Here is a 57,949-nt window from a genome sequence, read left to right as displayed (position 1 = left end):
GTCATAATGCATTTGCTTTCTCATCATAAAGATACCAATTAATTTTAGTACCCCTTCAAAAAGGTTTGGGCCTGTCTCCAATGGAAAATGACTAGGATTATAAAAAGTAAGGTTTATTTAAGTCAAGCATAAGCAAAAAGTCATGCTTATCAAATGTGTACTCACTCACTAAAGACCTATTTTAACATGGGGAATAAACCCCCTGATAGGTCTTACTGAACCAGCTGACAAAACTGGAGTGAAAACTATTTTTATTTTTAAAACAGCCTGTCCAGTTTAAAGTGAATTTCTTGCACCTGTTTGAATATCTGCCAGATTAAAGAGAGTTGATTACAGTATGCTGGACTGAGTATTTCATCGTTGTATGTATGTGTGCTGAGGAAGATTGCCCCAAACAATGGTAGTGAAGTGAAGCAGAAATGGCGTCTGACAGCAGAAGAGCATGACTTATTTGCATGGGGGAACCTGACAGTTGACACATTATTGGCACCTGCCGCTCAAAGCTAAAGCTCATTAAGACAATAAGAGGAAGAGGGCTTGATTTCAAAAATTCAAACTCGCCAATCGAGTCACAGCATCAGTGTTGTCTCATCTTCCTCGTCCTCATCTCTGCAGCTCGGGGTGTTTTCCTGTCTTAGTGCAGCTTTCGCCACAGCACGGCTCCTCTGTGGCTGCAAGTCAAAGCAAACCTCAAATGAACTGCAGATGCACTGGCACAGAGCGCTGTATGCTCCACCCACAGGAAGCATGGCTGTGTATGTTGTAAGGTGAAGCTGCACAGGAACCAATAAAAGAGGTTTATTCTCTAAACCAGGACTCTTGGTGTAACCCAGAAAATGAAGTTATTAAACTCAGAAATACCATAATCAAGATGAACTCTGATAACTAGACGCCTCTGCAAGTAACTAACAACAATCCCAAAAACGTGATTTTGCACTTAAAAAAACTTTAAAAAGATGTGAAGGAGCCACATCTTGCAAAGAGTTTCATTGTAAACATTTTCCTTTGACACAAGAAAAACCACAACTTGCAGTGTTAGGTTAAACTTTTAGTCTTGAGATTCCTGTGGCCATCCTTTCACGCAGCAGCAGTTTGACTGAGCTCACAGATGTCAGTGGCACTACAAGGAAGAAAATGTGCACAACATGCAAGCTTTCAATAAGTGAGCTCATTTTTAGTTAGTTTCCCCTCTTCCTGTTCACATCTGCTCAGTGTGCACGTGAGATGACGTGGAGCAGTCAGACATTATGTCACTTGACAGGCTGTGAAATGGTGTGCAGCAACAGATCTGGGAGGAGAAAAAGGAGATCGAATGCTGATTTCTGACCAAGTAGTTGGAATCTGCTCATTTCCACTTCCATGTTTCCATTGTTGAACTGCATTAAGATTAGTTTTGTATAAGTTGTTGTGTTATCATAAACTGGGCTTTGGTACTTTATTCCTCTCGAGCCGTGAAACGAGCCGTTTCAGCCAAAGTCTTTGTAGAATAAGAAGCATTTATTGGGGCGATTATTCTAAAATTTATTTCAAGTAACTTTTATTTCAGTGCATGTACAGGATCACCAGGCCAAACTGATAAAAACTGCTTTCAAAGGTGTGCTGACTCAGGCCACCCTCATTAAGTCTGTTTCGGATTGTTTGGTGGGACACATTCACAGTGTCCTGCTGAAGGTCATTTTGTAGCTGTGGCAGTGCTCACCCTGTTCCTCCATGCAAAAAGTCCTGGTATCATGGGTTATAATGATAATTTGCCAGGGAGTCTCTGGCATCACCAGCAGTTTACTTTTCCATAATGGTCAGTATAATCTTGACTTGAAGTTGAGCCATTAGAGCATTAACTTAAATGTTCCCATTCAATTTTCCTGTTGACTCCTGGGGGAGCATAGGTCCGCAACAACACCACGCCAACGGACTCTGTTCTGGGCTGCTCTCTTTAGCTGGGTCCACATCATTCCGACGGCCTTCGCTTCGCTCTCGACAGATCTTCTCCACGTCTGTTTGGGTCTCCCCACAAAATGTTCCCATTAAACAGTGAAAAATAGTTGAAATCAGTGATCATTTAAAAAGAAATCAGTTCTAGTATTGTATTGCAATTTTTATTTCATTTGCTCAAACAAAAACAATATGTTAGCATGTAAGAAAAGACTAGACATGAGAACAGTATGGTACATTTCAGATGATAAAAGAATACGTCTGGAAACCCCTCTACAAAACTTACTTCAGCCAGTCATCTCTGCCATTATTCCCGCAAATTCACAACTTCCATTCCCTCAGCTGGATTTACAAAGTGTTTCCATCATTGAGCAGACCTCACAGCCAAAACCAAAACGTTTTTTTTTTTCCAAATCAGAGATTTCCAAGCATGTAAAGAAAGCTAAGCTGCTGAACACAAAGAGTTTCTGTGACATTTAAAATGGCATGAGGGAACACAGAACACTGCAGCCAGACTCATTGGGACTTCCAAACAGGGCTTCAGGTTTACAAAAAACTAAATCACACACACTGAAGATCATCTTTGAACCCTCGTAGGCCTTGTGTATCAAAGTTTGATTGTACTTCTGAGCTGTAAGAGAAGCAGCTTCACAGCTGCATGGAAAGAAGTCATGAGTTATGTTGAAAGCAAACAGAAAAACACTTGGTTTTCTTGGAGGGAACAGTACCAAAGTGATTGAAACTCTCCCTTTAAAATCAACTTGACCAGGATGAACAAAGAAAGAAACTGCAGATGATCATAATGACAGTCCCATAGATATTATTACTAGTCAACTTTAAATCTTTGACATATTAAATGCAACTTCGGAACAAGGCACAAACTACACAGCTCCACAAAAGAGAAACTTTTCTTGATCAAAACATTTCCACTTCCATTGTGACATGTTTCTGCTTTTGACAAAAATCATTAAAACCTAAAATAAAAAGGCGACTTTTCTGAGATTGGTCATGTTTAGCAGGAGACCGTCAGGGTTAAAATCCTTTGGTGAGAGAGCCACAATGTTGGTGACAGAGGCTCTGATCGACAGCTGTCACGGTGGATTGCTTTGTTTGTGTGTGTGGGTTTTTTTGTCTTAAAGTGCAATCGATGCTGTGTAAACACTCTTGGTGAATGAGTTGATGAAACAGCCTTTTTTTAAGTGGATAAACCTAAACTGTCTCGAAAAAAACATTCCTCCATGGATCACACCATGTCCACACATGAACTGAAACTGCTTTCATATTGTGTTCACAGTATTTTCGAACCAATCTCAAACTGATGACTGTAACTGAAAGGGAAAAGGACATTTCTCAATGTGTGATGCCTGATCTTATGTAGCAAAGCTATAACATCAAAGCCCTTAAACAGTTGTGTAGAATGAGATCCACCAGAGGCGCCAACAGCCACTGAAAGACATGATTATCAAGCCATCTGTTGGGTTAAGTAGTATAAAAACTGTGGTGATAACAACAACAACAAATTAGCCAGTTAACCCAAAGATTCTTCTAAAGGGGGCATGGCCACATATTTTACACACAGTTTATAGACGTGCCATTAGAATTTTGACGATGGTGTAATGGTTTCTTTGGTCTGGTAGGAATTTCAAAATTCTTCCTCATGAATTCATAATCAGGTCCTCATGGTCATCTCAGCCTGCACTACAAATCAAATCTGGCATTACAATGTTGGAAGTGTGCTCTTTAGATTCATCATGCAGGTAGCTGGTTCATCGAAACTTGAGGCTTCACTCGCACTTAATTTTTCAAGTGCCAGCTAATGACATCACCTGCGAGGCAATGAAACCGTCATGAGAAAAAAAAAAGAAAAAAAAAAAAAGAGTTGCTTGTGCAATCTGCATATTTGCAAAGTTGCACACAGATAGCTAGTTTAGTTAAGCTGCATTAGCCTGCCTTGTGAGTGAATAGTTGTTGTCAATATGACGGTAGTGTCTGCAAAGATATGTCCCCAAAGGACACGAACAGCCATTGTCTGGCACTAAAGCAACCTCCCACATACGAATACTGCCTCACTGAGGCTAATGGAGTTAACAGTTAGCGTTATCCAAGTTAGCCGCCTGTCACCAACTTCTACAGAAATGAGCAATTGCTTCACTTTGATCCCAAACAGCATGTTTCACTGGTCTGCTACTCTTTTGGGATATTTACATCATTTTGCTTGCTACCAGCAGCACTGAAACATGTGCACAATATGGCTGGCAGGTGCTAACAAGTTTTAGCAGCCCTCTCAACAGCACACAACTAGCAAAGAATCACCAAGCCAGATGAGCACTTGATGTTACCCCTATTCAAAGTGAAAAACGGGTGAGAATGTTGGAAATGTGACAGGTGCCCAAGGGAGCTAGCATTAGCTGTCACTAACTTTTAAGTAAAATAGTGATTACTCAGTGCAATTATCAGCTTTTCCATTTGATGTTAAATTACAGGCTGAACAAGCTTGTTTGCTCAGGCGTTTTTAGAATGTAATTGAAACATCGCAAGCGACACACTGCATCCAAGATTGTGTGGGCAACACAAAATGTCACAAGTGAGAGTTGGAGTCCAGAGAGACGAAACCTGAAATGTGTGTGGGATTGCTGCTTAGGAGTGACCTGTGGAGATGGTATGCTGCTGCTTTTTAAGATCCCAGTCTGATGCTTGCAATATACACCAAAGACGCTCACGTTAAAACGTCACCCCCTCTTGAATGCTTAAATCGGCTCCTGCAGAGCACACTGTGGCTGTTAGCTAGCCAAGAAACTCGATTACGTTTTGGAAATGGCCACTCTTCAGGATCTCATTCAGACAACAAGAGTACAGAACCATACGGCAGACTTTCATCCATTGCCTCAACCTGTTGCGTTGTATCTTGAAGCTTTGTTGGGACATCAGTCTCTCAGCTCCAAACATCTCTCTCTTATACTGATTGTACTTTAAGCACTGAAGTTAAAGACATGCTGAAAGTGACAGTTCTATCTTATATCATAGCATGATAGGGGTAAATACAGTTTGTCATTTTAAGGATTTGACAGCAGCAGGAGAAAAAGGCAAAGAAAAAAAAATGACACGGTAAGCACTGGTGAAAGAATGAATGGCACATTCATGTCCTTGCATGGACACAATCTCTTAGATTTTTGGGTTGTCCGGTGCACCTTTTGAAAAAAAGTTTAATTTTATAAATGTTTTAAAAAGAAAACAGAACATCCCCCTCCAAAAAAAAAAAAAAAAGTTCACCTCCAATGTGGCTACAGATACAGTATCCTAGGATTTATAGAAGAAAAATTCTGAGTGTGCTGTGATATAGAAATGAATTCCATGAAATGATGTCTTACAGTGTTGCGCTGTTATTCAATCACATCAGCTTTCCAGAAAGGTGGTGGTGACACAGTAACATCCAACAGGGGCCCAGAAGGGCCCCCCCGCAAAAACAAAAAAAGAGACACTGAAATGTTTGGTGGTGTTTAGGAGCAGGGCTGTAAAAAGAGATGCTACACTTATTGCTTGTATTAAAACTTGTGACGGGTAATGCAAATTCGTGGCAGACCTGTGACCTTCGCCATAATAAGAAAACAAACATGCTAAAACAAAAAAAACCCACAACAGACTGAGAAGGATGGATGATAGAGACTCGTTAAATCAAGGGAAGGGGAACACCTATCTATACGTCTGGTCGAGGCGCATGGCAGGTGAATCAGCACTTCTGTTCAACAGGTAATGTTTGGTAGAGAGCTACAGGCAGCTACACCCCTCAGTGTCTCATCCACCTGCCGCTCGACGACAGAAAAATGACAAAAACGCTCGCTTTGGAAGGGAAACGACACCTCTGATGATGACTTCACAGATGAAGAGACGGGCCAGGGAGCATCCTGTATAAAGACTGGATTATTGAGCTACTCATATGGCCGTAGATCCACACTGAAACAGACGTTGGTGGAGAGATTTTATTTGTTTTGTCTAACTTTTTCTCTCTTTTGTATATGTTCAGGTTAAAATAGTATTTGAGGAAGACGAGCTTTACAGTGTCCTGCAGTGTTAGCCTCCACCAGAGACTGTCAGTCCTTCATACGCAAACACACGCTACCCCTATGGCATTATGGGAGAAAAGTTTTTAAGTTTCCATCCTTCGGCTCTCTGCACACTCTTGATAAAACTTTTGACAGTGAGCAACTTGTGGTTAATACAGTATCACAGAAGAGTTCACTATTGGATTTATTTTCTTCTTATAGGAGGACAAACAGAGAGGAGCCATCTTTGCATAAAGACTTTCGCTCCTCTGTCCTCCAGGATGCCCTCAGCAGGAAGGCGAGGGGAGAGAGGGGGTTGTGAGATGGGGCAGTGGGAATACGAGGCTTTGCAGAATGGATTCTGTGAGTCACAGCTATCAAAGGCTACAAATCTCCTACCACCACCAGCCTGTCTGACACTGCTCCGCACCAGATAATGTCCTCTCTGTGTGGTAAAATGATTTTTGTCGTAATTGCCACCGTTTTTTGTTGTTTTCCATTGTTATATTGTCATGTCTTTAAGTTGACCGGGGTTGTCTGTCGGTTCTTGTGGGTGTTTCTGAACAGGGAAGTCAGATTCCTCTATGCTGTGCTGGACCTACCCAGCTCCTCCCGGATTGCTGAAACACAGAACAAAGACACGGCCACATTCTTAACGTGGATCACAATAAACTAAGCCAACAACTGCAGTTCCTGTAACACTCACTCAAGGCTGGCTTCAAGGGTGAGTCAGTTTCCCCATGTTAAAATACCCAACTTTCGGTGAATCTTTGTAGAAGTGAAAGAATTGGAGCAAAGAGTTATGAACCACCACACTTCTCCAGCGTGTTTGTGCTGTTGGCACCTATTATAGCAATGCCAATAGAATTTAAAAAGTATGAGCTCCTTTGAAGGCACACACCCAAGAAGATGATGCTCCAGTCGTGGTGAATGAAATTATAGTATTTTAGTTGTCAGTCAATTAAAACTAACAAGCAGATATCTGTATCCTTACATCACACTAGGTGGACTGCAAAACACTGCTAACCAAACTTGCTAGCTTGCTAACTTGCTTAATGGACAAGTTAGACCTTCTTGTCAAAATATGATCACTTCTGGCTCTCACAAAATAAAAAAAAGTTTTTAAAAAAAAGTGTCCAGAAACCATTACTGCACTGTCGTGTTTAGTATGGACTCACTACAAAGCCTTGCTGGTCTTTCTGTAGGATGACTAAAGTGGTGATAATTACCATCAATGAGTTCTTCTTTTAGTTTTGACAGCTCCTTCCTCATCTCATCAAGAATGTCCTAAAAAAAAAAAAAAAAAAAAGTCACATTTTCATATAAACATGATAAATGATGAATAATAGATGATAAATAGACCTCAGAGACGAGCTCGTCTTGTGCAATTGTTAATTTTGCCCCCCCCCCCTTTTCCTTCTTTTACTGTGGGTACGCATCCTGGCAACTGGTAAAAGAAGCTCCCATCTCAACTTTACATAGTAGCTAATCCCTTTTTAGGTAATCTCTGTGGGATTAGAGCTAAAGACTTACTTAATGACACCAAGATGCAAACAAAGTGACATACACAGTATGGAAGGCGTACTAAAATGATGAGCCTCAAGTTTGACCTATAACTTAACCCAGGCTTACTCAGTGAGACAGTGAGTGTGGTGAGTGGGTCTGTGGGCTGTCACATCTGTGGCCAGTTGTAGTGACAGATATGCAGAACTCTGACAGACTCTTTACTTATCTAAGAGGCTCATTCACAAGGTCAGAGGGAGGAGCTGCCTTCTAACAGGACTGCACACACCCACACTACCACGCACTGAACTACTAACAGGGCTGCATAAATAATGAAGAAACACAGACCAAGGTCAATAGACGCTCCAGTTCCAAGTTCCATTTTACTTTTATTTTACAACAACAGCACTATACAGCTGACTTGCTTTAATATGAAAACTTTGTGGAGCAATATTGATATTGCCGGGCGACTTTTGGGCCACAAGGAAAAGAAATTCAGTCACCATATACTGCAACAACCTGAAAACCACAATCACAGTATCAAAGGGAATATACAGAAATGAAATCTGTGTCTAAAAATGTCTACTTACCTGTTTCAATCTATCATAGTCAACAGCTTCTGTTGGCATACCATTGGCACTTAAGGATGCAGTAGGTGTAGGAGTGGATTTAGGTCTATGAGAAAAGACAAAGAGCATAAAAACTACTTGTAAGATCATAAAGCAACACCAGCTACTATGTGATTTATGAGTAATAAATGGAGGTTTTGAGCTCAGTAAAATCATTTAAACCACACAATCTGCCCTCCTACAAGAATGCTGACTCTTGTTTAGATGCTTGTAAAGCAACTTGAGTAAATTACACCATGAGAGAAAACAGCAGTCGAATAAATATGTCTCAAACTGTATTTGAATCTATTTTATAGAGGAGGAACCATAAATAGTTGAGATGATAACAAATAAAAACAAATCTGATGTAATATTTGACATCATTTACATGACAATAAACTCTCCAATCAAACGTGTCTGTCACCACAGGCAGGAGATTTATTAGTATGCTGAACTGCACACTGAGCATTTTCTCTTTTGTGTTAGTCCGATATAAAATGCACATAAACACAATTAGCAGCCAAATCCTGGTCGATGCATGCACAAACATTGGATACTGTACACAGAGACATGCAAGGCAATACACAGAAAAGCAAAACACACAGTTTTCAGCCACCTATCAAACTGAAATAAAGAGGGGGCAGGTCCAGTTCATGAAATATACTATAATTATATGGAAACTGGATATTAGACTATGCAGTATGGATAGTTTAATATCCATACTGTGAATACACCAAAATATTCCTTATTAAATTCACTGGCACGTTCTGATATGACACAGACTCAGTATTAAGAAGCTGGCAGGTTAAATACTGGGTGCACTGGATATTTGTCTTCTCACATGTTCCTCTGTCAGCTGATGTCTAGGAGAGTTAAGGGCGTGACATAGTCACTCATACCAGATATCCCAAGAATGTGGTTGAGCTGAAGCTTCTCTGGAAAGAATAATAGTATAAAATTCACTGTGGAGAACTGAAAAACGTATAAAAAGGTTATTGCTTCCAGAAGACGTTCCCTTACTTTTCCTACAGCTCTGGAAATATTGAATGTGTCCATTACAAAATGAAGCAACCTCTGTTTGTCTAGACAGAGATCAGACCACATTCGTAACAGTGCAAATACACTTTACTACCCCTGTCTTTTTAAGGAGGAAACCTGAGGTGTGGCACAACTTCCCTGGACTCCCCCCCCCACACACACTTAAAGGAAGGAGGAGGATACCAGTAATTAAGAGAAGGCTGGTATTGCCCCATACACCATGTGAGGGACAAAAAACATTCAGAGCAGCCAGTTACTTTCAAGATAGGACACGTGACAGGAATGAGAAGTGAAGGAAAAGGAAGTGACCTAAACAGCAGGTCATTAGGTAGCTATGGGACAGGGAAAAATTCGGAAACTGAGATTGTGGTGTGTTTGTGTTCCTTTTCATGCTGGTCTCAGAACAAAAGAAATGGTGAAGGTAAGAAACAGACTGAGGAAGATAAATCAGTGCGCACACATTATACAACATTTACACAATAATTAAAAAATATTAAAGCAAACAAATTAGTGTTTTGCAGATGATTTGGTGTATGTGTATATTGTGATTTAACTGCCCATCACACAGTAATACAAAATATAAAAAAAAAATATAAAAAGTAGCTACCCCTGGCTGTAGCTCAGGTAATACACACCACTACCTGAGCTACAGATACACATTCACATCGGGATGTGAATGTGTATGAATGTTATATAGGGAGCACTTAAGTTTAGAAAAAGTGTTTGTGTGAATGGGTGAATGAACGAGTTGTATAAAGCGCTTTGACTGCTCAGAGTAGAAAAGCGATATATAAGAACCAGTCCATTTACCATAACAGTAAAAGTCAACGTTTTTCTGGTCAGATCAACAAAAAGCTCCGTGCAACACTACAGGGTCTGACAAGTGACAGTCTGCTCAGCTCAGCTCTCTGTCTCTGCTCTCTGGCTGCATATGAAAGTCAATTTTATTAAGCTGGAATCAAAAACACCCATCTGGTCTTCTCTCTTGTGTACGCACGCACACACACACACACGCACGCACGCACGCACACACGCACACACGCACACACACACACACACACAGTCTTATCTGTCAGAGCCTGCTGGAGCTGTTCTGGCTCTTCAAAGATAATACTCTGCCAAGTCTACTCTACACTGGGTGGACACACATTTTTATGTTGGTTTGTATGATAGGGTGGGTGTACAGTATGTGACGGACACATATGGATTTCCCCATTTAAAATAAATTAAGTTCTGAGTGCAGCGGGCACACAGCATGCAAACACAATGACTAGATTATATTAGAAACCCATCATCCAGACGCACACTGATTTAGAACACACAAATTGGACCAAATGGCACGTATCAAACAACAGACGAGCAGGCCCGGCCCCCTACAAGCCTGATAAATGTAGTAAAGAACACAAAGACGGCACACGATTCAGTCCAAACATCCAAGCACTTCGAAAGAACTCCTCTCCAACCAAATCGTCACAGCAAACCTCAACTTTAAAGGAAGTTTGATTTGAAGAAAAAAGGTTCTCTCAAACTTTTCAGGGCTTTTCGCTCTACCTGTTGGAGGAATCTGCTCCCATGGGATTTCTCCACGGAGACTCTCGTCTGTGTGAGCAGCAGAAACACTGACTTTACAAATTACAGTGTAAAACCTATATATGTACTGCAAAACGCCAGCCTAATGGGAAGGCTTCTGTTAATAAGTGGTTGTGTAGATGTAAGAAAATACCTGGTAAAACTTACTTACTTAAAGTTTCTTGTGGAGTTCCACAAGGTTCAATACTCGGCCCCCAAACTGTTTATACTATATAGATGATATCTTATATGTTACATGTGTGGTGATGTCACTTATTTCAATTACTTTCTGCTGTTGTGGAAAAAGTCTGAAACAGCTTCTCATTTCTGTGTAAAGGAAATTAAAATGTACTATAATTCAGTGATAAAGTATATTTTAAAAAAAACAACAACAAAAAACAAAAAAACAAACAAACAAAAAAAAAAACATCCAGAAAACCCAGAAAAATGTGGGACCGCCTTTGGGTGAAAAGTTCTGAGTTTGATCCTTTTTTGTATCTAATCTGATTCATAACTGTTGTTGTTCAGGCTAATATTAGTTAACGCTAGCATGCCTGCTAACATAGATGAAGTATATTTTTTGATACATAAAATATGGTCTTGCATGGTTAAGGTTGACTAATTCATCCACCACACACCTTCATCTGGTTATGGATGTACACCATTTTTATTATTTGGGTCACTACTGTATATGAAAATATGTGGTAAGGATGCAATTACATTCTCACCCGTTCATTCTCACACACACGCTGGTGGTCTTATGAATCTGCACATAAAGGCCAGGATAAGCTTTAGTAGTGTTAGCCAGCACTAAACGGCCCCAGCAATGCATCATGCTAAAGCTAGTTGATGCTTATGCTTCAATATATCCTTATATAGTTTCAGAGGCTAGGAAATCATGTTTAGCTGTGTCACACTGCCATTCAGTTAGGAAATGATTGGCATTCATATCCTGGGTGAACTTAATAAACAAAAATTTAATTTAGAACATAAATGTACTTGTAATAAACAAACATTTCAAATGGAGACGCAGGAAGACACTGTACCTTCCAATAACTGGAGATTTGCTACCATTCATGGTGTTTGTTCTTTCCCATGGCTTCCTGGGCATGTCTGGAAAACAGAAAACAAAATATAAGAAATACTGAAACCAAACATGAACTGACATTAAGATCAGTATGCCTATAACCTAACTAGATTAAAGCTAGCTGTAAACCTTGTCACCAGTTTCAGGAAGATGCTCATTAACTGCTAATGCTGTTGTCTTCATTTAACACTCACCTGGTGTGCTACAAGCTGACACTTTAGGGGTCGTATTTATCTCACCCTCCTCCTATTGGGCACACAGAAACAAGGTTTAATGAGTCACAATAAGGATCAAGAACGGGTCTTGTGATGGAGTGTCTACACAGAATCACAGACATCTTTTAAACAAATTTAATCTGTAACACCAACACAGAAACTCAGAATTTTATCCTGTCTTCCTTCTTTCACCCCAACCAATCGCAGCAGATAGCTGCCCCTCCCTGAGCACTGGTTCTGCTGGAGATTTCTTCCTGTTGAAAGGGAGTTATTCCTTCCCACTGTTGCCAAAGTGCTTGCTCATAGGGGGTCACATGATTGTTGGGTTTTTCTCTCTGTGTATTATTGTAGGATCTACCTTACAATATAAAGCGCATTGAGGCAACTGTTGTTGTGATTTGGTGCTGTATAAATAAAACTGAATTGAATTATTCATTTTATATTAAACCAAAAACCTTTGCGATCAAGACAAAATAACAGAGTGCAGAAATTAAATGTTGTCAACTGACCAAAAAAACAAAACAAAAATGCTCCCTTAAAAACTGACCACATATCTAGAGGCACAAGTTTGGAAAGCTAGAACGTGGCTGTTGCTATATGCAGGTAGAAAGCACTAGATGATTTGTAATTATAAGCAAGAAGTTGACTCTTAAATGCCTTTAAATACCTGTGCGTAAAACATTCATAATGGCCTCCCTACTTCCACTGCCCTTATTAAGCCTGGCAGAACCATGACCAAAGCTTAAAAAAAAAACAAAACAAAAAAAAACAAAAACCAACAACCCCCCCCCCAAAAAAAAACAGGAAACTAAATCAAACAAACATAAAAACCCTAAAAGGCTAGATTTTCTCCATAGAATCATGTATAAGTAATTAATATAATACTCTAAGAATAGAAAATAGTATGGAAAATGTTCAATGTTCAGATAGAATTCAACCATGTCAAGTGCTATTTAAATAGTGATTGGTTTATATCTTTATTAATATATCCACAACTCAAAACACTTTATTTTCTGCAATTTAGGTAAGTACTAGAAACTTTATGACATATGTCAATAGTAACAGACAGGTATGTAGAACATGACATCCTCTAAAGACATACAGACTTTCATATCGAAAGTACTCAGTGATCAAGGAGTGAAAATACTCTGAAATAACCAAAGCACACTGAGGAGCTATCGTCTGACGATAGCAATAATGACATTTTGAAACAAAGTCAAACACAGGACCATAGCATGACAGGGGCTTAGACGATGGTTCTGGTGTTACTTACTGATCTCTGGTCAGGTTCAGGTGACGAGCCCTTCTCCGCAATTCTTCTCCTGTAAGATGTAAAAAGCCCAGGCACAGTGAGGAGGGCTTAAACACTGATCGATATCAAGTCTCATTTCCAAATTTAAAACCACTAATTGCCTATTTTCAGAAATTAGGACAAAATTTGCATGGTGAACAGACAAATCTGGTTTTGGATGATAATATCGTGCGAGTGTACCTCCTGGCCAATAGGGCGCTCATCTCCTCCATAAGCCCCCCTCCTCCAGGAAGGGGCCCGTTACCTCTGGCCTCTGATTTAGCCCCTGTAGCCCCCATCATGGCTGCTGCCAGAGCTGCCCCTGCATCATCACTCTGAAGGGCCACAAGCAAAAACACATTTGTGTTCTTCATAAACAGAGAAGGTATTTACAGTGTTTGGGAAATAAATAGAATAAATGAAAAAGGATTGATGTTTTTAATACTCATTTTATATCAGAAAAGCTATGTTTTTTAAAGAAGTACGATTCATATTTTACTTAAAACACAAGTAGCCATGTAGTCATTGGCAGACAGTGAGCATTACATGAAGTCCTCCTGTGAGCCCTAATGAGATGTGACAGATGGTGTGTGTGTGTGTGTGTGTGTGTGTGTGTGTGTGTGTGTGTGTGTGTGTGTGAGAGAGAGTGTGAGTGAGAGAGAGATCATGTGTGAACATGGTGTGTTTGGATAATGTTTTAGTGACTGTGAGATCGTGTATGATGATTGGGGGTGACCGAAGTGCATGCATATGCAACCGGTTGCCTTCCTAATACTTATACACTGTATCCTAAATGGTTCACTTATGAAGACGTGTTACTTGAGCTTTCCATTGGTCCATTAACAAATCAAGCGCTCACCCTTGGCACTTTGCGCAGCTTGGCTCCAGCGAGGGCAGCAGCCAGGCCTGAGAGAGGGCGGTCCTCTGCAGGAGAGAACAGTCCGGTGGGAAGAGGTGGTGCTGGGGGTGGTGGTGGAGCTCCGGGAGGGGGAGGGGGACCCGGCGGAGGAGGTGGCGTCCCGCCTGGAGTCAGTGTCGGAGGGAGTGGAGGAGGTGGCGGGGGTGGAGGGTGGCCGCCGGGGGTGGTGGGGGTGACGGCCGGGGTAGCAGCCGCAGAGGTCACAGTGGAGCCGGGTGGCAGGGGTGGAGGTGGGGGGGGGGTGGGGGTGGTCAGCCCTGGAGTCTGTCCCACGTCTGTTAGGGACAGGGGTGGAATAAGGAGCAGTGGGGGATGGGTGAAGACAGAAAGACATTTTTCAGAACAATTCCAGACACAAACCTGCGGACGGCAGGATGTTTGCATTAAAACTGATCACACTCCAGCGATTAGATGGATCTCTGGGGGGGACCACACAAAATAGCATGATTACATTCCATATTGTTAAAGCAATGATTCTGTGTTACCTCTACTTTTCCTGTTTTATGCTTAAGCAAATCAAATTCTTTTTTTTTTTTGAAAGGGGGAAGGGCAAAAGCTCTTTGGGGAAGCGCACGAAAAAACAGGAGGAAAAACCCTATTTTCATGTTGTCTTTAATCTGACACTGGATAGTTAAGTTGACTGTTAAATGATGAGAAAATGTATTGAAAATGGATTAGGACGTAGACTGAACTATCACTAAACTATCACTTTTGAGGGGGGAAAAAAAAAACCCCCAAATAGGCAAAGTAGTTCTATTTTCTTAAATATGATACTGACTTATGTTTGTATATCTGTGGCTGACATTTAACTGTCATATTTCATTTTGACCCTGCTGGCTACGTGTTAGCCACAGGTTTTCAGATCAATTATTAATTTGAACTGCATTACTGGAACCAAACTGCAGGATTTGTTGCCAGTGTGTCCCTACTTTTCAACATATAAAAGGAATGATGGCATGCAACATCATACTAGAGCAAATTTGTTTTATTAAAATGTGGAATTAATGACTGGATTTGCGTTTAAAGGAAGGCAGCGTGCCAAAGGGGTAAGTCAGATATCACAATTGCTTTTCATGGTTTACTGAAAACCCAATTTGGACCATTTAACATTCCAATAAACAGAACTAAGACATGCAAGCCACACTAAACATTCAATTAAACAAACATTTTGGTGCAATGACATACATACACATACAAGCATGCATGTACACACCAATGCATAATAACCAAAAGACAATTATGAAAAGGAACTTGGGAAGAAGCATTACTTCATAAATGAGTCTCAAACAACCAGATGTTTGTTTTATGTGGGATAGTTTGTGCGGAACCTATGGTATGATACAAGTAATCCAGCCTCTTTCGCCCAATCATTGTGATGAACTCTGTGAAATATTTGTTGTTACTTTACTCTGAGTACAAATCAGCTCCTTTGCCCATCTTTACTTTTAAGCATATTCCCTACAGGTGCACCAATCAGAGCCTGTCTCAAAAAAATTAGATCAGGTATATCAAAGGTTCTGTGTTTGCTGCACCTTGTGTCAGAAGGAGCACACCCATCACTAGTGGGACAATTAACATAGTTAAGAGGAAGCTAACAGCTGCATTTCAAAGTGACACCAGTTTTTCTTTTCTTTAGACTTTTTGACATTACCCTTTAAATCAATGACAGTTTTCCTATTAGCTTCTCTCTTAATGTTTGGTGCATTCCTAATATTACAGAACAAGTTCATGTGGATAAGATTTGAACAGCACAGTCGATGTTCCACTGATCAAGTCGAGTGAGCTTCCAGCTGTGCCTGCTTAGAAATTGGCTTCCAGACCCAAAGTAAAAAAAAAAAAAAATCAAATTATGGAGAGTGAAAGGTCAAATGTGTGTGAAGCTTGTCTGAGAATGAAGAAAAACAAATCAGGCAAGAGATGAAGAAAGCAAGAGTCTTACGCAGGTCTGTCAAAGACACAGACATGCCATGCTGAACGACAACACATTTCATATCCAATGAACAGCCAGCCAGCACGAGGACATACACAGGCTTTGTGAGACTGACAAAGAAGCTAGAAGTTGGAAAACAATAGCTGTTACACATTGAGATCCCACAAAAGTTACCATAGTGAATATTTTAATATTAGAAATTGTAACCAGACTGAGTTGAGTTACAGCAACCAGGAAAGGCACAATTTTTCTAAAGAAAACTCCTAGATCAGTCTGTGTCACAGGACTTACTTTGTGTTGTGGCCAGATCAGTGACAATGTAACAACCAACCCCTGTTAGAGTGTGAGTTGCAAGCAGTGAAAGACAGAGGGGAGAAAAGCAGTGAGAAAGAGAGCAGAATCCAGACTGGAGGCCTTACCCTGGGGCTGGGGCTGACAGGAGGAATCCCCCTGAGCTGATTGGGGCTCTGAGCCTGCGGCTGTGTCCAGCTCCCCTGGCCCCGACAGACCCAGGCCCCAACAGAGGTGTTCAGCAGAGGCAGAGGTGGCAGCAGCAGCTGCAGCAGCAGGGGGCGCTGTGGAGGGAGAGGGCACACCAGGAGCCTGGGATGAGGAGGGGGGAGACGAGACTGAGGAGGAAGACGGAGGGGGAGCTATGGGCGAGGGGAGAGGGGGTGGGGTAGGCGGGGGAGGTGGTGTTGGGCAGGTAATGCTGAGGGGGGTGTGGCCGTGTGGGATGGTCACAGGAGAAGGTGCGGGAAACATGGGTGGCCCATTGGGGGATGGCGAGGGAGGCTTTTGGGTGAGAGGGGATGGTGCGGCAATCGGGATCAGTGGCCTTGGACCGGTGGCCTTCCCCGGGGGGCTGCTTATCATGACCGGAGGTGAGGGAGGCAATGGAGTAAAATTGCACGCTGACCACACCACAGACTTGGGTGGAGGAGGAGTTGGAGCAGGGGCAGGAGCAGGGGCAGGCGGTGGGGCTTGGGGAAATGCCTGCTGTCGCCGTGGAACTGTGGCGTAGTGAGGCAGGACAGGATGGAAGGCAGAACCGAGTGAGGTGGCAAATCGGGAGGCTGAGTGCCTGAGTGGGGGGGTTGGGGGTGTTGTAGTGGAGGATGGTGACTGGGTCCCAGGAGATGGGTAAGTGGGCGTGGATGGAGATATGGGCGTGGAGGGGGTCCTGCCGTACTCCTGAGGTGTGGGGGTGCACAATGTGCTTTCGAAAGCTGGACGTGCGAATTGGACAAAACCGAGGTTGAGGACAAGACAGGACAGAAGCGGACAGAACGAAGGAAAGAAGGCAGGAAGGAAGCAGCCGTCGTGCACACAGAAGGGAAAGACAGCAGGTGAGGAAAGATAGACGGAAGAAGGGAGGGAGGAAAAAAGAGAAGGGGGCAGATGAAGCAGAAAAAACCAGCACAGAGCTAAACTAAAGTTTTCCTCCAGCTTGTGTGTATGTTCTTAGGCTAAGGTGATGCTACTGTGTTAGTAAACAGGTGTTAGCACTGAGGACACAGGCAGAGATAGAAAGCTTTCAGACTTCTGCTCACTGAAAGAAGAGGGAAAGAATGAACGTACTGAGGACAACAATCAAATGACAGCTTACCACTCATCTCACTCTGATATCTCACATAACAAATCGAAAGTATAGACGAATATACCAATGTCATAAAGACTATTCAACAGCAGCACAAACAGGTCCAGATAAATTAATTCTAGACATTAAACAATGAAAATTTCCTGAAATGTAATTGCAATAGTCATGCATGAATACAACAACATTAATATGATTAGCAAAACTGGGGGCTTGTCCGGGATAAGGTGATGAAAGTTATATGGATAATCGTACTTTGGAGCAGTGTGATAGTTGCATGAAGAATGATTCTGTAAAGCATCATACTCCAATCTGTAAAGCTGCCTTCACACATGCACCTTTCACATTTTAGGAAGAGTCAGGCTGCGCTGTTGATAGTTTAATGATTGTAATGAGTATGCAGTATCGTCATACCTACATAATAACAGACCCATCTTTCTCATTTGAAAGACAACATTCTGAACCCAATTCCTCAGCCTGGAGATCTTCCAGTTTGTAGTATACAGATGCATAGCTTATATGTCCAAATCAGAGTCTTTACTAGTAGATGGGATGCCCATATTGTAATTGGTGTCCAATATTTTTTAAACTGATGTTTTAAGAACAAGAAAGGGATAATACATTAAAATGTAAAGAAAACAAGAGTCAAATTGAGCCTGAGGCCGCTTTTACTTTAGAAAGTTAAGAAAATATAACATTTTGATGAAGAACCAGACCACAAGTATGCTTAGTTTATTTTTTCTCACCAACATTCATTTGTGTCGTTGAGAGAACAAGCACGCCCCCCCCCAAAAAAACAACAAAAAAACAAGGCAGAAGTATGACTGGACTCAATGGGCCTACTATAGACTGATCTAAAAATTGCAGCAATAAAAACCCCCCATTATGAATGAAACATCAGGCACATTTAAATCAAGTAAGGTTTTTGATTTTTAAATGTCTTTAAATATTTTGAACTTTTTGATCACACCTCATATTGTTTTAATGGGGTGTAGAAGCACATCTTCACGTCAAAAAGGAACAGTATGCAATGAATTCACATTAAATTCCCTCTCTTGTTCATTATGCATCTTAGCTTGGTCCCACCCTGTCTAATTACTTTGATTTTGCACCTCTAGTGCTTAGCATAGCCTAGACTGTGTTCTCTGTGCCTGCCATATGTTTGTGGATGGTGTAATCCTTACATCACCTTCTGCTCTACTTCATTTTACACGTGCTGCAATTCCACACCTTTTTTCCGAAGTCTTGCGAGTGGATTTTAGGTTTTTGCTCAGAGTAATACTGTGGAAGGGAATATTGACAAAAGATCATTTTGTAATTGTTTTTATTGCAGATGTTAGATGTTCATATTAGCACCATTACTTGCGTAACCTCGGTTCTCAGAGTAGTACGAGTGAAAGTATCATGGGAAGGGCCTTCCTCATTGGCCGGTGATTGCAACGACCACGTTGGGCAGAATAGCCCACCTAGAGTTGTGCTAGAGTTATTATTCAAGATAAGCCCCTCATCTTGCTTCGCTTCAATGAGGACAGCTACCTGGTGAGAATTCTCACTCATGCTACTCTGAGAACCTGGATTACACAAGTAACCTCAAATTCTCAGACTCTTGTATTGCCAGAAATGCTCATCACTACCAATTCGCAAATAGCCCATCTATCCAAGTGAGGACCCCGAGCTTGTAGTTAAGTGTTGCTTTTGCTACATTTTCCAAGGCCATGAGTGCACTGGTTGCCAGACTACTAGTATAGTAGACTGGCGCCTGCAACCCCCAATTTATTTAACCAAGAGCAACTGCCTCCACAATCAAATGCGACATCCATTGGGTTTCAGCAATACCCTGGTCTGCCCTTGGGAAAACCAGAGTCCACGAAGAGTACATTGAAAGTGCATGAATGTTACTGACATGTTTAGCAGATGCTAAAGCTAGCAGCAATACTGTTTTCAAACAGATGTTTTAAATCAACCTCCTGCAGAGGTTCAAATACGGGGAGGGCCATGAAGCCCAACACTGCTAAGTCTCAGTGGGGTCAGGGTTGCAGAATCTTCAATTCTGCAAAGAGGTATATGTGCATGTAGAGTTGGAGCAAGGAGTGTTGTGACTGTGAGATGAAGGGCTCTACTGAAACAGAATTCATCTTTCAAAACGTGAAGGGACACCTAATTAAATCTGTCATTGCCTCTCACAAGGCACCCAGGTCCACTGTCTAAAAGTTCTGTGAGCCCATTTTCACAGGACTATTTTTTATATAGAGTTACTGTAAATACTATACATTTTCTATATTAAGTTTAATTTAATTTCTTAATTGGACATAGTTTAAAAAAAACAACAACTTTTTTTGCTGAAAAAATATGGTTCTACCACCATCTCATAAATTGGCAAACTTGTTTCTAAAAAGAAGAATTTAGAAGAAAAAAAAAAAATCATACAGCACAGCAATCACACAAGTTACAGCTACAATCACACAATCAGCCCAAGTTCCTGTTAGATTCTGATTTGATTGTGAGATAGCATCCTAGTAGCTCCCTCACAGTCACTGCAGTGGTACTTCAGATTTTGTAAACAGCAATCACTGCACCCTGTTTCTTAGTGTTATTCTGCATGACATGTAGGGCTTTTACATGCACGTACGCACACACCAACACAAACATCCAACCCCAGGAGGGTTTCACCAGCATTCTACATGATGATGTATTTTTAGGCTCTGAGTCAGGCCACTGAACTCTGCCTGCCTCTGTGTGTGTGCTTATGCATGCATATGGTAATTGGCCAAACGTGGCACTGAAGCATGCCATCCAACACAGCCTTCCCCGCTGACCCAGAGTTGGATTATAGGAAATTTCATTCTTATCTAACAACCAAGCAGCTCCAGTTTAGAACGCATACAACACTAGGGTGGCGTCTACCTACACCTCTACCCTGCTGCTCAATTTAAGCAGTAATTACACTTGACTGCAAATATTTGCACTCATTTTCTATGCTTGACTGAGGTGATGTGTTCGTTCAAAATTATTTTCCTCAGTCTCAGAGTTTATAAACTGTAGAATTTTAATTTGTGTATGAGCTGGCAGCACACTTTCTAACATAACACGCTAACTGTTGCATTCATGTGGAATCTGTTCACAGCGCCTGGCAGATGAGATTACTGTAACTCAGCACCAATGAGACTAGATGGAAATGTTAAAACAGAATGCTTCTCTTCATTCTTCAATACATTTCCTGTATTTCAAGTACTGCATCTAGTAACCTGTTTTGGAACATTCGGAGCGTTTCTACTGGAAAATTATCAACTGCTACTTCCGAGAAATGGACCAATTCTGCTTTTCCTTACTTTTAGTCATATGTGTACTGTTCCAGAAGTGGACGTTCATATTAAACATAGCAAAAGGGTCCAGTAATGAGGTCAGCATATGTGTGCAAATTCCTTGTGAGCCAAGTGCTCAGGCTTCAGACTGATGTTTCTAGCCTTGACGCTTTATGACATCAATGCGAGTAGGCATCCCAACATGGTCATCTCAAACACAATGCTTCCTGTGAGCACAGAGGCCCCTCCCAACTGGCTCAAATTTTGTTTGCAAGCTGCAGCCAATCAGAAGGAGACTCTCTTAAACTCTCTTAAATGGAGGGAAAGGAGTCAAAGGGGATTAACTCCTTTCCCTCCGAATGAGGCTTCATTAATGAAGCCTCATTCAAAAAGTCACCATGAATACAAAGAAGACTTGGATATTTGAGTGCACTGCTAATGGACTTGATTCACCCACAGTGCAATGCAAAAGCAGGCACTGCTTGCTGCTGGAAAACTGAGTTTTTTTGAATTGGGATGGATGGATAAAAAGACAACCCCCCCCCCCACCCCACCCCCAAACAAAACAAAAATATGCATTGTGGTTAAAGTATAACAAGTCTAAATATCACATCATCACTCAGATCATGTACCATTTTTAGGGAATTTTGTTTTATACCAACTGAAAACCACCACGCGTATAAATAAACTGTTAAATATTAACACAACAATGACACTGTATGAAACTGACACAAAAACTTCACTAAATGTTCAAATAACAAAAATGACCATTTTAAAATGCACTTTGGAGAGATAACTGAAAGATAACGCTTGTCATTGACTAGTCTATATTTACTGTGAGCCTGAGACAAACTGCTCCTTGGACAGAAAACAGTCACATTAGTAATATTGTAGTAGTAAAATTAGTAAAATAAAATGAAACAAGTGTGCGCAGCAGCAGAAAACACAAAGTGGATTACTCACCAGCGTTGGAGATGCGTCTCCCTCTCTCCCAGTCCTGCTGCTCTCTATCCAACTGCTCCTGCTGCTCCTTCTCCAGCCGCTCTCTCTCCACCTTCTCCCTCTCCATCAGTTCACGCTCGGCACGCTCCTGCTGCTCCTGGCGCTCCCGCTCAAGTCGCTCTTTCTCTGCCTGCGCCTCCCTCTCCTGATGCTCCCGTTCCTGACGTTCGCGCTCCTGACGCTCCAGCATCTCTCGCTCCAGGTGCTCCCTCTCTTGGCGCTCCCGCTCCTGACGCTCTCTCTCCTGACGTTCTCGCTCCTGGCGCTCCCTCTCCATCTCCTTCTGTTTCTGTGCCTCCTGAAGCTGCCTGGAGGAGCAAAAGAGATGCAGGAAAATGATGCAATTTAAAAAAAAAGAAAAGGAAAAAAAGAAAAAAAAAAAGAAAAAGAAAATCATCTTTCAATCGCTTCTGTTGTCTTGGTCAAATTTCTCCAAATAAAAAAAAAAAAAAAATTTTTTATTTGAGCCTCTTTGAGTCTACAATCAAATAATGTGTGCTCTTATTTATTTTTTATTTTATTTTTTTTTTTTACAATGAACAGTTAGCTGTGGAGATGGGTTAAAAAACAAACAAACAAACAAAACAGGATAAAATGCTATGAATGAGTTTGATGCACATATTGACCATGGTGACCAGCGGGCAATTACTCACATCATTACATAACACATGTAGAATAGAATAGAATAGAACAGAATAGAATAGAATTCAACTTTATTGTCATTGCACATGTCACAGGTACAGGGCAACGAAATGCAGTTTGCATCCATCCAGAAGTGCTTTAGCCACGATATAGATATATTACAATATATATTAGCAATAATATAGATATGTAAGTATATTACAGAATGGGTCATGTCATATGATAACAAATTTTCCTCGGTGCAATAACCATGCTGTTCAGCCAACTTCGCAACTTCACCCAACTTCGTTAAAATCTGTGCGCATTAAAAACACACACACACACACACACACACACACAGACTGCCTGATGTGAAAGCCTGCTGCACAGAGCCAGGTGTGCCTGTCAGAGACACAGAAATATCAAAACTCTCACTGTGGCTTTTTTCCCCTCACCTAAAATCTTAAAATGTGACCTTAATACTGTGTTCAGCACAGACAGTGGTTGCAGACTCATGTTTAGCCACTAGGTGTCAGCAGAAGGCGGCAGCAGAAGAACAGGGAAACAAGAAACGAACCATTTAAGCCATGTGAGCCAGTGTGAGCACTTCTGTGTGCCTGCATGTGGAAATGAAATCAAGTGCAACTTAAGGAGGCCATTTTTAATTTGCTATAGCTGAGATTCTGTGCAAAGATCGCTGCAGGTAAACCATTCAGTTTACAAGAATATATAAAAAAAGAACACAATAGGAAAAACTATCATGTTTGAAGAATAAAAACTAATACTTTAACACCTTTTTAGAACCTTAACTAGAAGGTAAGACCAAACAATATTTAAATGGTGCACTATAATTAAACAAAAAAACAAAAACACAGTGAACTGATAAGAAAAAGAAGACATTTTGAGACCTTTTCTCTGATTTCAACCATCAGATTTTCTACTTTGTGCACTGGGCTACTATGCAGATTGTAGCAATGACTCCATGAGGATGTAAGCACAGACTCAGTATGCTGTGCAGCAGAGCTTACTGGGGGTGTAAGCTGATATTGCATTAAAAGGTTTTAAAAAGCACAATAGTTACAGGTTAGAAAAGTGACAACGAAAAGACGAACACCAAACTGTTAAATGGAGGGGAGCTTATGGCCTCCAGTATCCAGAACCCTATGGAAAAAGCCCATATTTGTAGACCAGTTTGGTCTACAAAAATGGTCTGCCCCTCAGCGCTCTGTGGTGCTACATATTTTTATTTATAATTCACGCTAAAAGGAGGAGCCCCTTGACATCTAATTTCATTGTAATTACTGACAAATAAGAGCGAGGAGAATTCTGCAACCATACACGGCATGCTTTTCTCCCTTTAAATAGACTTTAAAAAGGAATTTTAAATAAATACAATTCTTCAAGCTGTACAGTGCTTTTCCAGTCTTACTGGCCAAACAATCATACAGCAGTTTTTACACTCTATAGTGTGCTTTTACCAACACACACACACACACACACACACACACACACACACTCACACCGCGCACATGTTCAGTCTGTATCATGTGCTTAGCTTTTTCAGATGATAGTTTTTCTTGGGATGAGTGAAGCCAGATAATGGCCATGTTGAACTAGCTTCATAGGACAGATCCCTGCTCCATTGAATGCATATGAAATCATCTACCAGAGCCATGCAGCACTCTGATAGACTTTTGGGTACAAATAAATAAAGTGTGTCTGTGTAGGGTGTGAACTGGGGGAAAGTACAAGAGATAAAATGTGAGGCAGAGAGCAGGTGCAAACAGCGGGAAGGTGTAATCTGTCAGGTTCACACACACACACACACACACACACCTTTAATTTCATTGGAAAGCCTCGACTGTGTTGTCATAGCCTGATTTACGGGGTCATAAATTATACTTGTTGCAAATAAGTGAGCGTTACATTCATAAATTACACAACCAAGAAGAGAGATGGTGGGAAATTAAGTTAAACGCCAAAGGGCACTCCCCTCTCCCTTTCTCACACACGCGCGCGCACACACACACACACGCACGCACACACACACACACACACACCCCAAATGAGATGCTGTCACATCGCTTGCCCTCACTCATCCTGTTCTTCTGAAAGCTGACTCACAGCTAAAAGTCAATCATCAGCACAAATGCTGCTTAATGCAAACTCCCTTTGCTTCCATCTGCCGGAGGGATACACACAAACTGCACTCGGCCTAATGCACTAACACACACACACACACACGCACAGGGAGGAAGGTTTGGATTTGTGTTCTCACACAGTAGCATATATTTTGATTGTTCACTTCTAAGCCAAGGCAAGCAGGTGACTTCAGTTACTATAACAAGAAAAGGGTGACAGACCTAACACCTGTTTCAAATCCTATATTTACCCTTTTATTTTTAAACTGCAGATTTTGAATTCTGCACAGCTTCCCAGGTAAGGTATAAAATGAGACCAGATTCACCTTCTGACAGACAGAATTAACAACTGTTCACAGTGGAAGCTTACCTGGGATCACTACAGTCAAAAGACAACTGAAAGTAATTTAAATGTGACAGCACAGCTCTCTTCTGGGACTTACCCACTCTTCTGTGCTTACACACTCACTCGTCACTTTGTTAAATATATCTGTTCAACTGTTCATTAATGCAAATATCAAATTAGCCAATCAACTGGCAGCAACTCATTTAGGCATGCTGAGATGGTTAAGACAACCACCTGAAGTTCAACGTGAGCATCTGAATGTGGCAGAACTGTGATTTAAGGGTTCTGTGGGTAAAAACGCCTGGTTGATGTCAGAGGAGAAAAGCCAGAGTACTCTGAGCTAATAAGAAAGCAACAGTAAAAGACTTATTCTAAAGGAATGGAAGTCCGCTGCTCCTCCCTCCTTCAGTGTCTGGCTCAATGACATGTTATCAGTCATTCAGCTGGAAAAAGTTCGATACCTGCAAACACCTGCAGCAAATGTTTTCTCAAAATCCTGGACTCAGTTTTGTACTCATCTTGAGAAAGCTCACGTTGTATAAACATGTACCATGGCACTGCAATTTCCCTGTTTATTACATATTCATGACATTTAATTCATTATGGATACTGGTAGTTTCTAATTTTAATGTTTTCTTTCTTTTTTCTTTTGTCTTTCCCTATTGATTATTATTATTGTGCTATTTCTTGTCCTATCATCTCAGCGCCTGAGCTGTATTTGTTTGTTGATGGGGTTTTCTATGCTGAAAAAATTAAAATAAAATATTGGAAGAAAGCAACAGTAACTGAAATAACCACTTTTTTTTTTTCCAATCAAAAGTATGTAGAAGCATGTCTCACACTCAATATTCACTGATGTGCAGCTGACAAATTAGCAGCAATTGTGTGATGCCATAATGTCAGTGTGGACCAAGATCTCTGGTCCCATCGCCTTGTTGAATCTATGGCATCAAATACTGAATCAGTTTTGAAGTCACAAGGGCTTCCATCCCAGTACCATCAAGAGATACTTACACAAGCGAACAATGAGTGTATGTGGAAAGCATAAGATCCAGAGAGCAACAGTCAATGACAACAGACATGTATGTCAGCAATGAATGAAGTCAGGCGCTGGGGGTGAAGGTGGGTTGCAAAGCAGCTTGCAGATGTTAAATAGCTTTTAAAGTAGAAGTTACATTCTCCCAAATATGGTGATGCAGAGCTTTATGTTATGTACTTTCACCACATCTTATGTACTCACAGGCACGCCCACACACACCCAGATGCATTGGGAACAATTAGTATCTCTCCTGGTAACACAGACATGCAAACTTAAGGACTCGACCCTTACATAACCTGCTCTACATCCCGAACCACCACCAACCTATATGAGGCAACTGACTGCATTACTAGCTGCAAAGTCAACTGAGCTCAACTTTGCAGCCTGCATGAACTAACGCTGCACGCTCAGTTTTATTGCTGGTAATTTAGCTTGATCCAGACAGCTGTGATCTATGATACAGAGAAGAGTTAACAGGTGAATGATTTCAGTGTTTGGCTTCATTATGACTGATTCAGACCTCAAGTAGTACTCAGTCTCAGTTTGGCTGTGATGTGCCTGCAGAGCTCTTCAGCACCTTACTAGGATTAGCCTGATCAGTAAAAGAGCAAAGAGGTGAAAAGATCAAAGTAAAATCTCTTCCTTCAGCAGTGGTATGAATGAAACATGGGTTTCTCCCATTTTCCACTAGCAGAGAGACAGAAAACACCAAAGGATGGAAAGATGGAGAGAAAAGAATGATAGAAGGAAAAGGTGGAAGAAAGCGAGCCCATGGAAGGTTGCTCCCTCCTTAACTCCCTTGTCTGCCTGTCACTCACACACTTAAACCGTCCCAGTTCTCACGGTGTCTCAGTTGTGCATTGATGTAATTACAGAAAAACGGAGCAAACCTGGATTCATGGCCAATGAAAGTGCAGCACAGCCATGTCTCTGAGGATTTCACAGTCTTCTCTGGAGGCTTTCCAGATCTACAATAATCTACACTCTGATGGCAAATTAGTCCCTGTGGGATCCTCAGCGCTGCAACAGCATCAGAATATCTTCGGGATTAAAAATAACTCATGATGTCATGGTTGACGGCAGTAAAAGAAGTTTCATCAGGAAGAGGCCCACGTTTTTCATTCATTTTGCAATTTTCTGTGTGATGATGGTCAAAGTGCTAGCAGCAAAATGTTAGCAGGGAAGTAGGCACCTGGTGCAATTTGTCAACCAGCAATGTTGGAAGTTATCCTAAAGCCTTTCTCTGTTCTAAATCCATATGTGCTTTATTACTCAGACAGGGAAAGTGCAGAAATAATCCTCTGTGAAAAGGATGACTGCTCCAATCAGCTGCTGTTGAGATGTTTGTGGCAGGCCCTGGGTACACATGAAAACACCTACGGGTCACTCCTAAAGCTTCATGATAATTTAATAGTTTGCAAGATTTAATTCCATCTGGTCCTAGAGATTAAACCAAAACACTGCCTGATGGTCAGAACATCAACAGCCTGGCAGTGATGCAACCCACTAGCAGGACTGATTATAACAGTTCAAAGACCTTCTGTAGTGGGTCCTTGGAGCCCTTATCCACTGGTAACTACTGTGTTCAACTGCTAAGAATTAGATTTACAATGGTTCTCCCAAAAACACTGCTCACATCACATGTTATTAGTAACAACCACAAGTTATTTAAGTTGAAGTTGTTTTGTGTATTATTTCACTCCATTTCTGTCAGAATTACATCTAAAATTGTAAATTACATCATACAGAACCATACCTCAAAATCTACATGTTTTATATTAGATATTAGTTAAGTTACAGCAAATGGAGTGTTAAAACATTTACACCAACCAATCACTGAATCCAAGCACAGTGGTTTAAAAAAAACAAAAAACATGACTTGAACTTTTCCCAATACTGGAGGTGATCCAGTGCAGAAAGTTTGTGCAGCAACTTTCCACACTGCTAGCCTCTCCCAAGACTGTAAGCTAAAGAGACTAGGTGATTCACTGGAGAGTACACCAACTGTCGGGACAATGTGCAGCATAATAAAGGTTATCTTTATCAAGGGACAAGTTCCAAATTGGAAGTAAGAATATTCATAGCCAACATTTTACCTTTCAGCCTCTTTTAAAACTTCTTAAACTCATTTCGAGCTCTATATTTTTATTCTAGGATAGTAGAGAATAGCTTGGCATAAATCACAGTCTAGACAAATCCCGATTTAGCTGGTTGAATTTCAGATCCCTCACTGAAATTCTGATTAACTGACCCTACAAACAGAAGGTTTGAACTGCAGGTGGGTGGGGCTGCTGTGCTTACAGTTGTATTTTTACACATTTTTAACAAAACTTTCCCATTGAAGGGTGTCTCAAGACCTTTGCACAGTGCTGTATATATGAGAGAAAATAAAAGCAGACTAGTAGCATCTATGCTACAGAACTGTGTTCCCACAGGGACTTTTGTTGTAGGGGTACATTCTGACAAAGAAACATGAACTCCTAGAGATAGTGTAATTTGTCTTGTGTGCTCTCCCTCTGGTGACGGAGGTGTACTTGCTGAATCAGTTCTAATTAGAGCGAAGAGGCAATCTCAGCTCTGCTGTCAGGGTTGGAGTTTGTTTTGTTGTAGTTAAATGCCTCTGCTGGTGTTGATGAATGTCTTTAGACTCAGAGGATATTCACGCTCTTGACTGGTGCAACTTTTTGCCCAGAAAAGGACATGGGAATCATGACTTTGACGTTTCAGGTTTCCAGCCTGAACATACAGGTTTCAGTGCAGGGCCATCCTTTTGTCTAAGTGCGATAAGTAGTAGTGTGCCAGCAGCTGGACAAACGTATACACAAATGCTAAAATTTATGAACGTAACACACGCACACAGCATTCTTCTAAGAGGGAGATCATGACATTCCTACACAGTGAGCACACCAACTTAAAATATCCCATCTGGAGAGACGTGGTCGTGAAGAGTGTGAATGTGGTTAAATGTGTGTTCTCTTGTATCTGTGTACGGGAGGGAGCAGAGCGCCTGTAGTCTGTCAGGGGGACACCTTTGAGGTTATGACACAGGGTAGCCTTTCAGCTGATGTCATGTGATAATAATAAGCACATTCCTGTTCAGTGAGAGCAGCTTCTCCCACAGCCGGAACTTCAAGCACACTCACACTCTTTCATTAATAACAACAGATGAGGAAATAGCTTTGTCACAAACGCTTTTATGGACTGAGAAATAAGCCTAGTGAAATTCCTTTTAATATTGATACACAGTCAGTGTCTGTTAATGGAAATAAATCCATAATATAAAGCAGCCTGTGAATCTGGGTCAGTTTACAATTAACATTTGCAAATATAAAATTTTACTTTAGAAACTAATAACTTCTGTTTCCGGTTTAGTTGTCATTCCATAAAATCTTTAATTGCTCCACTCAACTATATTCAAATAAATAGTTTCACAAAATGTATCAAAAAGCACATCTATCCATTCAGCTCATATTCTAATGTGTGAAATTTCCTCCTCATAAGCAGAAGTGAATAGATGGATGGATGGAATTCCATTAAAACCATCCAAACAGCACAAACACAGTGACAGGTTCAGTTTAGTGCCTCTGATTGGCTGTGGATAACAGGCATTACCTGCCAGTCAAAACAGTCACACACAGTTCTAATGAAATTTAAATGGGTGATTTACACCCCAAATAACTTTAACTCTTTTATTTACCAGATTAAACAAGTTATGGTCATGACTGAAGTCGGGCATTTTTAAGCATGGAGTCTATCAGGACTGATGTGATTTTGGAGCAAGCTTCAAGTGACCGTTGGGGAATAGCAGTTTGCATACTTTGTGTGGTTCAAAAAAATCTTTCCAAAGTTTTTACAGTTTTCTGTCTAGGAGGCAGAGTTCAGCATCTTTTCTCTTTTCCAGAAATCTTTTATGGAATTCCATTCTGGAACTGACAGCATTTAATAAAGCAGAGTATGTCGTCACTTCCAGGAAACCGATGTAACAACTACCACATTAAATTCCCCTTTCTATACAGTGCTGTCTTATTTCCTGTCTCCAGTGGGTGAATCAAAAAACGAGCTCCCCTTCCCCTCCGCATCCCTCTATGCCTCGCAGGGAAACGTCACAGGATTCAAAGCTGTGAAAAGCCTCGTGCACCGTTTAACTGGCGTCTCACTCGCCTCGTGACAAGCGTTGCTGGGAAACCGTTGCTATGCAAGTGTGGGCGGTGGCGCGGCCTGAATCTCGGCATGCACGTACATGCATATGCACACACGTTCCTTTCGTCTTTGCAAAAACTTTGACATACTCAGGAAGTCGGGAAGGATTTGGGATGATATTGAAAACATCAAAAGGCTTACAGTCAAAACTGAGAGGCACGAAACAGAGGCAGAGAGCTGCACAGGCACAATGCAAACAGCTATAGAACAGGATCTGCAGTCAGGCTGTAAGGATCAAAGAGCTGCAAATGTTCTCAATAGGAGTTAATATTTTTAGTTAGGCAAGAAGTATTAAAAAAATTATAAAGACTACTCTTAATGAACTAAAACTAAATAAATAAAGAAGTGTATATGGTGGAAAAGTAGTATAGGTCAAAAACAAATCAGTCTAAAGTGAAAGAAAAAGTTTGAGTCACCATCATGTTCAGCTTCATCAGTTTTGGACAGGAGTCCCTATAGCAGTCGCAGCGTGGAGGCTCTTCCACACCAGCCCATCACACAATCATTACACACCGTTTCTGTATTTCCAGCAAGCTCTAAGGGACAGTAACTGAGTGACTATTAACCGAATACCTTAGTAATTAATTAAGTCTGCGACACAGCATGACAAAAGCTCGCTGAGAGCGACACTTTTTGAAGCAGCATTTAGGGCCGTCACAAGCTCCCATTTTTACAGCATAATAGGTCCACTTTAACAATGTGAGGAGAAGAAGCCAACAGAATGAGGGCTTCTCCTGCCACTTCTATATTCTTGTTAAACCATGTCATGTTTTTATTATTGACTATAGTAGTTATCCAGAGAGGGAGACGTTTCATTATGTCCCAGAATACTGGAAAACAAAGAAGCTCACATTCTGTCAGCTTTAATCAGATACAGAATAACTAAAAGCTAAACTGAGAGCGAATTAACAGAAAAATGTCAGTGTTCATTTAACACTGTATTATATGTATTATGTATAACACAGTTATCTGTAAAGAGAACCTTAACCACATTTGTGTAACGTCAGCACAATCTGTCCGAGCAGAAGAACACCGCCCGTTTCAGACTATTTATTTTTGTTTTACTTCATCCTGAATGACGAGTGATTTTATCCACTGGCTGTAACACTCACTGACCCTGGAAATATTTATCTGTACAGTCCTTCATACTGAAATATTGTATGAATATTTCAATCTGTGGCTTTAAGACATTCGGGTGTTTAAAGATCGAGCTGAAAATGATGTCACAATCTGCCTTTGCCATTTTGCCACAAGTGACAACTGCACTGAAACTCCTGGGACACTCAAGTCTGGCAAAATCTGCTGGCCAGCTGGAGTCAGCGGCTTGCTTGATTGGCTCACAGGACAAGGAAGTGTTGTCTGAATGGACAGGAGCCCAGATGGACCATATGGACCTACTCTATGAAGAATCTAGTCCAAATGTGCAATATACACATAGACACACTACATGTGTCATGTGACCCACTGATAAAAGAGCCCAACCCTGCTATCAAAGCAATCGGTCTTAGAGTTTTGAGTGTGTGCTTGCATGCAAAGAGTGTGGATTAATATCCAGCACTGTCATTTGAGAATATCTACGGATATCAGCACAGGTTTGTGAGAGCGCTCGTTTCCACCAGTAGCTGCTGTGCTCTTACCTTCGAGCTCCTTCGCTAACAGCTAACAGAACCTGAGCAGAAACACACATGCATCTTTATCCTCTCTCCCATACCTCCATCCTCGCTTTCATTCAAGGCGATGCAACACATTTCCTCTTTCGCTCTCTCCCCCGACACACTCGCTTGCACCCACACAGCACACGGCTATTTATAACACAGCCTATTATTTCCAGCTCGTGTCTTTTTAATCTGAGGGTAGTACCCTGCATTTCTGAACAGGTGGTTCAGCTTCACTTTTTCCCTTAGCTGCAGAATGAATACATGCAACAAATCACTCACTCCTGAAGTGGCATTGTCTGCTTGCTTTCATTCATCTATGTATTCATGAAAAGGAGGAATACTAAGAGGGGGGGGGAAAAAACCGACAAACAGGGAAACTTGCATCATTTTCCCCTCCTATCATGTGACTCAGTGGAAAATCCCATCACAGAGATGTTTGGATATTCTGGCCTTTCCACAGTAGAAGGATCTCAGTGTTTGCTTCTCACACAGAGCAGAGACCCACAAGTGAGCAAGACAAAGCCACACTGATGAGTGTGGAATGAGTCTGAATGAACATGTGTGGTTAACTGAGGAACGAGGTGGATCTCAAAACGAGGCAGAGAGGACCTTGGAGAGGGGGAAAGACAATCTCAGTATATCCACACTCTCAATTTCTTTATTCACTCCCAATCTCTATCATTCACACAGCACAAGGCTGAATGATTCCTGATGAACAGCAGAGAGCAAACTGAAATTAAATATTAGCTCCTTTGATGATAGTGTCTGCAATTATTCATAACAGACATGAAACAGGCTGGATGAGACAAAGGTGTCAAAGACAACTTATAAGACAACATAAAATAAACGTCAGTGAAACTTATGAGTGGATTTATTTCTCCAGGTTATTATTTTTTGTTTAAGTGCTTCCCAATAAAGATTAAAAATAAGATAAATTACAAACAGGGAGTGAAAGATGAAAGACTGAAGGTGGTGAAACACTCTAGCTCTCTCTTCAGCTACTTTAGCCATAGTCTGATGCTATGCTAGCTCTTCTTTGTCATAACCTGACCCCGAACTAGACCCAGAAGTGTTTCCTTAATAATGCTGTAAGATGCTGGCCTATCAAGTTAGTCTACCAGTAGAATAAGAGACAGAACCTCTGTGATTAATCTACATCAAAATGTCAGTAAACTTCCTGCTAGGATTACAAATGTTGAGCAGTTTTTGAGATGTGAACTTGGCCACCTTATCAAAGTTACAGCCAGTAGTCAAGGGAAGCAGCAGAGGCGGTTTCCTAATGTGGAAGAAGTGAAAAGTTGTGAATACTTTCCAAATGCACAGTATAGAGCTCAATGAGTTAGAGCCTGTTATTGAAATAGGACACCACTGAGGCTGTTTGTGACATTTGTTCCCTCAAAAATCCCTCCCTTCTGCAATCAAGTGTAAGTGGTTTTATTAAAAAGTGGAAATGTTTAAGAAACACAGCAACTCCTGACCACAGACCAAAGATATAAAGTTAGAGCCTGGTCGCTAGGGCTGCCACGATTAGTTGACTAGTCACGATTACGTCAATGACAAATTTAATAGTCGACGCGTCGTTTAAAGCCTTGTAAGATCCTGAAAGACGCAGGAATAAGTAGTAGGATTTAAGAGTGTAATAATGGATTGAAACAGAAGATGGCAGCACTCCATGTACAACCCCGAAGAAGAAGAAGCAACTCCGGTATCATAGCTGTGTCTAAATTCAGGGGCCGCATCCTTCGGAGGCCGCATTTGAGGGCCGATTATGTTACAGCGACGCAACGAAGGCTTTCCAAATTCGAAGACTTCTGCAATCCCCAGATTTGAAGGATGGGTCGGGCATATCCTTTGTGGCCCAACCTATCCCAGAATTCATAGCACGGCTCAGCCAATGCCAGTTTCCAACAATGGTGGCAGCTACTTAGTTTTAATTTTAATCTTATTATTCTTTCTGGGTCACAAAATAAACTTTTAACATATTTTCAGGCGAGAATGTAGGTGTGTAAACTTCAAATATCTGCCCAGTTTATCAAGACATCACATATTTGTAAAAGTGCTCCTATGTTTTCAGAGACATCTAGACAGGGTTCAAGGCTCACTAGAGCCTGCGAGATAACTTAGATAACTTAAAACTGTTGCTTATTTGGCTTTTTTCAGTGTTTTATTTGTTCCTGAGTAAATTTATTTGGCTGAGATTAAAGTTAGTTTTCACATAGCTGAATAAACGTCAAACAGAAAACTGATTAAACAGAAGTGTGAGATGGTAGAGAATTTACTCCAGTGTCCTGTTATATTTTAGATAGCAAGGCGCAGACAGCTGAGTTTATTAAACTCCACTGAGACAATCTGCAAAATTCATTAAAAGTTTAATAAACCATCATCTTGTCTTTATTTTTAGTTAGCACATACCTTAAACACTTCAAGCTGTAAGCTAATGATAGTTATGTAAGCGCAGACACACGCTGATGCAATAAGCTGTACGCATGCATGATCTGATTAGTCGACTAATCGCAAAAATAATTTTTGACTAGTCGACTATCAAAATAGTCGTTTGTGGCAGCCCTAGTGGTCACAAGTGCTGCAAGAGTCATCAGTGCGCTGCAACTTGATAACTACAGTTTATCAGTCAAACATCCTCTGGCATTAATGTCAGGTGACAGTGCCAACCACTACACCACCATGACACCACACGTCCTTAACTTTACCTAATTTTAGGTGGCCTTAGCTCTCTAGCATTGCTAAAATACTGTCTGAAACCACATCAGTCTTCCTGATGTAGAGCCTTGGCTATGAATATGAGCCATAGTTGATCCCACAGCAACACAAGCTACCTGCTGAAGTTTAGAAAATTTAGAATTAAAAGTCTCAAAAATGGCTTTTAGATTGCCATGGATTAACTACGGGTGTGTCTACGTCAGTCAGATGAAAACCACAAACCTTTCGAGTGATTAGCTGAAGTAGGCAGGATGTACAGTGGAGGTAAACAGAGCCAAGACTGAATTCATGTGTTGGACAGTTTGGTCAGATCAGCAAACACTACAAACTGATCCTACAAATTAAAATCCCATGATGACTGTTTGACAGATGTTCCAATAAACAGTCAACAAAACCAGCTGGATCACAGACAGTGGTGTAATGAGGGGATGTAAGACAGCCATCTGTTGTTCAAAAAGTAATATTTGTAAACCCAAGAGTCCAAAGCTTGCAGTGAGTTTGTGTTTCTTTTAATAAAGCAGAAAGGTTAGTACTAATGTGCATTTAATTTTTACACTACTCTCCTCACATCGCCTCTTCACCCGTCACAGACCCCCTCGCTTTTCTCAACCTATGTTCTCTTTGATCCACACATCCTTTGCACACTCTTCCACGGGCTTGACAGTAGCCTCTGTATCATAAGATGACCTCCGTCACGTCTTCACTTGCTGCCTGTCTGTCATCTGCTGCTAAGTGTGGAACGTGACTGGAACTGGGAGCAAGAGCATGGAAGGGAAGGTAAGAAGGAAGAGATCGATGACAGCAGGCAGAGACAAAATTCCCTTTGAATTTTGCAGGAATGCAAAGATGATTTTGCAGTATGTTGGAAAAATCTGTCTTAAGCATTACTGGACTTGCTGCGGCAGCTGGTTAAAAAGGTGCATGTAAACAGTCTAAATAGTCTATGCCAGAAGCACAAATGCAACAGTTCTAATCAAATTACGAAATCCCCCCCCCAAAACAAACAAACAAACAAACAAAAACAAAACAAAACCCCAAAACAAAAACCCCAGTTCAGCCAAAACCCACATTTACTCAATGCCTTCACTGTCTCGCAGTACACAATACTTTAAAATAATGACGTGTTCAGCAGGATTGGAGTTTGGTTATTTGGAGAATCATCACATTTGCAATGTGCTTGAACACCTGGATTGATCATGTTTCAAGTGTTACACATTTCACTTTGATGCCCCTATTTATTTCTCACTTCACTGTTAACTCCACGTTGTTGTAATAAGGTGTTGTTGGTTGACTCATATGGCGCATTAAGACAAAACTATTAAGACAGCCAAGGCGTCTCAAGAATTGCTCTGCCTGTGAGAGCGCTGAACAGGTTCTGAACCTTAGCCAACAGCTGTGCTCCATTAATGCAGTCCTGTGTGTATCCATGTAACTGTGTGTGTAGCTGTTCCATGGTTTCTATATTACCTCAAGAACAAGTGGCCTTGTATGGAGAAGAAAAACAAGGTTTTGTTTGAGTGTATGCGTGCATAAGACTGTATATCCACAGCATTCAGAGGCCTTATGTTACAGCTGAGCTTTGCTGGTGTCACTAAGCACATAAAGATGACAATTGTTATTCTCTGCCGTTAATCATTTTAAAACAATAATACAGCCCAATCTCTGAGCATAGCTATTATTTTACCATTTGTTTATACTTAAATTTGGCCCACGGCTTTAAACTGTTCCCACAGACTGTATCTAAAAGAGGGACCTCACCCACTGATGAATAATCTTAGTTTATTTTCTTGATTTGCCATCACATTGCACGCTCAAACAGAAGTGACTCAATCACAAGAAGGTCTGTTCTAATTCCCACCTTGCTTTATCATTGTTCTAGGCATTAACCAGGGCCTTACAAACTTAACTTACGAAATAATCACCACTGTGTGCATAAAAATGCATGGTATGTCCTTCAATATCAATCATACAGATTATTCAATAACTTCTGTAACAAAGTAATGACATAACGGCTTGATCAGTATGAGGAGAAGAAGAGAGTGCAGGCAGAGTGGACATTGGTGTCAGAGGTGATCTGTGACAGATGGTAGTGAGACCTCACCAAAGAGAAAGAAGGAAAACTAAAAGTGGCAAAGTGTAAACGTTAGGATTTTTACTGAGTGTGAACAAGATGGACACAATTAGAAATGAGCATGTCAGAGGGACAGATTGGGTTCAGAAACTTGGAGCTACTGTTAGAGAGGCTAGGTGAGATAGTTTGGACATGTGCAGGAGGAGGGAGTCTGGATAATATAGGCAAAAGGATGGCACAGATGGAGCTGCCAATCAGGAGGAAAACAGGAAGACCACAGGATGGATGTAGTGAAGGAGGACATGTAGAGGGTTGCTGGGATACGTTGAGATGGAGGCAGATTATCTGTTGTGGCTCCCTCTGAAGGGAGCAGCCGAAAGCCAACAACAATGAAGACGTAGCAGTAACTAATCTGATTACTGGATTTAGAGAGCAGGGAGGAGGAACGCAGTAAAGCGATGAGTCGAAAAAGGGAAATTATGTTTGGTGCAGTAAAGTGTGGTCAGACCAGAAACAACGGTCTTCTTCTGCTAACACAACAATAATTCTCTTTACAAGCATCTGCACAGACAGCATGCTAACATGCTAAAACAAAGTTAGAAGCAGCAAAGCAGCCAAAGCCTGATCTTCAACAGGTAACAAAAGCAGTGGTTAGTGTTGTAGCATCCATTTCTACCCGTCCTGTTCCTACAGCAGGAATAGGACCTGGTTTACAACTTTGTTGACAAAGATCCTGTGTGCATCCTCATTAGGACAGGGACTTGTGTCAGCATGTGGGAATATAAGCTTTAGGCTTATATCAGCAGTCCCCGACCTTTTTTGCGCCACGTACCGGTTTATGTCAGGCAATATTTTCACGAACTGGGCTTGAGGTGTCACGGATAAATACAACAAAATAAAATCAGTACCAGTACCAAAAAAACAAACAAAAAAGATTTACTCATAACACAAGGGAAAAGACCCAGGAAAAGGGAGTTAACGAAAAAAAAAATCATGATAAAAACCCTAAAAATCATAAATTTCACACCCAAGTTGAGGCTTGGGTGAACCTCTCGTGGCCTGGTACCAAACGACTCACGGACCGGGGTTGGGGACCGCTGGTTTATATCATTACTGGTAATTATGTGCCATTATATTCCATGCCATGGTACAGTGTAACACAAAAGTAATGTAACAAGTAGTGTGAAGAAGTACTCGCCAGGTAGCGATTAATATCATGTATTACTTATTTCAATACATAATATGTAATGCATTACTTAGTGTTGGACCCTGCATTATGACAGACTTTAAGCATGAAAAGTAGTCCTTACCTCCTCTGCAGGTCCATCTCCTCTGGTGTGGGACCATTCTGAACCTGGGGGCCCTGTCTGGGCAACGTAGGACCTGTAGAGGGCAACACACACACACACACACACACACACACACACACGGCAACTGTTAGACATTCAGCTCACATGATCATTGTTCCAGTCAAAGCCTCTGACCTATCAAAATACAAGGTTTTTAAGGTAACCTGTGCAAAGAGCTGCTCAGAGCAGTTCATAGTGAAAACAGGGAGATTCTCCTGGTTGCCATAGTAACCAAATTATCTGGCAAAATATCTGCAGTTTATCTGGCTTCTGTAGCTCTCTGGTGGCTTCATGTCCTATAAAGCCATTTCTGGCAGACACTTGTTATTTGCTAAGAAAAGGAGGTAAATACTCGGAGCTGGACTGAAGCGCCAGGTCTGAGAGAAGAAAGAGAAAAAGCAGCACCAGGAAGAAAAAGCAAAACTAGCACCAAAAGGCTTTGTGGAATCTTTAACACGCTCACGTTTCATATTTGATCCAAACACGCAAACACTCAGTGCTTCCACATACATCTGCTACACTCCAGGTTCGATTCATTCCACCACCCCACCCTCTTCCTGTAGGAACATTTGGATGCAGAGCAGTTCTCACTTTCTTCTCTTGTTAACTGAGATGCATCTCAGACTCCCAGGGGGGCTTTGAGCTTTTAGTGTGTCCAGTTAGAGGTTTTTTTGTTTGTTTTTCCAAAGGAAACATCATCACAATAAAGAGCAGTGTGAAAAATAACAGGTACTTTAAGCTTAAAATAAAAGTAATAAACAATGATGTGAGTTTCTGCAATGAAGTAAATTCAAAGTGTAGATGGTGGAAATCACAGAATTAGCCCTGTTTCATTTGAAACACTGAATTTAGATCATCCAGTCATTTTTATAAATGCTCAAAACCTTCTGAACAGAAACCATCATGTATCCATATTAGTGTGTACCACAAATACTACAAGTTTCCAGTCATTCAGAGAACAATCGCCACCATATTACCCACTTTTCTCTTTTATCAGCCATTTTTGTAACCAAGCAGGTACAGCAGGTGTGTGTGAGAGTGTGTGTTTGTGTGATTTGTATACAGACAAAGCAATAGGAACTAGTCAGAATCACGTGAGCCGAACTGGAGACCAACACAGTTTTCTGAGAATCTGCCAAGTCTGTCTGACAGTGACCTATTATGCTTTTACTCTTGTAAGTGTTACATTACAAATACAGTTTGAAATGATCTGCGGTAATTTTAAAATGACTCAATATCAGTGCAGCACCATGGGTTAACCGTATTACGACGCGGCTGGGGGGAAAACGTAGAGCATCACAAATGTGATTCCTGCAAGGAAGGACCACTTTGATTATTATTGATCTTTTGAGGGGTAACATCAGCACCTAAACAGGAGAAAAGAAAGCTATTAACCAAAAAGGCTACCGTATTTCCCGGACTACAGAGCGCACCTGAATATTAGCCGCACAAGCTAAAATCAGGGGAAAATCCTGTTTTGTACATACATTAGCCGCACCTGACTAAAAGCCGCAGGTGTTTCAATGTTGACTTATCATATGTAAGAGAATTGTCAAAAAAAAGAACAAAGCGAATTGTCAGGAAAGAGATGGCTGTTTGGAGACATCACTTTTATTAATATTTTGAAAAACAAGTTATGGGTACATATTTGCACATGTACTGTGCTTCATAAATGAGTAACAAATGTAGTACATAACAATAACCTACAGCACACCAGAAAAATAGATTCGGACTACCTTTTAGGCTCAGGTGCAGTGACACGGCTTTAACAAGAAGAAAAGTCAGTCACTCACCACCATCTTTCTCTTCTTCCTGCGCACTAAAACCACCAAAGTCCTCTTCTCCAGTGTCGGAAACGAACAGGCTCAGGATGGCTTCGTCATCCACTCTCCGCTTCTCTCCTTCGTTGTCACTTTCAAAACCAAAGAAATCCTCGTTGTCAGTGTCAGAGTCGAACACCCTCAGAAGGGCCGTGGCGGTGTCCTCCTCTCCATCATGCAGCAGTCCAGCCCTTCGAAATCCGTTGGTGATCGTGGATGTTTTCACACTTTTCCACGCTGTCAGAATCCAATGGTGGAGTTGGGCATAACTTGCTTTTCGCAAGTTTATCGCCGCTCATCATCCAGCTGAACGCGTAGAGCTACTTTGAAGTTTGTTTTTCGCGCTACTTCGTACGGCACTACGTTGCCTGGCGGATGGACATGTGACCAACATACCACTCTTGAACCCCGATCCTTCCGCCAGGCAACGTAGTGCCGTACAACAGCGGAACAAACAAAACAAATCCGCTCATGGACAATCCATAGAAAAGCCGCACCTGACTAAAAGCCGCAGGGTTCAAAGCTTGTGCAAAAAGTAGCAGCTTATAGTCCGAGAATTACGGTAAATCTTTATAACTACAAGGACTGCTTTTTTAAAGAAGATATTTATGATTTGTACAAAATGAGTAATCTAGCTCTTCTAGACAGTAAACATCTGTTCACACAACAACAACACAGAAAAAGGTCTGATTGGAATAAGCAAGCCGGTCTTGTTAGATCCCATCTCCAGTCTAACACCAATGGCCGTCGGCCACCAAAAACTTCAATATTAATAAAATGCAGAAGAAAATGAACAGCATCCCCCACAGGCAGGGAGCTGTGAACACAATATGCAGCATCTGCAATTGCAAGCAGGTTTTGCCTGATTGGCTGCCCCTTATAAATGGGAAGTAGGTGGGTCTTCTGTGCCCAGAGCCATAGGTGTGTGCCTGAAATGGCCAAATGATGGCCTCTCTGTGACTTCATGCAGATCTGAGAGTAGAAAATAGAACGTTTTTTAATTGTTGTTAAAAAAAAAAAAAAAAAAGTAAAACAAATCCTGCATGAGTGAAACACTGACAGCTCTGTGTACTTTACACTCACTAATGAGCTAACTTTTACCTAAAGATGAGCATTAGTCAGAAGGACCAAAGTGGTGCTGTGTACGTAAAACACACACAGAGCAACGAGAAGCTTCTGGATCTGCACGGAGCCGAGCAGGGAGCAGATTTGAGCGTAATTAGTATTCAGCCAAGTCCTGACCGTATCAACAGACCGAGACAAAGATAAAAAGGGGCTGAATCTGGGCTGCAACCAGGCTCATGACTGCATCTGAATACCAACGTGCTCACACACATTGCCTCTACTTAACACTGCCATTGGTATTGACAGCAGCTACTTTTCCCACAAGGGGAGAATACAAGGTTTGCCACGTCTGTGTCAAAGCAATCAGAGCACAGGAACAACAGCTCTCTTTATGTTACTTCCTTTTCTTCCACTTGCCTTATCTCAGCATTTTTTGTTCAATTTCAGACTTTTAGGTCATCTGCAAGAAATGGTGAAGGATTTTCTATCACCATAAAAGGCCACTTGACAAAAGAGTATCCAAGCAGAAATATTTGGAATACAGATTATCGAGTTAAAAGGGGAGGTATGAGTCAGCATGGTGCCATTAAGGCCTTCATTTATCAGTCGTAAATACTAGCTGTTTGTTTTGAGGACAGGTCCATAACATAAAAAACAAAAAAACTACTTGATTAAAATATGACTGATCTCCCCTTCAAGGTCATCTACTAAACACTTCTGGACCATTTTAAGACGTTAAATCAAAACTGTGACCCTTCAGCTTGATTCATTTTTTCCATTTTCCAGAAAGCAAAAAACACAAAAAAGACAATGGAGGCAAAAAAAAGAAAAGAAAAAAAGCTGTCCGCAAGAGATGGCCCAGAACGCAGTTCAGATCATTCACATAATTTTATGTGAGTGTTCTCCCAAAGACACCTCAGGGTGTTGCAGTAGAAGCTTGGATTGCCACAAACACCCAAGTGGAAGACTGTGGGCATGGACAAAATCCTTTGGGGTGCTCAACTGGATGGGATCTGGGAAATGTGCAGAATGTGCCAGTGCCTTGGGCTCTGGTTCAAATTATCATGAGATGCTCCTGTGCAGTTTGTGTGTTGTGATGGAGAGCCGCGTCTATCTGGGGAAAACTGCTGCCTTCAGGGAACCCCTTTGCTATGGAAGTACAAATGTACTCAGTTATTCGTTTGAACCCTGCACTGTCACAACACGTAACACTGATATATTCACCTACATCCAAGTTATCTGATATTTACGACACTGTTTTTGTTACCTTTTTGTAAGTTGATTATATAAAGCAAAGAAAGTTTTATTTTTCATTAAATTCCATTAGGCATTTGAATTTTTTAAATTTCTAAATCTTCCAATTTAGCTTTCATGTTTGTGAGGAAACGGTGGTTTTACTACAGGATTTCAATAGCTGGATAAATTATAGAGAGTTGAGTCTTTATTTACGCACTCAGAAATGAGATATGTAGATTCCAATTTAAAAATTATTTGTTTGAAAGAAAACTTAGCATGGTGACACATGCAAGATTTTAGCATTCATCTGGTGCCAGTTTATTACCAAAGAAAAAGAAGAAACCTTTAACCTCGGCTCAGCTAGCTAATGCTACCACACCCTGTCATCTACACATAGACACAGACAATCATACACTCTCATATTTACACTTATGGGCAATTTAGAGTTACCAATTAACCTAACCCCACTAACTGCATGTCTTTCGACTGTGGGAGGAAGCCGGAGTACCTGGAGAGAATTCACGCCAACACAGAGAGAACATGCGAACTCCACACAGAAAGGCCCTGGCCTGATGATGGAATTGAACTCAGGACTTTCTTGCTGTGAGGCAACAGTGCTAACCGCCCTGCCACCCCAATTTTTGAACCTCTTATTTTTATTCATGAATTTAAAACAGGCTAACACAGAGTGACACATAACCATTCACCATCACAGAAGCAGCCATTTGTTATATTGGCTAACTGAAGTTATATTAGTAACTTCACTATCAAGTTTATCAGTCAGATATGTTTTGCTAGTTTAGTCCCTGGTAAATGGATCTGTATTCACGCAGACCCAGATGGATGCACTGGGGCTACAGTACCTTGTCCAAAGGGCTACAGCTGGCCCTGAAGACGACATGGCAATGTGCTCATCTCAGGAGGAGGAAGCAGGTTTCTTTCCCAAACATATACAGTGGATATGAAGTGCTACTGATGTTGATCTCAGTCAGGCAACAGAAGGAATACTTTGAGGATATCCAGTGGAAGTGGGGCATAGCTGACTTATCCCTAAGGCTGATCTCACCGAGTTATTGCCAAATAAATAAGTGAATTCAAACAAACAAACACACAAATAAAACCCACAATCCAGGACACACTAGGGAGTTTGTGTCTCAGCTGGCCCGGGAACGCTTTGGTGCACCGCCCCCCCCTCTAAAGGAGCATGAGATAGAGGCTGGGGAGAGGGAAGTCCAAGCAACTATGCTGCCCGTGACTTGGACCACAACATCTATAATCTATATCAATTTAATAATTCATTTCAAGTTTGCTCATTCCAAATTTGAAGCTGTTTACAATGTTAGCAACTTACAACTCAGTAAATGTTTAATAAGTTACAGAAATAAAATGAAGTTATACGGATGCGAGTTCCTGCATATTTTCATAGGGAGAAGAAGAAAAGAGAAGAAAAAGAAGAATCACTTTAGATTTCAAAGTCTTTGAGGAATAAAGTTTAAATGCAGAATTCAAAGTGACAAAGGTTTTGGCTTTAAAATTTCAAGTTCTCTGAACATCTTAGTTTTGCAGCTGAACAGAGCATGTCTGTCGGTGTTTTTGGTGAACTAGATGTGTAGACGTGGTTTCAATATTTATATAAGCTACTTTTTTGAAACCCTGGTGTAGCAAAAACCCTCAGAGGGAAGCTGTGAATCAGCGGACTGTTAAAAAAAAAAAAAAAAAAAAAAAAAAAGTGTGGGTCCCTCTGTGATGTGTGCTGACTGTAAACCACAGATGAGGGAGTTACTCACTGACAGCACATATCAGGTCTACAAAATACACTCTTTATCAAATATTTATATTTTCCAGGGACATTAACAGAGCACCCAAAAATAAATACAATTATTAACAATAAAAAATAATATTTTTTTTTTTAAACAGCTAAATGCATACCTGTAAACGTAAAAATAATCCCTAGATATGGATCCAGTCCTTAAACATCTTTATCTTTTCTAATGCCTCACAAGGATGGCTTCATGTTTTTTTTTTTGTGATTTTGTATGAAACTACTGTACAACTTTGTGCTTTTATTCTGTAAGTGCATGCAACTTCACTGTAAATGCATCGGATCCTAGTGTATACAGTGGTCCCTCGTTTACGTTTACATTCCAATCTGCGATAGGTAAAATCCACAAAGTAGCCAACTTTATTTTTTTACAATTATTATAGACGTTTTAAGGCTGTAAAACCCCTCACTACACACTTTATACACTTTTCTCAGACAGGCATGAACATTTTCACACTTTTCTCTCTTGTTTAAACACTCTCAAAGTTCAAACCTTCGTAGTCCAGTATTATAGAATGAAACCAAAGGCACCCAGAGGTGCCTTTGACGGTGCAAAATGTTTTGTCGATATTGTTGCGTTTGTTGGGGAGAAAACTTACAAACATACAGTACATCACTTCAAAGTCACACTGCTAGCGATTGAAGATTTATGTAAATTTGTGTAAAGCTGAACGCAATCTGTACTATACAGGAGACACAGCTCGAGATTGATTGACAATGGTCTACAGCCAATCAGGACACAGAACACAATGTGCTGTAAAAAACAAACAAAACAAAACAAAAAAACCATGGAAAATATCAAAAAAAAAAAAAAAATCCACAAAACAGCAAGGCTGCGAAAGGTGAACCGCATCAAAGAGAGGGACCACTGTATTTGAGATGTGAGTTTGCTAGTCCTGAGCAAGAAATGCAGATCAACTCCTAAATATTTATTTGTTGAAGTCACACATGAAGACGAAAACATGTGCTTAGTTTTTGGAGAGCAGGTTTCTGTGAGGATTACTTAGAATCGCCATTACAAGACTAAACACACAGAAATACAAGAACCTTACAGATGCAGAGCAGAGACAGACAGCTGAAGGACTGCTAGCAAACCTGCAAACACAGAGACTTTTTAACCAAGCTTTATACATCCATTTACCATAAAACTAGCTAAAAACTGTAATCCATTCTTTGATGGTGGCTGTTGCAGTAAAAAGAAAGAAAAAAGCAGCAAGAATATGCTCCTCTCCAGGTAACAAGATACATCGGGGCTACTGTGGGAACTTGAGCGCTTCAGTTGGAAAACAAAGCAGGCAATTTTGACTTTTCCTCCTGTTTATTTATGTAATAAATGCAATAGTCTGAGAGCTGGCAGCCATGTACTGAATGAAAGAGGCTTCTACAGGAAGTCATTTGTTCAGAGGTAACATGCCTGGATAGGCTCAGCTGAAAACTGGCATGATAATAAATACCTAATGTTGATTCTAAAACTAGAAGACACCTGATTTTATATTTGAGAAAATAACTACAGGAGTTATAAAGAGTGGCTAAGCTGTGACTTCAGATTCTGATTTATGTAAAAAGCACAAAGCACAGAGCGTCCTTAGATTGTTGATAAATATCACAGAGGGGGGAAAGGATTAGCACAAGCTAACATGGTTTGTGTGTGTTACTATCAGGATCCCAAAACTGAATATCAAAAACTGACACAGAAAATAGATGCAGCTTAGCACTTAAATAACAAACACAATGCTCTTAAAGCTACAGTGCCTTAAAAAAAAAAAAGAAGAAAAAAGAAAACACTTCAGAGACACTTTAATCCCTGAACGTCAACATTGTGTACTGATTATCCCCAGCACAAAGTAAATCTGAACAAGACTGATACAGAGCACTTTTTTTGTTACCACCTCTGCATGTAGCTATCCATCTACTGTGATCCAAATCATCTCATCTTATTACCATGATGATTTCCTTCTAGTCCAGTCTTGAAATATTATCAAATGAAGGCAGTCTATATCTGCAACTGCAACTGCTGACATGGTCCCTTGTCTCCATCTTCCACTGCCTGTGGGTGTAATTGTGTTACTGTCTGCTCTAATAGAGCTTATGTGCTAATGACAAGACTCAGACAGCAGCCTAGCAGGGCAACAGCCCCGAAAGCTGCTCAGGAGGGATGACTTTAAATCAAATCACCGGGTCAGACGCTCATTTAGGCCTCGTTTTCTCATTAGACCAAGCTTTTTATTACTGTATCTTAGTATTTAACTATTTAGCACAAGGAAGGCAAACGCCAAACCTGCCGGTGCTCGGAATGCTTTCTCAAAACACAGCCAGCCTCCCTTTTTGTCAAATGGATCGTCTCCTTAGAGCTGAAGTGATCCAATGACCCCAGACAACAGCACTTGGGAAAGGTTGGGAAAACAGGCAGAGAAAAGAGTAAAGCCAAAGACAAGTAGGAGGTTTAACAAAAAAAAAAAAAAAAAAAAAGCAGTATATCATCAGATCACCATCACCATCAAGGTCTAAAACACTTTTTTGGAAACGAGAGTATTTGCAATGTGTCATCTCAGCAGGAGTACAAGGGAGATAATAGTTTATAGGAGATAACAGAAAATCTATAATTGCCATCCACTCACAAATCTGATAAGTAACTTTTCTTGAGCAACCTTGAAATGTCCTGCAGATACACACAAGTACAGTAGCCACTGACGGCCATCACTCCTGTATACCTACATGAGGGCAGCGTCAGTGTGGGCCTCCTCTGGCAGCAAACGTAGCGCCACAGTCCGTGTGAGGCCCCGTCTGAACCGTTGCCAGGCCTCAGAGTCACTACCACCCTGCTGCCAGCTCCTCTTGTACAGTCCTGGGACGTCACATATAAAACCATAGCTCGGGCTCTCCAGAGTTTCCTCTGTCAATTCCTTGTGCCTTAGCTGTGCAGTGCCCACAGTGCGGGAGGTTTCTAACGCAGACTAATGCTTACGAGCAAAAGTTCCATCAAAAGAAGACTCCTTTTAATAAAATAGCAGTGGCACAAGTTCTTTATTCTCTGCAGTCTGATGTCCTGATATCCCAATATCCGGACGGTGCAACTTTAAAAATGATGCTGGAATGCTGGGTGTGGTTTCTCTTTGTGCCAGTTCTCCAACAGATTAGAATTGATGGAAACAAAAGGAAGAGGGGAGGGAGGGATATAAAGTAGGAGGGAGGGATGAGCATAAGAGGGAGTGAGAGAGAGCAAAACTGCTGGAGATTCAGAGTGAGTAGAAAGAAACTGATGGGGCATAAAAGGAAGATAAAGAGGCCAAAGGAAAAGAAATAGACCGGGTGTTGTGTACGTAATGTGGTACGATGGATTCCCTACCTGATGGGTTGGTCCACCGGTTTGTACTTCCTGGATCTAATCTATTATTTATGGACACATGCTGCTGCTCTCAATATCATTACCAGCATGTGCATGGGGATGTAGAGGGACTGAAACTCCATGGTTTGTCGTTTCACATAAATGTAGAATACCTAAATTATTCATTCAGATGACAAGAAATGGCATCAAACAGAAAGGCTTAGTTCACCCAAGTTAGAACACCATATAATGTCTAGACCTACAGAGAGAGTGGGTTTTATTATCCTGAGACTTACTGTGATTCTTCTGTGAAATTCTCAAACGGACTAGCCACAGAAAAAAGTGTAACAATTAGAAAGCCCCCTTTGAGCAAGCACCTGGCGACAGTGGGAAGGAAAAACTCAGTTTTAACAGGAAAAAAAAACCAGGCTCAGGGAAGGGCAGCCATCTGCTGCGACTGTTTAGGGAGGGTGACTCCATGTAATTCCTGCACACCGAGCTCACACTCAAGCCCTAAAAACCATCCAAATAATATTTATAATCGATAAACAAAAGTATTTATAGCCTGTTGTCTGAGCCTGGAGTAGAATAAACATCAGTCTCAGTTCTCCTGGACATCAGTCTGAATACAGTCCAAACACCACTTTCAATATACTAGAAGATTTTTTGTTAGCCCATAATAAAAATAAAGATCAGAAATGTACATATTAAAGTTCTGGGCAGACAGAAACATCGATGTTTAAAAGTAGTTTGGCTTGTAATCAGTAGTGATATTAATATTTCCCCCCCAAGCACTTGCTTATGTTTTGTTGCTATTTATTCACACACTTTGTGTCTGAGGAAAAAAAAGATACTGTTTTCAGTTCTATTGGTGAATGCCATTTAATGATCATTTACCAACGACAGTATCAGCCAAGCATCAGTACGGCTGCATCCCTGCTATGAACCAAGGTAACTGAAAGACAGGTAAGTCCGCTATTTTCTTCCATTGTGTTGGAGGCAGAAGTCTCAGAATGATGGATGAGAAATTGTGCAAACAAGATTAAAACAGCTGTTTTGCTTGCTGGAAATGCAACTCTAGTCTGACAGCAGTCTGACCTGAGGATGTCAGGGTCTGCACAGGACGGGGGTGCAGCATGGACTACAAGTCCACAATTAAGCTGGTACTAAACCAAGGTGATGTATTACTGGAAACAAACTATTTTATTATTTTTTGAATCAATGACATGGTAACGATACTATTTTTGAGCTCACAGGAATTAAACAGCAATATTTCAGTCCTTTCCGATGTTTTATAAATCATTTATAATTTATAGAATATACTTCATTTTATTGACCAAACAAATAACAGTTGATTAAACCACAATTTATAAAAAAAAAAAAAAACAAGCAGGAAAAAAACAACAACTTTTTTTTTTGGGGGGGGGGGGGGGGGGGTTTAAAAAAAGTCAGGTTGAGCAAGCTTAAACTTCTTTGGTTCTATCCTCCACATCTCATCAAAAATGAATATGGTGATTACCTTTAAAAAAAAAAAAAAAAAAACCCCAACCCTAGCATTAGTTATCGGAGCTATCTAATATGATCTGGACACAAAACACAAAAGTAAAGGGGGGAAAGAAAAAAAAAAAAAAAGGTGCCATCAAACCTCGCAACCATCCCGTTTATACAAGTGAGGAGCTGACACTGTCAACTGCCAATAGGTCAAGGTATTTCTGTAGTGTATGTGTCTGCAGTGGACGAGCATTTATTCACTTCATTTCTCTATAAACATGTCCATCCGTCAAACCCTTAGGCACCAACATGCTAAAAAGCACACGGGGTTATAAATAATCTATGAAGCTCCGAGTTTCTGCTTTGGTACACACTTTGATCCACAGAGCCTTACGGTGTCACGAGGTCCTACATTTTTTAGCACACATGGCTACAGGGAGAACCAAAGCCAACAGCGTGTTAAGATACAGTCAGAGACACGCTGCCCTGGAAAACCGAATGAAATTCGAAATTGAAACTGACTTCACACAGTCAAAGGTAACATGTAAGACAAATGTCCACAGCCAGCTTGATTTAGACTGTCTGGCACAAAGCTCAGACAGCAGGATTACAGGGACAACTTTTTACACACCTAAAGCTCACAGCGTCATATAGATCATGATGTCATCCTCCAAGGTCTGTTGTCGGGTAAAGTGGCTGCATCTATAGCCCATGCAGTAAGAGAGAACACGGCCGATCTACAGAAGTACATTATTCTAATCAAATCAGATTTTGGTCATATTTACCAGTCAAGCTCAGAGCATTGAACTAACTCCATAAAATCGCTTCCATTGTATTTGCTTAATTCTGTTTACCACCCATAGAACAATAACAGTTTACTGAACTGCGTTTGAGTCCAACTGTGTAGCCAAATACGTATGCTGAGTGAAGCATTGTGTCTGCTGGAGCCCCAATTCACCAACTTCTGGCCATCATGAAAGGATGCAGGTGTAAGGTGCTTCAACAATATCTTGAATATCTATCTAGTTATTACATCCATTTTTTTTTTTTTTTTTTTTTTTTTTAATCTCCAGTTTGTTCTGCGGGTGTCTGCAGTTCTCCTACTGGCCAAATGCAGGCAGGATTGAGAGAGTTACTAGAAAACTAAGTATTTGTGACAGAGCCGGGAATGTGCCGTTCGCCTCAATCTCATGCTTCCTGCTGAAGTCTGTGTCTTCGGGAAAGGAAGGTGAAATGGTTCTCCATCAATAACCATTATATTAGATAGCCAAGTAAATGGGTCATCTGGCACATAAACCTTTAAATTCTCTGCGTGGCTTCCAGCTCTCCTCATCAATTGCTCTGCCGCTGCCTGTCCAATCCCTTACCTCTGTTAACCTCATCCATTACTTCATTACTTTAAAGCAACCTTGCCATGACCTGATTGGATGGCTGACATTACACTAAGCAGGAACTTAAAAGCTCATAGATGCACTCCACCATCAAAAGCAGTGACTTTCAAGCTATTGGTTACTGGGATTCAAAAGCCTTCTCTCTTTGCAAAGCGACGAGACCAGAGTAAAATCTCTTCTTTGAAAATGGCTGATCCAGATGTTCCGTTGCTGCCGTTTTAAAAGATTTTAAACATTTAACGTGTTCTTTTTACGTGTCCAAATTTAAAAGAACTTGGGCCTCTGGAAACCCCTGTTAAATCATTGACAAATTAAAATCTGAATTTGTGAATTTCTTCTTGATTTCATTTTTTACCATGCTGTTCAAGGTCAAGCTTAAAAGCTGTTACTCCTTAAATCAGAAAAACAACTTAAAAAGACAGGTGTTAGGAGTTAGATTCACAAAGAATTTGCAACATTACAGGACCTCTGACTCAATCAGAGAGAGTACATTAATTATTATGTTAATTAGCAACAAATCCTGTTACAGACAGACGTGCAGGAGATTTAAGTAGCTGCGGGTCCAGGCTGAGCTGAGCCGTCTCCATCTGTTTCTGTATCTCCAACTCACTCAATGTGTCAAAGGATTATTTTGGGGCTCGTGGGAGTCACAATGTCTAGAGGGGCAGTAGGGTAATGATATCTATACCTCTGCTCAGCTACACATTTCAATCACCACCCCTTGAATGACTGCTGGAAATCCAATTCCAACCCAGTGCCCTGTCAGAATATCTGAGTGACAGGGCAGGGATGATTCTGAATCCATGTCAAACGACAGGGATCATCTGTCAGTGTGACACAACCTACAAACATGTACTTAATATAGTTTCAGATCTGCCCGGCAACCTGCAGAATCAAGGGTTATGGTAAACACTTGGAACTAGGGGAAAGCAGGGGGTTTGACTTAGAGGGGACCAGATGATCAATTCAACAACTGGATCACATAGGAAATTATTAACTGGTCAATCACTGCCCTCTAAATGTTAATTATATGTAACTAATTTGTTGGTTGCAGACTCGCATGTAGAGGCAAACTGTTTGTGCCAACCTGTTTGGATGTAAAGCAATGGCCCATCTACAGCAGGATGGAACCCAATGGTCCTGATCCAAGGACAGAATGAGTTCCACACACAGATAAAGGCAGAAAACAGGGCTGGCTTGGGTGTTCCTGTAAAGCTGCTCCCTCTACCTTACCCACGAGAATCTTTCACACACACAAAACCCAATACTGTCATGAATTATATATTACTGAATGACTCATTATAGCTCGACAGGCTAATGGTAGCAGCAGCAGCAACAACAATAAGGATGGATGAGTTTGGACAAGAATGTGAGAGGAAAACACTACCAGACAGCAACAAAGTAGTAGTAGCTGTAGTCACATGGAGTGTTCAGTCACCCCCCACAGTCTTCACTGTGAAAACTTGAATTAGAGAACGAAGAAAAAAACAAAAAACAAAACAAAACAGAAATTAGAGATAAGCCTAAGTGGGGATGAGGAATGCAGCACAAGAGGGGGCAGCTGTACATAAAACTGCTTCATCAGCTTCTCCAGTAAAATCATTCAGAACTGGCAGTGAGTGCTCAAAAAGTGCCAAAAGGCTCATTTTGTCAGCTTTAAATGACAAGAAATGGCAGCAGATTATTTTAGACTGAGAGAAGAGAGCATTCTGTGGGTAAATAATAAGACCTATTATCTATCTTCTTTTTCTTTTTTTTTTAAAATTCGATATTTCATCATGTCAGAGCATTCCTCCAGTCTGCGACATCTTATGTGTGCAGGAACGTCGAGTTTGTTTTCCATGACTTTGAGTTGGGACACCGCAACAAAGTTTGCATTTTTTGGTCTAATTTTTGCTATTTGAATCTAAGAAAGGTTTAAATACAAGACAGCAGTGGAGATCCTTTAAGTATACTACCACTCTGCTGATACCCTCCCAGCTCCTACAGATTCACACAAATTATATTTAGCACATGATTAATGATAACAGCTGAATGACACAGATTCGCTTGACGCAAGGAATCTTTGCATTCCATGCTATAAGATTAAAGCACATATGACTTTGTGGGAATGCAATGATGAGCAGGAAATTTGGCACACACCATATAACTGGCCATTAACCAGAGACCAAAAGATGGAAACTTATTAGTGTGACTCAAGTCTTGTGGTGTCTGAGGATGTTTTGACCATCTGAGCTGAAAAATGATGACAGCCATAATTACAGCGTGGTTGTTTGGCTTTTAAACTCAAGTGTTTTGTTTACTTCCTTGTGAGTTTTGGCAAAGTTGAGCAAGATTTGGTTTCGGTGAGGGTTTTCTAGATTCATTATGATGTTTCCACTGAGTTGGGCCTGTACCCAAAAGAATACATGCCTTAAAGCTGCATATTCTAAGTACTGGTCTATATTCTAGATAAAGTAAGCAATGTTTCTTCTTGTTTAAAGGCCAATACTAACTGGTTTCCCAAACTGTCATAATATTTATTGTAGTGATAATTAGAAACTATTACAAAGTTTTACACAGTAATATTCAGCCAGTATGGTAAAATTGCAAGGATTCCATATTAGGATGCCTCCGTTTATGGTAATTTATTTATTTATTTTATTTTTTTAAAAACCAGATTTCCCAAACTTAGAATTTAAAAAAAAAAAAAAAATGGCTGTAGCTTCTAAATCTGAAAAATGAAGAGGCAAGTACTGTTGAAAAAAGAAGTCCAGTTTTATAGTAAACTAGGAAAATGGGGAAAGGGCTGTGAGCACTCAAGTACCACCAACTTGAGTGAGGGAACAGTAAGGGAACTAAAATAGCTCATTTCAGACAGTGGATGATTAAGGGGGTTGCAAATGCGAAGCTGCTATAACAAAGTGAACAAATGAAAATATGGAGCTGAAGAGGAGCATGAAATATCCCGTGTAACATTTGTTCAGAGTTGTCTTAGGTTAGTTGGCTTCGCACTCTGTACTCTGGAAGCCGGTCAGTGGACCGGCTTTTTGGTATTTCCGTACTCATAGCTGTGTTTTTATGCTTGGACGGCCTGTCAAACAAATCATTACATATATCACACCCAGCTGGCAAACACAAAGGAGGACTTGTGCTGTGGCTCACATGTACAATTAAACTTGTTTCTCTTTCAAAGATCATGAGACCATGGCAACTATGGTCAATCTTCCCTCCAGCCTTTTGACACTGTTGCTACACGACAACTAGAGCACAGCTTAACCAATGAAATTACAGGAGAGCTCTGCAGCCAATCAGGTTTCTGCAGAGTCCTCACTTCCGACTGACATGTGTCTGAGACTCATGGGACAAAATGCTTAGACACGCTGAGAAGGCAGCAGTGGAATATATTCATGTATGACTGTTCATTTAACTCGACGACAGTAATGACATGATGGTTTACTGACGGATAAATCTTTGTGCCCATAACAGGTGTTTTAGTAAAAAGCATATGAAATATAAGCAGTATTTGCAGCTTCTTTAAAACAACAGCAAACAGAGTGTTTGTCTGTTGTTTTTTAATCTTGATAAACAGCTCAAAATTAATTTTTAAAATTTTAAAATTTCTTTTATTAATAAAAAAAATCGTTTGTAGTTTTACAAAAGTACAAACGATTTTGCCTCATCATGCATAATCTAAAGACAAAACAGAGGCACGCAAGACAACATAAAACAGCCAAGCAGATCGGTGCTCCGGTTCAACACTCCTGCCAGGCTGACTACTCACTCCTGAGGATGATTTGAGCGCGGCTGATCTTCTGCTGCTCCTGGGGGAATCTGTGAACTCTTGCTGCGGCCGGCATGTCTGCGGATACTTCTGCAATGTATTTCTCTTTTTAAACTCTGTCACTTACTCTGTCCTGTTGCACACAACTTTCCTTTTGCCTCTTGCCTCGGTCTCTCTAGTCCAGCTGTGCAGTCGTCTGCAAACTCGCGTTTGATGCCAGAGACCATGAGCTCATCGAGAAATAGAAGGGGGGGGGGGGCTTCTGATGCAAGCGTGATCACACGCTATCATGTTAAAACAAGAAAAACACATGCCAGACTGGTGTGGTGGACAGTTGCTGGGGGGAGTGCCGGACCCCAAAATGTTTACACATTGCTCTCATCCGTGACCTGCAACCCCCCCCTCCCGGTGGTCCAGGGACATACAGGCTGTTTCTATGAGATGAGGGATGAAATGTGCCTTTCTCTTCACCTCCAGCTTTCAGGTTTCACCCCCTCCTCTGCAACAAAGGTTTCACAACATCCAGAGCCACATGCTCTATACTGCTGGCAGGAACAGTGAGGACTCAAAATAAATTGATGAGCCGCACTTAGCAACTTTTCACACATCTCTGTGGAGACAAGCTTTTGCCAACTCCAACTGTGGCTACCCAGACAAAAAGAGCAAAGAATTAGACAACTATTGGCGAGCCTGCATGAACGCTTTAACTGCCTAACTGCTAGCTTTTCTCTCCTCCATTTGGTGAACATACATTTACTCAAGGTAATGCTCCATTAAAAGAACAAGCCAGGGGCAGAAGCTTTAGGAAGGTAGAAGTAAAATCCATGCTCTAATACAAAAAGAAGATATGCACAGAGTTCAAAGTTAAGCCTTAAGCTTAGAAAATAGAGGAAAAGAAGTCAGAGGATAAACAAAAAGGGGAAGAACAGCGTCTGTACAGTGAACATATCCAAGATGTGTTTTCTTTATCTGGCTTCACTAAACCTGACACTAAACTAAACTAACATCAGCAATCAAGCTGCAAAGTCACACAGAAGTGTTAGCAACTGGATGTGTCAAATCAGGGTTTTCCCCAATTAAGGTGTAAACATGCTTCCATTAAAAGAGGCAATGTTGGAAGCATATGACTAGTCACAAGGTCAGAGGTCAACTGGCAGCTGACAAAAAGTCAAAAATACATATAAATGACAACAGAGTGTTGTAATAATGTCTGTGTGTGCCAAGTGCTTTGAGTGGTCAATAATCCTAAATAAAAGAATTAAAAACAAGTCCTTTTGAAGACAGGAAGGACAGCTGAAAAACGATGTGACAGTTTGTCATATTTAATCAGCTGCATACCAGTCAGTATTTAATGGACTGACAGCAAACAGAACGACTACGAAAATTGAAATTCAAACCAGTAGGTAGTGCTTTATCATACAGATTTCCAGGATCCACAGAAGAAGGCAACACCAGGCTTTGGGAAGAAAAAAAAATGCAAATGAACTGATGACTGACAGGAAGACGAAGTACACACACAGATGAACCTCTCTCTTCACTACGACAGACCGGTACAGCGTCTGCATCACTGCAGCCACAGCACCGATCAGTCTGTTGATCTCCTGCTCCCTTCTCCCGTCACTCGTGAACAAGACCCTGAGACACTTATACAGATATAGATGGGGTTTTTTAATACATGTTGGTATTTTCAGGAGATATGACTGACCAACTAAAAATATTACAACTGTAAAAACCTAACTTGGAGTGTCAGACTGGTCCATACTGACATGACAGAGTCACACAATTGTTTGTCAGCTGCACATCTATGTCATCATCTCCTGATCCATCACACCTCAAAGGTGGCAAGTGATTTGGGTGAATAGTTGCCTCCCTTCCTGTTAGCTGACAAGCGTGGCATGCGGTGTGGTCTTCTGCTGCTGTCACCCATCAGATTCAACATGCTGGGCATTCAGAGATACTATTTTGGGGTTTAACAATGGTTGAGTTGTTGTTGCCCTCCCATCAAAACAGTCTGGCCATTCTCCTCTGACCTCTCAACCATTGTAAGAAGAAGCTGTTGATTCCTGATGTAATCTCACCCCCACCTTGAAACCATCTGTCACTCCTGCTGTAGACATCGTCTTCTGTCATCATACATGCCCTGCACCACCTGCACATAGTTTTCTGCCACTTCTGACTCATCCACAGTTTCTCTCTTTACTCCCTTTCATTGTGTAGTGAATCACTTTTATCCATCTGTAATTACTACAGCACTGCTGATACAACACACTATAGAGAAGGCCATGCATCTTCCCACTCTCCAAGACTGTGTTAAACAATCTATTGCCCTCTCTCATACACACCTCTGTACCTCCACAGGTATGTTGTCTGTACCACCTGCTTCCACTCATCATCCTCATCACCACTTTTTTTTTTTTCTACCGACATTCCTTTTCTTATGTGCTTCTCAGCACACTGTCTTCACTTGTTAGTACATCTCCATCACTAACCTTAATTTGCTGTACATCCTTTCCAGCTCGATCTCTCTGCCTATCCCCTTACTCCAAATCCTTTTCTCCTTCCTTAGTGTTCAGCTTCACATACAACTCACTGTAAGCCTTGTCCTGTGCACTATAACAAGTCCCATTCAGACTACACATATAGCGAATCATACAAATGTAGGTATTAGGCTCAGAAGGCCAGTCATACCTCACTAAAAGCATTTGGAGTTTAGGTGTGACTCCATTAAGTTAAAGCAAGTGTTCATGACTTCATAAGAAAATTCCTGATGTGAACTGGGAGACTGGGGCTGTAGAATGATCCATAAAATATTGTTGTGTTATGGTTAATTTGAAGCTTTACTGTCCAAAATTTTCAGAGTCTCAAATGTCCTGCCTTGATCCCTCGGTAATCCCAAAACTGACTTCTTCTAGGAGCTTTAGTCACCAATTGAACTATTTTGAACATGGCAGTCTGCTATGAACGAAATCTCTCCAATACTCCTATAATACTCCTAGATATGACAGTTTCAGAAAATTCAATTCAATTTTATTTATACAGCACCAAATCCCAACAACGGTCGCCTCAAGGTGCTTTATCTTGTAAGGACCCTACAATAATACATACAGAGAAAAACCCAACAATCATATGACGCCCCTTTGGCGACAGTGGGAAGGAAAAACTCCCTTTTAACAGGGAAAAAAACCTCTAGCAGAACCAGGATCGGTGAGGGGCAGCCATCTGTAGCAACTGATTGGGGAGAGAAAAGGAAGATGGGACAAAAGACATCCTGTGGAAGAGAGCCAGAGATTAATAACATACTTGTTATTAAGAGGTCTATTAACACTTAGCGAAGAAGAAACACTTAGTGCATCATGGGAATCCCTCATCAGCCTATACCTATTGCAGTATAACTGAGGATTTTTATTTTCTTATATATGTGTGTGTGTGTGTGTGTGTGTGTGTATGTGTATATATATATATGTATGTATGTGTGTGTATGTGTGTATGTATGTATATGTATGTGTATATATGTATATGTATATATATGTGTATATGTGTATATATGTATATAAATAAATAATTAAAGCTCCCTTTCTTCCTCACTCTCCTCTCCTCTTAGTCAGCTATAGTTTTTTCCCCTCTCTTGCCTGCTGAGGCAAAAAGTACTGCTGACCAGCCTGATGATGTCATCCTCGTCCCTCAGTAACACACGGACACACACCCACATTAGGAAGAGGAGGCTGTTTGTTGAGTGTAAATAGAGAGGAGGGCTGTTTCAGCACCAACAGGAGAACTGCTACGATTGATACTGTACTTTTGATCATGTAATCTCCAGACTGGATTCATTTAAATTAGAAGTAGAAAGTAAATACTCATAT

General features: G+C 41.0%; 1 protein-coding gene across 4 annotated transcripts; it reads right to left on the bottom strand.

Moving 5' to 3' along the window:
- Positions 1-2,080: 2,080 nt before the first annotated feature.
- LOC120731253 (protein enabled homolog) lies at positions 2,081-56,121 on the bottom strand. Of its 4 annotated transcripts, XM_040028202.1 has the most exons (14): positions 54,090-56,121; positions 38,138-38,210; positions 21,995-22,341; positions 16,552-17,361; positions 14,143-14,477; positions 13,485-13,618; positions 13,266-13,314; positions 11,972-12,023; positions 11,737-11,803; positions 10,673-10,720; positions 8,066-8,150; positions 7,202-7,259; positions 6,679-6,740; positions 2,081-6,592 (listed from the first exon to the last, which is right to left on the bottom strand). In XM_040028202.1, exons 1-13 carry the CDS (start codon positions 54,163-54,165, stop codon positions 6,691-6,693), a joined length of 2,184 nt encoding a protein of 727 aa, XP_039884136.1. In that variant the 5' UTR covers positions 54,166-56,121; the 3' UTR covers positions 2,081-6,592; positions 6,679-6,690. The 4 variants fall into 4 exon arrangements, with proteins under 4 accessions (XP_039884136.1, XP_039884120.1, XP_039884145.1 ...); XM_040028186.1 differs by lacking the exons at positions 6,679-6,740; positions 54,090-56,121 and adding an exon at positions 46,835-48,743; XM_040028211.1 differs by lacking the exons at positions 16,552-17,361; positions 54,090-56,121 and adding an exon at positions 46,835-48,738.
- Between the last annotated feature and the right edge of the window lie 1,828 nt (positions 56,122-57,949).

Source organism: Simochromis diagramma, unplaced genomic scaffold, assembly GCF_900408965.1.
Source record: "Simochromis diagramma unplaced genomic scaffold, fSimDia1.1 OVJJ01000746.1, whole genome shotgun sequence".
Classification (NCBI taxonomy): domain Eukaryota; kingdom Metazoa; phylum Chordata; class Actinopteri; order Cichliformes; family Cichlidae; genus Simochromis; species Simochromis diagramma.
The sequence above is the reverse complement of the archived record's forward strand: the minus strand, read 5'-3'. Positions and strand labels throughout refer to the sequence as shown.

Bases quoted from the DNA above. Each gene is read 5' to 3' on its own strand.
- LOC120731253 (XM_040028186.1), bottom strand. From the start codon at position 46,988: ATGGTTTTATATGTGACGTCCCAGGACTGTACAAGAGGAGCTGGCAGC. The intron at 38,211-46,834 runs GTAGGTATACAG...TGCCCTCTACAG, and splicing joins CACACTGACGCTGCCCTCAT to GTCCTACGTTGCCCAGACAG. The intron at 8,151-10,672 runs GTAGAGCGAAAA...CTTTTCTCATAG, and splicing joins GGAGCAGATTCCTCCAACAG to ACCTAAATCCACTCCTACAC.